Source organism: Motacilla alba, chromosome 1A (assembly GCF_015832195.1).
Source record: "Motacilla alba alba isolate MOTALB_02 chromosome 1A, Motacilla_alba_V1.0_pri, whole genome shotgun sequence".
Classification (NCBI taxonomy): domain Eukaryota; kingdom Metazoa; phylum Chordata; class Aves; order Passeriformes; family Motacillidae; genus Motacilla; species Motacilla alba.
Window position 1 is genome coordinate 18,368,390 of NC_052031.1, and position 72,089 is coordinate 18,440,478.

The 72,089-nt window shown below is 39.6% G+C and overlaps 1 long non-coding RNA gene across 2 annotated transcripts; it reads right to left on the bottom strand.

Moving 5' to 3' along the window:
• Positions 1-3,932: 3,932 nt before the first annotated feature.
• Positions 3,933-42,453, bottom strand: LOC119708482. 2 transcript variants are annotated; one of them, XR_005259081.1, is made up of 3 exons: positions 42,306-42,453; positions 5,524-5,846; positions 3,933-5,441 (listed from the first exon to the last, which is right to left on the bottom strand). It is a non-coding gene; the product is annotated as an uncharacterized LOC119708482 (long non-coding RNA). The 2 variants fall into 2 exon arrangements; XR_005259082.1 differs by having other exon boundaries at positions 3,934-5,423.
• Positions 42,454-72,089: the final 29,636 nt, after the last annotated feature.

The following is a 72,089-nucleotide window of genomic DNA, read 5'->3' on the forward strand; positions in this document are numbered from 1 at the left end:
GGTTTTATTTGTGCTTTTCTGATCATAGCTTAGAAATGAATACCAACAGGAGCCAAATATATAATGTCTAAAGTCTAAATATTAATAGATAATATCTAAATAAATAATGTCTAAAGTGACACATTCTAGAAGAAGAGACACAGAATCAGTTTGGGCTCACAGAATATTGATGTGCAAGGTTCCTGAGTTTCTTCTGCAAAGCCCAGTGATGATGCCCACCTTGCAGGAATTCCATCACCGGGGTTGTCTCCTGTAACCTGCCCAAGCTCCATCCTATAAGCAGCATCACTTTTACCTCCACAGAGGTGATCTTCTTGGACTTATTTTAATTATGATATTTAACCAAAGGAGAATTAAACACTTACTTAAAGGGGATACATTCCTTAGCTGGCCCTAAAATGGAAGAACTGGCATGGTTTCACACAAAATTTTAGTTATATCACATCCTAAATAAGGCATATGTTGAGAACTGGTGAATGAAGTCAAATAAACTACAGGAAAAAAAAATCTTCCTATAATTAGAGACAGACTGCAAAAAAATTGCATCACACCAATAAAACATAAATGCTAAGTGAAAAACTATCATCGAGTTTAATGATTCATAACCTATTATTTTATATATAGAATGTAACATCAAAACTACTGCACATATTTAAAAAGTAAATAAAAAAAAGCTTATAAAAATATTGGTGACTAAATAGCACAGTGTGACGGGTTGATGGTGCTTTTTTGGTGCCAGAGATCTCTTTGATAGTTTGTCTCTCTGGTATTCATGCCTGTCTGATTTTGTTTTCAAGCTATCCTTGTATTTCAGTTTTACCTTGCAAAAGTACAGACGTCTATGGAAACACCAACACACAGAAGGGTTGTTTTGCTTTTTTTGACACGATTCAGGTAATATACTTCAAGTATTTTTTTTCCAATTTTCAGCTTGATTTAGTATTTTCATTCTTCTCAACACTTAAATAAACCTTCACTTTATTTATCCCTGTTATCCAAACATTCCCTTGATGAAAATGAATTTTTGCTGTGTACAATCTGCTGGGGGAAAAATCATTGGTCTTATGAAATCAAGGGTTACCCCAAATTTAAATTAAAATATTTATTTCTGAAACTCTTAGGACACATTCTTGTCTTGCAATGAATTGTAATAATTTAAATTGTGGTAGTGAATGCCAGCCTCCACACTGCCTCAAGATCAGTGTAATGTTCTTCTAGTATTGATGTTTACAATTAGACATATAAATTCTATCCTTTCTTCCAGTGTGAAGTCAAAATAAAGCAGACCAGATCCATTTATCTTTTTGCTGCTGTTTTGAACTTTTGGCTTGCTGTGCTGAAGGAAAAAAGGTACCATTTTCTTTTAAACATGTAGTTTAATGTGATCTTTGATCTTTGCACTTCAAAAAGATTTTTTTTTTTTTTGCCTGGAACAGTCTTCCACAGATGAGTTACAAACCCCTGAAAACAGAAATTTATAGTGGAAAAGCTGTCACCACATTAATTATGGTAGCATAGATGCAGCACTGCTTCTATAGTTAGTCACTGCTTAAAAATAAAAACAAGGAAAAGGTGTTCTGACATAAAGTCTATCCTCACAGTATCCTATGTCAAATGGTCAATGTTTAGTTAACCATGTTTCTAAAAAATGATTGCTATAGTGCATTCCTTTGCCTTTTTTTTTCCTTTTGAGAACATTAATGTGTTTGCATATAAAAGATTACATTTCTACTGACAGATAGTAGCTGGAAAAGAGCAAAGATTACATATATCAAAAAGCTTCCTTGCATGATAAAAAAATATGTTGGATGTTTACTTAGAAAAGCCATTAACTGGCTTACTTCTTTCAATTTTTTTCTTTCTTTTCTTTTTTTTTCTTTTTTTTTTTTTGAGCTTGCATTCTTTGTCAGCAGTTTGGATTCAGAGACTATAAATTTAAAATTTTATATCGATCTCCTGTAGGTCTTGGCTTCCTTGATTGCTTCTGGACTTATGCCTGCTCTTTGGGTTTTAAATGAATTTGGAGGATTGAAGTCACTTAAACATGATTTAAATGATCTCATGTGGTAAACTTAGCAGACATTTAATAGATTGTGTGTTTCTGCTTGGTGATACTAAGAGCATATATTGTTATATATTAGTGTGTATCTATTTGGCACAGGGAAAAAGCATAAGTCATAGAACAGTACAAATTTCATGACGACAATCTTTCAGGAAATATCTAAAGAAAATTCTAAAGGAAAAATTTGTGGTGATACAGCATGCTGTGCTGTAAGATTTTCTGGACTTCAAAAGGCATACAAAAAAGCATAACAAATAAAAAATGCTTATGAAGTGGAAAGAGATAACTTTGTTGCTAGAAAGTAAAATCGTAAAGCTGACACTGCAATCCAAAGATTTTGGCCTTGGCTGCAATATTTGTGAAGCACTGAATTTCAGCTGTACACAGCATTATGTATTTTACCCTTTGGAAGGTTCAGAATGGGACAGAAGGATCTTTCAATGTGACTGAAGATACACCAATACAGAGAAGAAGCTGTAGCAGTCTCACTGAGTTATCTGCTAAGAAGCTGGGTGTAACACAGGAAAAATTGCTTCATTTTGTTTGTTTGTTTTGACTTCTGCCAGACTGCTCTCTATGAAGTCTTCTGTGCTATTCTCTTTCTGCATAATTGTGTCATAATAATCTTTCCTGTTTCCAGCTCTGTTTTAAAACACATTTCTTCCTAACAGACTGCTGAACATGAAACCTTGGTGGAAAGATGTGGTTGCAGTAATCTTCAGAGAGAGCAGCCCTTCTCATTACTGATCCTGGGTGATACTATGGGATCTGGCATTACTGCAAAACAGGTTCATCTTATTTCAAGCATTGTTAAGTGCATGTCAAAATTTAAGTGTTTTCATCATAATCATCTAATTTATGCTACATTTTGACTGGTCCTCATTTGCTCTTCCTTGTGTTATAAAACACAGACCAGCCAAAAATAACAGTGTGAAAAATGCTTTTACTAGTGGTCCTGGTCACAAACCAGCACAAGCAAAACATGATGCTTTCCTATCACTCCATGCAGAGCAGCAAAATCCCTACATCTGCTGCAGAATTCCTCTGCTCTCCCGTGGTACTGGAGATCTGAGTGAAATCTCTCATCCTGGGCTCTGCCTCCCCACTGCCTCTGTCAGTGTGCACTGTGCTGGCAGCACAACCAAAGGGTAAATACCTTAACATTCAGTGCTTTAGTGTTTCTGGTGTTTTTGAGGTTGGAACTAGGCCTTGCTCGGGTACTTGGGTATTTTCCTCACTAAAGGTAGATAATAGGTACCCATGCCTCAGAGCAATTGATGCACAGCAATACTCCATTGAAGACAGAGCCGTTTATGGGCTTCAAATAAGTTACACGTTGAGCTGGTGACTGTAGAGAAACCAAATAAAATCTGAGTTTCTTTGCCTTTGCTAGGATTTAACCTTTAGTTAACTAATTCAAAATGAGAACACACCTTTTGCTTTTTTTTCTTTTTCCTTTTTTTTTTTTTTTTTTTATCCTTAATGAAGGCAAGACCTTGCATCTGGCATACCAAAGCAAAAGAATATTTAATTCAGGATCCAGATTTTGCAATTTGGGTCCATCTGTGATAAGAACAGAGTGTGAACTCATGGAAATGCTTGTGTGAATTTTTAATAAATTGTCACTACCCATTTTGATACAAGGTAGAAAACAGCACATAAATGCATCAAGGAGCTGCCAGACAGAAAAGAGGTGCTTCCTTAGCAGAGTGCAGGCCAGCCCAGTGATCTCCAACAAAGTGCAGAATAACAGCTCCCCACAGCAGCATTTAACTCCCTGTCAGAGCTGCTGAAATGTTAATAATGGGGCATGGTCAGAAGCACTGAAGTCTCTTAAGGACAGGACACAGAACAGCAAAGACTGGGAGAAGCATTTGTATTTAATCTGGTAACCTGATTAAAAAGTAGTTACCTCATTTTCAGAAAAAAAAATCCCATACCAACAAATGCAAACATTTGTAGTAGGTTCAGTATGTGAAGAAAACATAAAGTTTAAAAAAGGGGTTTTATTGTTGTCCTCAAATAATTTTCACTGATTTGTCTGTTTTTCCCAAGGAATTAGGAAAAGTTCATTTTAGGTCAAAGTAGTTTTTATTTCATTATTTGATCACTTTTTGGCAACCAAACGATACAAACAGATATTCACATAGCTTTGGCTTGTAGTTCTGCTGATGGCTGTTTTCCAAGATGTATTTGGGAACCTAGACCATTTATTAGGAAGGGAAGTATATTTGAGATTTCACAATTCTTTCCTGCTTATTTACCCTTGTATGCAGTTTTCAGGATTGCAAGGAAGGAAAAAAAAATTAATCTCTTTTTGATTTGAACACACAAATTTGAACTTAACACGCCATGTGAAGAATGAAAATTCCTTTTCTGGGTAGAATTTGAGCACTCCTTTAGTAAATTGGCAGACACACGGTAATAATCTATATTATGCTCAGATACGCAAATAGTTTTCTATGGAAACCAGAAAAAGCTGGAAACTTTAAATCCCAGATGGAGTTCTTATTAAGGAAACATAGTACTTTTGAAAATCCTATTTCTCCATCTGCTTGTAATATCTTTGAAGTGTTTCTCTGTATAATTGCAATGATGATTTCTTTGGATCATATTCTTTATTGTTTATTGCATAACTCTACTCCTTCCTCAGAAGCACAATTTTTCACCTTATCAGTCAGCAAGGATCCCATTTCCCCTTGCTCTGATCTGGTTGGGGAAATGTGCTGCAGTTGTGGCATCCTGGCAAAAGCTCCACGAAGGGAGCTCCATGTATGGTTTGAAATTCCCTTCTTCCTCAAACCCTCTGCAGAGACTTCTGTGCCAGGGACCCTTCTCTCTCCTTGTGGTCTGACTCATTCTGACTCACTGAGCTCCAGAAAGCAGTCAGTGTTACTCCTTTCTGGGAAAGTGCAAAGAAAAAGCAATTCTGCTCCAAATAAATGCAAATAAGTCAGCTGCAAGTATCTGGGGAAAAGCAGTTAGAGAAGTGAGAAATTACTTCTTGTCATCTCATATTCAACTGCAGTGTAATTTTGATCATTATCCTATTTTTGTTTCCTGATGTAGGGAATCAAGTTCATAGGTTGTGAATCCAAGCTCAGTACAGGAATTGGGTAAATAATAGGTCGCATTTAGTTAAATTTGTTTTTCAAGCTGATGTTCAGAGGTGCTTATACAATCATTTCAGTTTAAGAGCATGAACAATTTCACTGACTTTGGTACATTGTTCAAGTGCATTGGCTGAAAACTCCGGTGATTTACTGGGAGAAGTGTTGCAGTTTCTCAAAGAACACTCTGGCTTCTTTCTTCATTTTCTTGTGTGCTCCTGGGAAGACACTACAAAAGCTAGAGGTTCACCCTGCAGATATAAAAAAAGCTAAATCAATTTCTTCACTAGAAACTGCTTACACTAGAGGACAGCTTTACTGGCAACATTGCAGAGCTGTGTGATAAAATACCTGCACCTGCCCTGAGAGCAGTGATGGAGGAGCAGCAGGAGGGTGTCTGCTGCTGAGAGGCCCTCTGCTTTTCCAGCTTCCATGGGGTGCACACAGGTGGTGCTGACTGCTCACTGGGGATTGCCACTTGGAACTGGATCTCAAAATACTGTCGTTTTCCAGGTATAGAAGGAGTATTTCACACAAACGTTGTAAGTCCTGCAAACTCTTGTAGTAGCCAGATGGTGTCAGTCTTGTATTGAAGCTTTATAATTAGTGTCTCCTGGTGCTCAATACATTCTAATAAATTCTGCTGCTCACATATTTTTTTCACCTGTACTTGCCTAATAATGAAAGAAAGAAAAGAAAGAAAGAAAGAAAGAAAGAAAGAAAGAAAGAAAGAAAGAAAGAAAGAAAGAAAGAAAGAAAGAAAGAAAGAAAGAAAGAAAGAAAGAAAAAGGAAGAAAGGAAGAAAGATGAGTGACTTGCTAAAATCTGCTATGAGCAGGTGACACAATCTCCTTGAACTGCAGTGAACTTTTGCAGATGAGTGCAAAATTTGCATTTCCCTTAAATTTAAGAGTTCCTCTCTGAAACATTACCTGATCTGTATGTCTTTTTTTTTTTTTTTGTCAGAATAAACAACTCTTATCAGCAAGAGACACAGAAGAGTGCCTGTAAGACTTTAAATGGACTAAACCCACTCAGAATTGGAAAAACCAACAGCAGGGAATAACAGATCATTTTAAGTCAGGCACCATTACCACCACCACCAAAATAAAAAAAATCATCATATGAAGAGCTGCAACTTGTCACTAAAACGGTAATTATTCTATAATCCATTAGTTAATGCAAACATTATGGGCTTTTGGATGAGCTCTAAAACCAAGTTCTTGGCCACTCTTAACTTCCAGAAGTGCTTTGGCTCTTTGGCCAGGAGCTAGGGTGTTAACACAAGGGCTCTGTTCAAATTCCATGTGGGTAACTATATTTTGTCTAGCTGACTTTTGCATGTAATTTAGTTAGATACATTATTATTCCTTTCTTGCCTCAGACTGTAGCACAGAGCTGCTGTATTAAGAGCTGCTGCTGCCTTGCCAGAGTTTTTAATAAGCCAGGGACAAGTGAAGGGATTCCTGTCAGTACCAGAGCAGGAATTTCTGTGGTGGTCAGTGTTTTGGAAGTTTGGAGTGAAAGCACTCTATAAACAAATGCTCATAACCAAAGCTCTGTTTCAAATATCACAGATACTGTTAAAGTCTTGGCATTTACTAGTGATGCTGAAATCCTGAAACTGCTGGCAATACAAAGGAAATTGGTTAGCATCCCTGCTGAGCCCTGAATGAATAAAGCAAGGAAATTGGTAAGAGGGCTCAAGAAATATATGGTATGTGTCTTTTTCTTAGTTGAATTTTCAAAGCTGTTTCACAATCTATAGAAGTCTGCATCAGATCTGAGCATGTTCTTTCTCCAGAAGCAGATTTTACAGGGTCCCTTGGCCATTCTCCCATGGGATTGGGCAGAGGCTTTTGTTGTGACAGCATTGTTGTTTTTTGGACAGGATGTTTTGGAGGGTGTCTTTAGGAAATTTGCTCCATCTTCTTTGGAAGGTTACTCCCTCACTGGATCCTCTGGAACAGGAATTTTTTGTTGTCTGTGTTCATCTTAAATATTTTGACTGGGACTGTTTCATGGAAAGTCAATCACATTGGTAGCCAAAGCTCCTCTGAGCACAGTAATTCTGTGGGCCAGTCTGGTCTGCACTGCAGTGATTGGACAGAGGAGAAGCTGCCCATGGCAGGTAGCAGAGGGTGACCACAGGTCAGTGCCATGGCTGCTGAGTCCTGCAGTCTCCCTTCTGAAGGGCCGTGAGTACACTGGTGAAAGGGTCACAGCTGCAGGGAGGGCTGGGGTCTCTCCTGTGACAGCCCAGCCTCTGGGTGTGCTTGACTGGCCCATCCAGGACTCTACCAACAAGTACCTGGCCTTGTTTCCAGGGACAGAGTGGTCCTGGAACTGTTCTCCCTCTGGGACATCATGAATGGGACTACTCTGCTGTGGAGGGGCAGAGAGCTAAGCTGAGTGGCCGTGATTTTTCCAGAGCTGATTATGGCTAAATTTTGGAAGCAGAAAGAGAACTGGCATTGAAACTAAGCTGTGAACATCAAATTCTTGTGGTTGTGTCCTGTGTCTCAGGATTGTACTTGTTTCTGTTCACAAGAAGTTATTTCAGTCCTTGGAAACCAAGACAAGTGGGGCAGAGGAAGACACAGCAAAATTTTTCCTGGCTCATGGATTTCATACCCTGTTCTGCCTGACATAGCTAGCCATATGAGAGACTACAGCATCTGGCTGTTTCTGCAGGAAAGCTGAGATCTGTCAGCTCTGTCTAATGGCCAGGGATTTTGGGGCCATTTTGTGACTGAGCAGGTCATTCTGCCAAGCTCTCACAGCTTGAATTCACAGAAACATATGATCCCTCTGAAACATTGCAGTTGCTTTCCTCTTCCTGCTGAAGAGAATCTCTCCACTAGTCTGGATTTAGCTTTCTCATTTTATGCCCCTGGAAAAATGGTGACATCTCTCTCTTCACATCCTGATATCAGTGGGGACTTCCAGTCACTGACAATTCACAGGCAGCATCAATGTGTGCAGCATGGGAGCCAAAGCTGCTGGTTTCCAGTTCTCCCTGCTCTATATTGCTTCTGTGAAGTAGGTTGTTCTTTTCCAGTAGCAATGACCTTTGTTCCCCCATCCTTCTATCCTAAAAACATGATATCAGCCCTAGCATTCTGTTCTTTGGTCTTCTGTCCCACTAGAAGTATGGTGAAACAAGCAGTGAAAGCTGGTACTGTGTTGTACATAGAAAAAAAAAAGATACTTTATGAATTTGGTGATGCAAAGTGTCACTTCCAGTGGGTAGCTCTCAGTTCATCATGCTTCTTGCCATGCAGAATACGGGGAAACACTGTCTCTCACACAAATGGGTTTACTGTGTTTTTTACCTGTTATAAAGCACAAGTTGTTTCCAAGTGGAAATAAATACAAACAAATACAAAGATTTCATTATACAGAATGAAAACTTTATTAATCTGTTTTTCTCTTTTGCTCTTATAGAGTTTATTTTATTTTATTTTATTTTATTTTATTTTGATTTGTTCTCCCATGAGTACAACTGTGAGATTAATAATCTAGTAGCTCCCTATTTGTGTTTCTGGTCACTGTGTGAGAGTCCTAAGAAATCTTTTTGTTTAGTTCATAAGCCTAAAAAAAGGGTCTTCCCAAGTTCTTTGTAGTCCTGAATCCATGATGGATTTAAGCAAAGGAGTACATTCTGTTTCTGCCTTATTGTGATGAAGCTCCACAGGACCTCCCTTCACTTTCACAGAGTTTATCTGTAAGTCAGACCAGAATTTGGCTACTAAGAATGAAGGTGATTTAAACACTGGCATAAGTGATTCCCCCTGCTTAGAGATTCAGCCAGCTCTCTTCCAAGTTAATCTCCTTTTCCATACTTTATTCTATATTCCCTGGTGGCAATATGGGTTGACAATGAAGTGGTTGCCTTACCTCACAACGCAGGACACAGAGGGACAGAAAACTTCGAAGCACCGGGACAGTGCTGCATAGTGCCAATGGTGAAAGTCCCACCCACACCCTGCAAGTGCCTGAATCAGTGAAGACATAAGACATTTTCCAATCAAAAAGGCCCTCTACGCCCTTGTTATTGACAATGTTGCAGAAAAAGGAAATTAGCAAATTGAAAACAAGGGCCCTTCCCTGATTATCTCCTCCTTATCACAGTACATGCCACACTTAGCCCTTGCTACATCCCAGCTCACTTTTGACTTTCACTAGTCAGAATGAGCTTATCTGTGATTTTTTTCATGTTTGCTCAATCTCTCAGCTTGATAGTGATGCACGACTAATACTTGGATGCTACCACATTCCAGAAGATTTGTGAAGTAAATGACGCAGAGAGAGAGAGAGAATAAGAGAGAGAATTTTATTTCTATGAAGTTAGTTCTGGGGTTTTTGTTTCCACAAGCATTGCTATAAAATCTGCAGGCAGCAACTTTAGCCACATTTGGAGCCCTCTGTGCTCTGCTGGCCATGCACAGCTGCCAGGAGCAGCTACTGGGGATTTTTTGTGGCTACGCTTTGCCATTTGGCTGCATCCTTTTGTGGACAGAGGAAGATTTGCCTGTGTGTTCTGGGGCAGTTTCTGTAAGGAACTGTGATGAGGTGCACTGGCCATTCAGCTTGGGTTAAGCAGCCCCGAGATGCATCCAGGTCACGATGGGCATGGAACCAGCACAGAGCAACACTAGTGGCCCACTAGGTGCAAATTCTTTAACACAATGTCTAAGGAAAGTAAGCTCTGGTGTGCACTCTGGGTACCTTGAGCCTGTCAGCTGGTGCATCCACTGATCCCACCTCCAGGGACCTGCACCAGGTAGGGTTTATCCCAGGCACAGTGGGTCACCCAGCCGCTGTCACATTTGCCCTCTCAGAGCACTGTTCCTATGCATTCCTCAGAGTTTTGTGTAGCCTGCACCTGAGTGATGTGGGTCTTCAAAAGCTCTATTGCAAGAGCACACAGCTATTTCATTTCAATATAGCACCTTCCTTACAAACATATCAGCATCCCTTACTGCTTGGGTGAAAGGGAAAAATGGACATGAAGGAAATTTCACCAATCCCTGTCTGCAAGTACTGAAGCCCAGAATTTAGAGTCTGTCACTCCAGTCTATGAGGTGATGGTTGTTGATATTTTGTTCTAAAGGGCCATGTTCTCTCTCCACTACACAGTGGTGATGCTTCATATCACATCCAAAGATCATCTGTAGGGGAGAACTGGTATGGAATGGTGCAAATTTCTGTGAGAAGACAAATACAAAGGACTTGCTTAAGACAAATTGCTGGGGTTCAGAGCTGTGGGATCCAGGCTAGATTACAGAAAGCAGTGTCAAACTAAAGACTGATGCACTGTCACTGCAGAGCTCCTGACAAACAACAACAAAAAAGTCTGAAACTAACAGCCCATTGTTTTGTCATCCATGTGTGGAGTCACACAGCTCCACCTTTCAGTTGCATAGCTGGAAGAGCAGAATACGTGCCTCCTGCAGAAGTACTGTAAAATTGGGTGGAATCATGCAAAGTGTGTGGAAGGGCAGGAGAGTATGTTCATTTGAAACAAGTGAATAGCAACTCTGCATTACTGAGGAAACAGGTTTGCTCTGGCAACTGGTCTGGCTTGCAGGAATGCTGAGTTCCCAATGATCCCTGTGAGCATCCCACCTCTGAGTTCCCAGTGATCCCTGTGAGCATCCTACCTCTCTATCTCCCTAAAGAACACCAAGAAATTCCTTAGGCCAGATAAGCAAGAGGAACTAAAGGAGCTCCCAAACAAGCACTTGGCCTCCTGAATAGATACTTTAACTCACAGTTAGGCATTTAACTGCTGTGAGAGAATTCCAAAACCACTGATACAGTAAGTGCACTGCTACTCACCACTAACCCACTGAGTGAGGATGGGATCATGTCTTTGTCTAGACCTTTATTCTGCTTTTCTAGAAATACAAACTAAATTGCTCTGGAGATGAATACTTTCTGCACATGGTTAGAAGAGGAAGCACAGTAACAATTTTTGTATGATTCCATTAATTATAGCATAAGATAAGGGAGTTGAAGATTTAGTTTTACAGTGATGGCTTGAACTTCTTCTCCGGTGAAAAGCCTTTCAGTAACTTGCTGCCTGCAGTATTGGGAAATGCTTTTCTATCAACCCAGTGCTGCATTTCCATGATTTGTTGGGTGTGAGAAAACTCAATGTTGGGATAGAGGTTTCTGACATCCCTTTCTCCTTGGGGAGTGGATATTAAATTCCATCTACATCCATCTTAGCAACACAGTATGTATTCAGGGTGTCCCCTGAGATTTAGAGTGCAGGAGATCTTCCCTGTCTCACAGACTCTGTGAAGACAGGGTCCTGCTGCCATCATGTGTGGACCATCATTCACCAGTTATTCACTCAGAAACCTGCACCGAAGGTTACAATCACAAGCCACATGGCAAGAAGAGTTTTACATCAGTGATAGGGATCCTACTACCCTCACTTCAGCAAACTTTAGCAGGGCTTGTGATTAGCTACTTTCATCAGAAGCATCTGTGTGGTTTATGTAACTGGTTACTGTGTCACGTTTCCCATAGTCACTGGTAAAGTTTAATAATAGTGTGCTGTAGCAGAAGGCACAGAAAATTTGATGACTGAAGTTCTTACTTGAGCAAATTTTAGCTTTCAATAAAGAATTGTCTTTTAGGGCTCTGACACATTTATAAATATTTCTTTCCCTTTCAAAGTGAGGGTGATATTATTACCTAGGAAAATTGCAGTGTGGGAGAAAATGCTATGCAACTAAAAAATGAGATTGAATACTCAACCTATTCCTGTGTTTCTGTGTTGCAATTAGCTGAAAACAGCCAGGTGTATTTTCAGCAGAGGGTTATATTTTCAAAATAGTCCCTGGGATTCTCACATTGGCAATCATGGTATCATTACAATTAAAAAGGTGGAGGAAGTCAGCGTGCTACTCTTCACATTGATGATGAAACTTCCGCTTTGAAACCAAATACTGTCTTAATATATGTCTATATGTCCTTGATATACCAGAAGGCAGCCACAATAACCAGAACAGTCAGGAAACTACTCTTAAAACCTCTGTGAACAAGGATAAGGAGCCTGAGTACAGGTAAGAGCAAAGAGATGAATAAAGGAGAAAAAAAAATGAAAGAGCACAGAAATAAGAATGTAGAATGATTTAAATGGTGTAAATTGGTGCAGGTTTGAATGGTGTAAATTTAGTGCAGGTTTCAGTGCAAAATATGGGGGCTGTACTGGAGTTTGACAAATATTCTAAATTATGAATCAGAGTATTTAAGACACCTTTTGTAATTCTTTCATTAGTACCAAGGTGATACTAAAGTGATGTTGCTCTGAAATAGAGGCTGGAGGGACTGGTAAGCTAAGATACTTTGAAAAAGAATATTATTTAACTAAAAGAATATTATATACTTCTTAGTTCCCTGTTGTCAATCTCAATTGAAACAGTTCACATTTCAAAATATACAAACCAAAACCTATTTTAAATTATTCAAACAATAATCAAACAATAATTTTGTCATTTGAGTTAGTGTAACAAAAAGGTGACTTAAAGTTTTTAGCAGAAGGCCAGAATGAATTGAGTTTCACAGACACATTTTCAAGAATTATCTGACATTCATAAATATTAGTGTAAATTTAACTGTTTTGTGGGAAATTATATTATGTGGTATTTTAAAATATGCCAAAGGCTGTTGTAGAGCATTTTAGGATTTTTTAGGAATTTTGTCAATCTCAATTAACACCCACTCCGAAAAGAATTTAAAAAATAAAAAAATTAAAAAAAACAAAATAAAATAAAGGATGGAACCATATTGGAGGCTATTTTCAATTGCAAAAGAAAAAAAATTGTTGACAGTTTGGTTCAGAAGGCCCTGTAGAAAAGCATGAGCAATGCTTTTCAATAGTTACTGAGTTTGCAGTTTCAGTAGATATTGAGGGTTCTGATTCAGATCCGAATTCTGTGATGCAGAATCAGCTTTGCCATGAATTCAAATACATCAAGGTTCAAAAAGATTATGTGCTAAATCCAAATATCAGAATAAGGAGCCATCCTTAAGTTTGAGCAACCTCCTATTGCCCATTTGACATCTCACAGTGCTGTCAATTAAAAGTGATTTCATAAAATGTACTAATATAAATGGTAAACTTTACAAACGAATGTAAAATCAGTGTAATGACAAAAAGAATTTGGTGCTTTTTTACATGAAGGTTTAAATAATGCATTTTCTTCTTCCATTTTTGACATCTCAGCCCAGATCAGGCAGAAGTGTGGGCCAAGAAGACAGCTACACTAGGTAGGCAGCCAATTAAAACAGACTGTCATAAAAGAGCAGGATGATTTTTCAGGACAGGCATCGTTACTTTGTGAGTACCAATATAAATTCCTAAATGTCTCACAGATGCAGTCTGAAAGAAATTGCATCCCCCTCCCAGTAAAAATATCTTAGCCACCTCAAAAGAAGAGACCATCTGGAGGCTTACTCACTTTGGGGGATGCTGAGTTAATTGAGTGAAAGTCCAAATAACTCTTTAGGAGAGACATGCTGAGGAGTGGCAGTAGACTCTAAAGTAATGTAATTCCAAAAGAATTTGTTTCACTATTGCCATTCCTTAATCAGCTGCATTATCACTATTCTTGGGAGGCCTAGGAGTAAATGAGGGCTCAGTTTGAAGGACTGCAAAAAGGAATTTGCTGAGCACAGACCAAATCCAGTAGTATTTTAATAATAAAATCAAACAGCAAAAGGAATGTGCTCACTTTTCTGTCCAAAGAAGTGACTCCATGTGCCCAGAGGAGTATTTAAGCTGTGATTGAAGGGTGCAGCATGTGCATCCACCTGAGACACTTGGGAGTGATCTAGGATGATCAGCACTCTGGTTCCAGGCTTTCCTGGCTGCCTTTTTTCTGGGTGTGCTTGTTGCTGTTGGGAGCTGCTCTGCCTCTTTAGACCTGTCTGCATGTTAATAGCTGTCATTTGACCAATCAGTTTTGAGAGGATTTTTAGTTCAAAGTGGTCATACTGGGCTGAAGAGGTGCTGAGGCCTTTCAGTTAAGAAGTCTCCAGTGTCATTTAGACAATCTACAGATCACTCCTCAGGCTGTTGTCTCCACTCTGGGAGTTCATCAACTCTGAGCATTGCAGACTGTGTTTTCAATCTCTGTGCCAAGAACTGACAGGGTGAAAGATAGAAGATTGTCTTGAGAAGAAATTCTTACTGACTGCTAGTGCGGGCTCTGTAGTTTGGCCTTTTCTTCTGTTTGTCTCCTTCCAATGCTACCTTGGCTTTTTTTTTTGTAGTATGAAAATTGCAAGCTTTGCCATGTCACATACCTAACTCTCTTTTCTAGCCTGAGACTCCTCTTTGATTCTTTCTTTGCACAGCAATTCTTCTTTCATTGGTTTTTCCCTGGATAAGTTGAATTGATTCTGTTCCAGTGACTAGAAATTTTCATGTCTCAGACCTTAGTCTTATCCTTTAAGCCCTTCCTTTTCCCATTGCTAGAAAGGAATTACTTATCTACATCTATTTACTCTTTAATGGATCTGGGATTGTAAAAAATTGGGCAGACTGGGTTCTTTCCAGTTCCTGTGAAATTTATACCAAAATAAATGGGATTTAGGAATCTAATATATTTGAGGATCTATGTCTATCTGTGCCTTATTGCTTTTGGGTGATATGCATAACTGTCTTAAGAAAATTATCTTAAAACTCCTCTGGGATGACAAATTGCTTTTTGGTTGTTTTTAAGAATCAGATTCTTCCTGCAGATTGCAATAACCTAGCAGTAAGCAAGAATGGACCTTGACAGAGAAGCTCAGTTCTCTGTTGCCTGAGAGCACTGAAACCAAGGACAGGCATCAGCTCCTAAGCTGGAAGTGAGACTCCGTTCTTTCTCACATAAGGCTGCAGCAAATAAAACCAAGAGTATTTTCCCTACTGATAGAAGACTGACTGTTAAGTGGGTAGAGCAGTTAGAGCTTCCAAATGTAGGAAGAGAGTGGGAAGTGGCCCTAGGAGCTGAAACCCCTCTATTACTGCATTGTTTTTTACAGCAGGAAAACGCAAAGCCAATGTTGCTCTAGACTTTTGGGTTTTCCAGCCTTCCAGTCTTTCCAGGATTTACAGAGCTGCTTCTTAACTTGTTTGGCCCATTCAAAAAGGAAAATTGCTCAATTTCAGACACACATAACCTATAGTATGTCTTGCTTCTCCCTTTCCTATTCTTCCGAGAACTGACTTTTTCAACACCTGAATACTTTCAAGCAAGAGCTGTGATGTCTCCTGTGTCCTGTATACTGCCTAGTACATGGACAGTATGGTGGGAAACAAGAAGAATTTATTGTACATCTCAGAGAAAATCAAAGCACAACTTACTTGAGGTCCACAGGTGCACCCTCCTATCTCCCAGCCTGGGGAAACTGGAAATCTTGCTGTGTCCATGTGTTCTGCTGAATGGATGCAGTCCCAGTCTGTTTCCAGGCTGAAGGGCAATATGGAGCACAATAAGCACTCCTTCCAAAGAAAACCTGAGTGCACAGGTGGGGCATTACACAACAAGGTCCTTCCTGATCTGAAGACCAGAAACAAGGAAGGACTATCCTTCCATCTAAACTCAAACTTTTATTTTGGCCTAGTGAAGTATTGGCCTAGTGACGCAGAAGAGCTGTGGCACCATTCAAGATGTCCTTTCAGGAGTTTTGGGTAGCTGAAATTTGGAGGACAGGTATTTTTGTTCTTTGGGCTCACACAGAATTGGTAAAACCTGTAACACTGGAGAATCACTTACAGAATGGGAAGAAAAGAAGAATAAATGAAGTAATCCAAAAACCCTAAGCAAATTCAAATGATAGATCAAGAGCAGACAGAAAGGGTAAGAGACATAGGAACTTAGAGGAGACAGGTTGAAATGAGGGAATGATAACAGTGAGAGTGAGAAGACATCAAAGTGGAAAACTGACACACAGAAGAGCATGTGGTAATGGAGGAAGAAGGAAAGGGGAAGGAGTATCTTACAGAGAAGGAGAAAGGAAAGACAGGATGAAGTAGGAATGTGACAAAGAGAGATAATAAGGGAGCTGGTACATCAGGGGAGAAGAGGGAAATGGAGGAGGAAGACCAAAGAGAAAGAAAGAAAGAAAGAAAGAAAGAAAGAAAGAAAGAAAGAAAGAAAGAAAGAAAGAAAGAAAGAAAGAAAGAAAGAAAGAAATGGTAGAGCCAGAACAGAGGAATGAAAGACTCTTAAAGTAAGAGAATTTATGGAGAAATGGAAGCAGTCACAGAAAAAGAACAGTGTAAAATGAGAAAATGAGCAATGGAAGCATGAAGAGAGGAAGAAGAATAAAGGGCCTCTACATGAAGTGATAGACTTTGAGATGTTAGAAGTAAGGTAGATGAACCCCATTGTAAGATGTGAAAAAAACATTTCTTTATAACTTCAAGGTTATAGCTGAAATGCAAATATTTTGTAGAAAATACAGATCGTTGTGATTTTTTGTAAATGTTGGGTTGTGCTATATATCACTTTGTAAAAAATGCCAAAGTAGAACAAATTACATCAAGATGTTGTGCAGAAATTAAAAAAAGAAAAAAGAAACCTAACCGGCAGGAAAAAGCTGTCTCTTGTATGCTATGACTTACAAATCTGTGGGAGCTGTTGTGGCTAGGGTCCAGCCCTCACTTTATACATTAGTGGGTGTAAAGAGTGATGTCACAGAAGGATTAGGTCTAATCCTGGGCAAGAAAGCCTTGTGATGACTCAACAAGGAGCAGAAAAGACAGAGCTAAATCAGCTTAAAGTCAAGCTTTATGGGTTTGGATGGAATCAGCATTTTCATGCGTGGTCATGCTTGGCACGTAACGACACACTCAGTTCATGATGATGCTCTGTCTGCAGCCTTCCTATTCCTGCCTCCTGTTTCATCACACTGCTGGCCCAGTGTCTGGCTGCCACTAACTCAAAATAGGAGACTCCAGGATCCATATGAGGAGAATTTTAATTACCAGCAGAGCTATTGGCACCACATAAGTTTCACAGTGACCATTGATCAGTGCAAATAACCAATAAATCAGAGCAGACCTTTGGCTGCCATGTAGAAAAACAGAGGGATGCTTGATAAACCAGCTTGAATTCTCCAGTTTTGAATCTTCTGTGTGGCAAAGCACAGGCTTGTTTGAAATGACCAAATTTACTCACCTGCTAAGTGGTTGCTGTGGATGACCCAGTTCCTCTGACCCCAGAGCTCTGCTGAATGAATGGCAGATGTGAGGACAGGTATTTCTGGATAGGACTGCAGTTTGTGTAGAAACTGTTGATGAGCCCTGGCACATCTTTGCACCAGGCCCAGTCAGACTATCACATGCATGGGAATCAGACAGGCAGTAAGGAGCTCACGTCATCATTTCCTGAATCAGAAGCAAAAGGTGAGTGATTTGAGTGCTGTCTGAAGTGGTCACTGCACAGAGGGCCTATTCTCATGACTAGTGCTACAGATATCTTTCTTGTACTGAAATGAAAGCAAACCATTTGCAGGCATTTATAGAGCATTTCATTTAACTTTTACTAGAAAAGCACCAGAATCTGTTTGGGGAGGTAACAAATGGAAAACTTCTTTGCAGCACATCATGGTTCTGGTAGATATTTCCTATTTATTTTTGAAAGTAATACAGAAGCGAGTGATAATTGTTGCTGAGAGTATTTTGTTTCTATTTCAGAGAGGTTCAATTTAATAGTTTTCTTTAGGCTTTAAGCAGATTAGAGAAATAGGGACTCCAGTGATACAGCCCAGTGTAATGTTTCTTTACTCACACTTGTTTTTAGTCTCAAAAAATATTATCTCTTCAAAAAGTTCCATTTAGGCAAAACAGATTTTTAAAAGACTTGCAGGTTTATTTCAGAAGTTTGCTAGACAGTACGGAGGCTGCTCTAAAAGCTCTATTGCAACTGAAAAACTGAGTTTAAAACTTTAAATGGGAGATCCAAATCTGCCCCAGAAGCAAGCCCCCTAATGTGGATGTGACAATTGGAATAAATTGTTCTATTGTTTTCAGTACTAGTTACTCAATTATTCAATACTACAGCAAGGCTTGGAGGTGTAAGAAAAGAGTATGGAAAGACATTCTAGCACATGGAATAAAAATGAGAAAAAATAACAATTTTTCTCACTAGGAAGTATGCAATTAGATGATATTTCGCAGTCAAAATATTGTGTAAACTGTAAAAAACATAACTACAGAAATCAATGACAATGGTTATCTGACAGTTGTCACCCTTTGCATGACAACTTTGACATGCTTCATTTGAGTCACTTCCCAAAGGACAGTTGTCAGTCCAGCTGTCAAAACCACATCCCATCTGCAATAATTCTGTAGAGAGAGGCTACAGGTCCCAGCCTGAGGACATGAGGGAATCCCAGCACCCTGGGCACGTGGAGAGGAAGTTGCACTGTCCCCATGGGCTACCCTAACAAAGGACAATAGATAGAGCCAGCCCATCTGCTGGTGATCCTGTCTGCACTGGGAAAATGTTCTGGCAGGGGAGCATCCTTTCTCCCTTCAGTTGGAGAGGCTTTTCTTGTCTTGTGAGCTTCTTGCTTTTGTGAGGAGCCAACACCAATGTTGATCAGGAGCTGGTAATTTGCTATGACAACATCTCATACCCCTCCCATAAAGCTTTCTGAGGTCATTTAACCATTGTCTTGTGTCCAAGTATGGAGGAAAAAAGAAGAAAACCACTTCAAACTCCTGTATTTCTGAGAATGATCTGGAAGAGATTTTGGAGCACTAAAAGGAAAAAAAAAGTCAAAACGAGGTCATATCTGCAAAAGGACTCAAGGCTGAGAAAGTTCTGGATAAACTTGGGTGTAGCTGAGTGTAATTATTATCCTGAAATCCCCTGCTCAGCTGCAGCTAATCCAATGTAGATACCTAAACTCACCAGGGGCCCCCCTGTTTGATGTTTAACATTACTATTGTGAGAATTCAGTTCTCTGCAGCCCATCTCAAATTGCCCTAGTATGAGAAGTTCAGCAGCTGGTTCAACACTTGATCAGGTTTCAGAAATAGGAGTTTTCCCCTAAGTCTCTCTTTAAGTTTGAATATATTCTCAGAACATTCATAGCAAACACACAGAACAGTGTGCTGCTTGAAAAACGCTGTTACGGATATTTTTTTAAAGGAAACAGGGTTTTTAAATTCCTTCATAATATGAGACAATAGCTTTTTCTAATACTTGGGAAAATTGTGAATTTTTGTCTCTAGGCCTTTCTTGGCTAGACTGAGAAAGTTCAATATCAAGTCTTTCATTTCTTGATTGAGCATCAGACCTCTTCAGATACAGGTTGTTCTGTATGTTTTGTTGCATCTTCTTGAGTTGAAGTTGGAATAGTCACAGGAAAAAGAAGAATAACAAGACGAAAAGGAGAGCACAAAGCAGGAGGAGAAATGAGTTCGAATTCCCACTGGTTGAGGAGGGAAATGAAACTTGATGTGTATACTCCACGAATAACTACTTTTGTCTTGGTTTTGCATGGCAAGTTTTTGGTAGCTGGGTGGCTATGGGGCTGGCTCCTGTGAGAAGCTGCTAGAAGTTTTCTTCATGTGTGATGGAACCAATGCAGCTGGCTCCAAGTGAGTGCCCAGCATCTCCAAAGAGTTTCTCTGAGGACAACAGAAGGAAGAGGAGAGGGTGAGAAGGCTGTACTGTCCCTTGGCAGTCAACAGGGGGTAATACACAAACTATCCACACAATTGTAAATGAATGGCATCACTCAGGAGGTGGGAACGAGGCTGGGAGGGCTAAGGGTGTGGAACACAGCACCTGCCAGGAGAGGAAATGGGAATTGGGAACAGAAGGGGAACTAAAGGTCTGAGGAAATGTTTGATAAAGGGTTTGGAGAAGAAAGATGACAGATGGGAAAGAAAAGTTGGGTTTCAAAATAGATTGGGAAAGCCTTATTTCTCTGTTTTAGAGGTTTGAGGATTGCAAGGACTGCCTCTGGAGGAACAGGGTTAGTGAAAGTTATGGGAAAATAATTGCCAGAGATGAAGTAAATCTAAGCAAGGAGAGATGGGGAGGAACATGTGTGGCTTTTGTATGGGAGAAAGGTGATTTGAAACAGCAGAGGCCTTGCAAAGGGACAATGTGGAAGGGGAGCCTCAACACAGAAGGCATTTGAAAGAGCTTTTAGGCAGGAAGGACTGGGAATTTTAAGGCTTGGGACAGAAAGAACTGAGGACCAGTATGGTGTGAGGGAGAAGTTAAGGTTATCAGTTTGGGGGAATATTATTTTCTGGGCTCTGATGTCAGAGAAGAGGCACACAGAAAGAACTGCCTCCTTGTCCAAAGAACAGCCCTTCCGTTTTCCTCTGCTTGTATACATTAAAACAGACCTATTTTGGACCGAATGATCCAGAGATTACATTTAAAGTCAGAATGACATGAATTCTGACTGATCTGTGGAATAATTGTGCCTTCTGAAAATTCTCAACATGACAGCCAGTTTGAGAGATTGAAACGTAGTTTCTAAATTTGTTTCACACAAGAAGTGTTCCCAATAAATCCCAGTTTTAAACCAGATGCTCTTCCACACAATGATATGCTTCAATTTGATCTTCGTTATTTCCTTAAATGTCTCTTCTCTGTAGGAAACTGATCCCAAATCCTTCAGTCAGATCCTTCAGTAGATGGTCAGATAATCCTACTCTCCATATGCTATGAGCACCAGTTCATGTAAGAACACTTTTGTTCTGTTTTTCTTTCTGGATAAGGCAGCACTGATCTCTCATAAAATCCTGTCTGTAATACATGGTTGTTTACAAACCACTTGATAACAGAAGTCACAGCACATATTTGTGTTGGCTGATAATCCTTTGTCAATGATGGATGAAGATCAGGTGTCATTTCTGATTCTTTTGGATGTGTCAGCTGCCTCCAGTACTGATGACCATGAACCGACCTGCACTCTGGCAGTCTGGAAGCAAGGACAAATGGGATGACTTGTGGAGCTCAGAATTATGTGCTGCTTTGAGCCCTGAAGCATATTGGCAGTGGGTTGAGGCAGGAATCATTATTAACATCTCTTCTGTGTTAAAAGAAATTCAGATGATTCTTCATTTCACAGCATTTTTATTAATATGTTTACCTACTAACATTTTGATAATGCAGCTTTGGCACTTATATAAGTCTCTGCTTGCTTGCCACATAAATTTTTTAAAAATCCTGTAAGCTCCTACAAAATATTTTCTACAAATATTTCCCCCACAGTCTTTTGCCTTTAGCTCATACTTCCCTCAACAGCCTCAAAAATAGATGAAAAAAAGTTTCCATACAGCAGGCTCTGAAATGCCACCCACCTCCCCCTCCACAAGCAATCAGACCAGTCTCTGTTGGACCTGGGGGTATAGTATAGGTTTTACTGCCTCCAAAGATGGAGGTAATTCTGCTAGATGTTCTTCTTGTTCTTTTTGGCTCCACTACCAGTATCTCCAGCTCTCAGTGAGATGTTGCAGCACACTAATTTCTTCCATTCAGTCAGAATTTGGGTTATACTCAACTCCAGGGGTCTCCTCCATGCCGTGTATCCAATTTAAATGATGGGGGAGCAGAGAAGGATTCCCTGTGCTTTTCTGCCTCCACTTCTCTATTCTCTGTGTGGCTGCTAAAGTTGCCTCTAAGTTGCAGACCAAAAATCAACAGTCTGAAGTCCACCTGGAAATAGCTGAAAACTGCTCAAATATGGGTTCAAGCATTGCCTGTGTGTACAGCTCCTCTTGGGAAATCTGCATGAGCCATTGGACAGAGGTACCAGGTGATCCCAGCATCAAGGGACACCTAGAGAATTTTGAATTCAAAGAAGGAAAAAGCATGTACAACATTGATAATCCAGAAGGGAACCAGCTTCTTGATGCAATTCCTGTGGCAAGGCATATTATGCCATGTTAGGTCAGCCATGGGAGGAGCCCATGTTTAAACTACTTGTCAGGTGCAAATATGAGATAAATAGACACAAACTTCTCTCCCTTGCAGTTACTGGCCTCCCAGATGCAATTAGTCAGAGAGGTAGGTAATTAGGTGGAGAGATAACTCAATGATTAATAGCAAAATCAGATCTGTGTACCCCAGGCATTCTGGGTAAACACTGTGAGGACAGGAAATTTTGCATTTTACAAAGGGGTGCAGTAGAGGGATTTTCCTTTTCTTTTAAAGATTCAGTCACATGTCACCATAACTCTATGGTTAGACATGGCCTGTGAAATCCTACTACAGTAAGAGACAGTTAAATCCATGCCCTCTACCAAGAGAAATAAGGCACTATCTCATGGCTTCCATACATTATGTTAATTTCTCTAGTTTTCTCCTGAAGAGGGAAAAATAACGTGGTAGATTACACAATCCTGACATTTGTCCACTTGCTGCTGCTTTTTTTGGCCCCTCTTTAGCTAGAAAGATGTGAGCATAGGGAAGAAAATGGATTTCCCTGAGGACCCTGAACTAGTGCCCTGCCACAGGCAACAGCTTCAGCCACTTGGAAAAAGTGCAATGTTGTGTCTTCCAAAAGCTGTTCCCAGGGCTTCATAATATTTGATGATTAGACCAGGGTTGTTTACTGTAGGGTGGCAGTTATGCTCAGTCCAGACTTGTTGCTTTATTATGCACTGGCTCAATCTGTTTGTACAACACTTTGCATGTAGAGATAAAGCCAGCAAAACATTGGCCATGGTGTAGTTCTATTTAGTAAAACATGAAAGTCTGTTTTGCTCTTTCCAGAATATTGAGCACAGATGAATTTCAACTGCCTTGAAGTTTTATAAGAAATAAAATTACTATGTGTTCATTGATCACTGTTAGATTTGTCTATTATCTGAACTCAAATCTGCCCAGTTATCTTACAATACTCCACCTCAGCCTTTGTTCATTACCATCCCCAGCTGTCTTCTCCCCCAGCTGTTAGTCACCACCTCTGTGTTTTTTCTGAAAGATATCTACCCAAGGTGCCAGAGGCAGGTGCAGGAGATAGACACAGCTACACAGGATTGTTTTAACATCAGTGCTGTGTTTTTCAGCTGTAAAGTATTTCCAAAGTTTGTTTTCCTTAGTGAAATGAAAACATCAAAAAGAGTTAATCTGTTGGCCTAACTTTTTTGTTTAACTTTTACTTAAAATTTTAGCTTTAAGTCTTCAGCTGACTAGGTTCCTTCAGTTTAGTTTTGTTTTTCATTATTCTATAATCCTCTGTGGCTTGAGACAGCAGGGCTTGAGTTTCATTTATGTAGACAAGTTATACAAGGAACATTACCACAGCAACTAAAATCCTGATTTATAAGACAAAACATAGCTCTCTCCTCTATTCAAACAGGATTTACAGGTATTTTGCTAATCATACATCCACAGTTCCTTTGATTTTCAAATGAAGTGCTGCCTATATTATTAATTGTACTGTCACCTTGATTGATGCAAATTCAACTGGCTGTTTTATGTCATTTGAAGGGTTGGCTTTTCAATTTCAGATTTTCTCATCTTCCTATGCCCTGAGCCAAAACAGTGCCCTAGAAATGATTACATTACATTTAATATTTCCTGAAAACCACTCAGTGTGGCAGGGGCAGTATGACTGTCCCTTTGATTTTCTTCCCTGAGTAACAGCCAGGTAGTACTCGTTCCCCAAGAAAGGATTTTGTCAATCAGAATATAATGATTTCATTATGGGATGTATTTTAATTGCCTTTTCCTGTTTTTTTTTATGTCTGAAGTTTGATATTCTATGTTACTATCCAACCATGCAAGAAAAAAGCCCCCTCCAAAACACAAGGCAAGCCTGGTATGAAAGTCTGGATCCTTGCTCAGATTCAGATTTTCTGTCATGCAGGTCATTCCACACGGTCTCTGTCTTAGGTCTTGAGCTGCAAAACAGGGAGTAACACCCCCCTCCTTGGCAGACCTTTGTCAGGCCATGAAATGTTCAAGTACCCTTCCCTAGTGTACCTGTGGCAAGGGTAGGAGTGATAGCAGTCCCTGTGCTGGGAGCTTGTGTAGGTTTCCCTATCACAGCAGAAAAATTAGCCCACACTGTCTTGATTAGGCTGTGTGCAAATCCAGGAGGTGTTGGATAGTTTGGGTGGTGTTTCTTGTTGAAGCAGCTGCCATATCCTCCAGGGACCAGCTGGTGAGCAGACTGCTGTAGCAGCAGCGGTAATATCTCCTGAAGATTGAAACCCCCTAGGGACATTAAAAAATGCTCTTGTCTCAAAAGTACCAAATAAGTTTTCAAAAAAAGATTGCATTTTTGCCTCACTTATGTGCAACCTCCCCTCCCTCCCATATCTGACCCTCAAAGACAAAGTCACAAAGACCCTGCCTTATTCACTGAAATGTGAAATTCTAAGACCTTACTGGGTGGAACCTTTACAAAATTTCCTTCTAGTCTGAGGCACTTCCCATTTAAAAAGTGGGAAGAAAGTTTACAAAAGAAAACAACTCTGTAAAGTTTGGGGAAAAGATACCTCAGTTGCAAATATATGCAGTTGAAGTACAAGCAGAACACAGCTCATGGCAAACACATGATATAATTCCAGTTAGTTTGTGAGGCTGCATCAGCTGAGAGCATGCAGGATGGCTAAGAGCAGGTAAAATGGGCTTGTGGCCTGTCCTTCAGCTCATAGAAAATTGCATTTTCTACATCTACGGGAGAACAAGAGACTGTGCCACCCATAATCTCCCTTACCACTATTAGAGCACCTGTTGCAGCTTGACTAATGGTTTAAATGTAAGCACGAACTTCATCAAGTCCAGGCTTATCTCAGGCAGGATGATGAGCATAAGCTCAGCAGCAGAAAAGGGAGAGCCAGGCACCCACAGAGCTGTGGTGCACATAGGTCAGGGTGCTGTGTCACCCCAGCCTTGGTCACATTGCCCACCTGCCTCTGAAAGCCTGATTCCTGCAACACGAGTCCTGGGCACGCTGCCACATGGAGAGAGGGCTTTTCTGCTCTTTGGGGAAAGTGTTTATCTGTAGTCTGATTGCTGATGGCCACTGTAGTCAAAGTTTCTTTCTGGTATCAGAATAGTAACACAGGTTGATAAAACTTGGGTGAACATTTTCTGTGAATCGGCTGCATTGCCTTTGGAAATAGAGGCTGGACCTGTCTTAAAAACTTGTGGAAATGGAGAACGCCTTGTTAAGAGTAAAGCTTTTTAAAAGGGACTCAGACTGGCTTTTCTTTTTTTTTCTTTTTTTCTTTTTTTCTGTCTGAGCATTTACAATCCCTTCTTTGTCTTCCAATGCATCAAAAATAGCTGAAACAAAATAAAAATAGCAATACAGAACCTAATAAATTCAATTGAAGGTATGCTTGGTTTCATCAGCTATGCAGCTATGGAAAATAACTGTAAAAAAAAAAAAGACTGAGGTGACTATCAAGGTTAAGAGTATCATAATATAATGCAAATAGGTTTTGTTTGCTTGTTCATTGGTTGTTAACTAACACATCTTTAATCTTCTGTGTGCTGATAATTTAGACAGTGATCACGTGAATTCACTAAAAACACTGAACTCAGTTAGAGAACCTTCTGATGTCCAACAAAGTGGTATTTCCAAGAACAGATGAGCGTCTCTGCTAATTTACTGTCAGTTTACCTGGAAGAGGCCAGCCTCTGATTAAACACACACTGAGGACTAATCAATAAAGAGCATTATCTTTGATCTATTTGGTGCTGTTTCTCACTACAAAAAGTAATGCTCTTAATTAAACATGGTTCTCTTGCTTTTTCAGTGTAAAATATTCTGCTTCAAATGGTTGCCTATTTAAACCCTTATGAAAAAGTAACAAGAAGTGGCTTTTGTTTACTTGTTTCAAACAGTGCAATAGCAGCTGGCTCATGTTGGTGTTAACTGGTCTAAGGTTCTGTTTAAAGGTTTTTACATGTGACCCAGAAGTCATGTTTTGATCTTTGTCAATAGCAAATGGGAGGATTTCCTAAAGATACAATTTACATCTATTTTGTAATGTTAAATAGGTCAAGTGTAGTGCCCCAATGTCACAAGATACAATTGCTGAATTCTCTAGGGATGAATCCTGGCTTAGCTGATGGAGGAGCTGGGACCAGCACTGAGCATCTGTGTGCTTTCAGTCTGCTTTGACCTTGCCTCACAGATGTGTATTTTATTTTCCTGCAGTGCAATCTAACATGTCTGCTCACTAGCACTGAACACCTGCTGCTCTTAACTGTCTAAATATTTTTTTTAAAATCACAAGGGACTACCCCCACTGCACCATCACTCCAAGTGCTGCCTCCCTGACAAGTATCTCACTTGCCTCTTCATAGTTCTTTGCAAATACCAGTTGAAATGAATGAGTCCTTCACTGGCTTTAAGCTATCTGCTGTAAAGGATGCTAAGGTGTCCCATTGTTTCCCAGACAATGTCTGCCACAGCAAGCTAAAATGACACTGAATTTAAGTATGGAAGTGGAAATTCACTCTTCCTTTCCAGGTATAGTTTTATTTTGTGTTGACAGACTTTATAGACTTGCTAATCCCTTCCTTCTGGTGTTCCTACCGTTTGGGATTGGCCAAACTGTTCTCCAATAAAAATAAAAACTCTAAGGCTGCTGTCAATGCCTTTCTATACTTCTCTCTGCTCTCCCCTCCTGCCCAGCACATGCTGTAGATGTGAAGAGTTTCTACAGATGGCTTATGGGAGTTATGGCTACACCAACCTTTCTTATACCCTCCAGATCTCTTCTGTAGCTCACCTAGATCACAGCCCTGGCTGGAGCATACCAGAACTCCTTGTTGGCTTGTGTGTCCACTAAGGAGAAGTCAACCATGTGTAGGGGCAGGAGGGAGAAAGGGACAGACAGAAGCCTGATTCCTGCTTGAACTCCTGCCAATATATTTTTCCTGGTGACTCTCACCTGATACTGGAGGAGTTCTCAGGAAACACAGAGAAGGTATTTTCCCCTCTGGTCTCTCCCAGAGGATAGGTAACCATGCTTTAGCAAGAAGGACATGGAGCGCTTTTGGTCTCTCAAGTGTACTTGCTGGCACTACAAGGCCACTCCTGAGGTGTCATCCTTAGTGAGTCGTGGAAGGTACACAAGCTGAATTGATGGGGCAGGGAGTGCTGCAGGGAGGGCAGGGAGGCAGAAGCAAGAGCTGCAGGGTGATCAATCAGCTGGGACAGAAGCTGACTTTTCAGCAGCTAATTAAAATGCTCATTTGACTTTTAAAACTCAGCTCAGGATATGATCTACATACTGCTATGAGGTTTTGATTGGTACCTCACTTTGCAAGCTGGGACTGAGTCTTGTGGTGCCCAGGTGGTTCTTCCAGTCTTTCTTAGAGTAGGCCAACATTCTAGAATTGCTCATCAATTCACAAAATATTGAACACTTGACATACATCTTTTAGTTCATGTGTTCTTTGTGCCTCTTTAAGAGCTGTTATATTTTCATCCCAGTCATCATCAGTTATTTTCTTATGAAGGAAAATTAAATAAATTAAAGGCGAGGGACAGAAGAGTGGGATAATGGCAGCAGTTAGCAGAGCGATTAATAAACACTAAATTATTTATGGCAAAACTACAAAATGGTAAGTGAGGTAGCAACAAGATTTTTGGTACACATAAACACGGTGACTGTGCTTTACAGTGTAACAAGGCATTACTGTGTTGTTACAGAACTTGGGCAACTGTTTGATCCCCAGACCAAAACACTCCTGGGCATCCAGAGGAGCAGCTTCTGGGCACAGATCCATGGGAACTTCATGTTCTGATTTGAATGTCATAACTGATTTTAGGTTTTTCTGGGGTCATCTGGTACTCGTGAGTAAGCCTTACAAAACTTAGTCACTGGAAATCTGTCAAAACAGAGTTGGGATCTCAGGCTTTCACCAGCAGGGACAAATCTTACACCAATCCCTTTCCAATTAGTAAATGAAAAATCTTCTTTGGTACCCTTTAAATTTTCCTCTTGTGTTTCTATTGGCAGGATTTAGTTCATTTCATAATCATCAATGCTGGCAAATCAGGTCTCCAAAACCACTAGGGACATTAAGATGCACTTATGTTAAAAAAAGAGAAAAAAAGGTGGGAAATTCTATTCTCCTGAATTAATCTGAGTAATAAGAAACCAAATGAGTATCCCACCATTAAAAAAAATTCAATATTTTTCACTGGATCTCTGGTGGTCAGGAAATAAAGATAAAACTGACATATTTATTTGTACAAAGCTGATAATAATCTTTCATATGCTTACAGAGTTAGATGTGATAAAAGGGGCCCAGTTGTTATGTATTTGTATTGAAAAAAGAGTTTGACATTGAAATCAGCAAGAAAATCTGCGAGACACAGAGAAGAGTTCAGTGAGGTGGCAAGTGTGTCCTTCAACTGGAACATTTCTAAGGAATGACAGCAAATATCTTGGGCCCTAGGTATCTGTAGTGCTGAAAAGATCAAATTGAGCATCAAATGTACTATAACACTATCTCTTTCCTGTGAATGTAATTGATTTTATTATTGAAGTATTGAAATTGAAATATTTTGCAATAATGAAAACTCCTGATAGCATTCTTATTTTGTAAATAATACATATTCACAGAAGGAATACTTTTCATTTTTGATTTGTGTCAGTCACAACTCTAAGAGTTATACTTATCTCCAAATTGATTCAGCACGTGCCCGAAGATTGAAGACATTTTAATTCTGACAAGTTTAAAGCATGTCTGTATTTAAATAATTTTCCTCACAAAGAGTTGCTGGGAAATGAACCTCCACCAAAAGCAGAACAATAATCTGCTTGCCCTTTATGATGTGAACCATACATTTAGCTCCTTGTATTTGAAAGAATGCCATCACAGTAAACACTGATTTACTTATTTATAAGTCGTTCTTGAAGTATATTATTGGATACAGAAGCAAAAAAGAAAGAAGGATATGAAAGGAAAGCTGTTAATACCTTTTATTCACTGTTTTCCTGTTTCACCATCTTGATGTAATACCTCTTTTCCTTTGGTTGTCGACCTTGTAAATATCTGATACAAATACTTATTCTTTATGGTAGATTCTGTTGATATCTTACAGACTGTCACATGCTTTTATAAGCCAGCACTTTAGACAAAATACAAAAATCTCTGAGCTTTTAAAAGTATTATTTGATAAGACTAGGCAGACCTTTCATTGCCACATTGAGATGTTTTCTTCCAGTCAGACAATACTCCTTGTTTTTAATATGTTCTACGATTTGCCTATTGAACAGTCATTCAACAATAAAAGGAAAGAGACCAAAAGGTCACCTCAAATTTGCCTTCATCTATGACTCAAGTGCTGAGGGAATCAGAATACAAGTGTGTGTGAGACCACTCTCCGGCTGAATGAGCTCTTATCCTGGGTACCAATTATTTCTCTTGGGTAGAAAATAAACCCTCGAAAAATTATATTGAAATAATGTTTTCTGTTAGGATCTGCAACAAAGTCAATGCACTCTCACTCAGAGATATATCAAAGCTGTCAAGGGGTCTAAGGTGTCGGTATTGATTCCTGCTTGAAGCTCTGGTTCTACTGAGATCAACAGCAAAAACCCCATTGGTCTCAATGAGGCCAAGATTTCATTGCTTATCTTCCCTTATTAATAACAGGAGCAAATTTCAGACAGTCTCATTAAAATAACCTGATATTATATTACACAGAAGGGTTCTTTTACCATTCAAAATAAATAATGGGAATAGAAGAGCAACAGAAAAGGCAGAAGTAATATGAATGTGAACAGGGATAGGAGCTGAGATTGCAAATATTAAGAGGTTATTAGTTCTTTTCTCCCTTAGAGATATTAATGATCCCTGGCTTTAGTCCTCAAAGAACCCATTTTCTATCCTTGCATTCTTTTCCAGAATTAAGTTCAAATTTCCATGGGAAATATAAAAGGGATCAAGACTTATCTATATAACAAGTTATAAGGCCTTCATTCACTAACAACAGTTTCCTCTTTTGCTCTCAGATATTCACACAACATCTGAATGCCTTGAAAATGTTAATGAATTTATGCTATGACCTCCTGGAGAATTAGAGGAGAAATATTATCTCTATTTTACAGCTGGAGAATGGAGACAGAGAGACTTTGTGATGTGCCTGACATCTCTCACTGGATTTTTCAAACTCTGTATTTAAACCACAACACTTTCTTAGCTTCTGATTATCTTTGCTTTGGGGATTCTAGCTTATTTAAATTCTGTTCTCTTGAACACTTTTCTCTAGGCCAAATCCATGCAAAACTGATTCTTAGCCTCAACAAATATCTGGAAAACCCCTTGTCCAGAAGAAAGCCAGAGTTTTTTCTGGCTGCTGTAACTTGTGAGGCAACAACAAGAGAGCCAAAACCAGACTCTGAAGGATCTCAAAACTTCGATGAAAACATAATAATAAATGCATACAGACTCAGACTTAATGGATTTCCTCATCTCAATTTTGCCTGTGATAGAGTTACTAGTAGTTCTTCAAACTGGAGTTATATTGTTTGCACCATTGAAGTTATTGGTATTTTGCCACTCTTTTTTTTTTTTTTTTTTTTGAAGATCTCTCCCTAATTAACTATGAGGGAGTTTTGGACTACTTTTATGTATAGCTTTCATTTATGAGGGCTGGATTGCATTGTCATGATGCCTTTTACTTTGTGATTAATCTACACACCTCATTAATCTGTCTCGATTTAAAAACTTAAGGATGCAGGTGGATGTTTTGTCTGCATTCTGTTTTGTACGGAGGACGGGAACAGCCAGGTTTGCTGTGCAGCTGCAAGGAGTAAGCTCCATTACGTGGTACCCCATGCTGCTGTGGTAGGACCACTTCCAGCTCCCAGCTCTGGTACTAAGGGTTATCTAAGTGTGCTATACATATGTATACTTACACATAACTATCATTTAGAAATGTTTTATTTCTTTTCTAATTAACTGTATCAAGCTACGTTATTTTGTTGTTTTTGTTTGTTTGGTTTTTTAACTAGATATTTAATCTTTCCCTAGGATCCACTTTGCACAAACCTAGAATTCAGTTATGACTTTGTGTAGGTGTTTATACAAAGGTAGTTTATTCTATATGACAGAACACTTATGAGTTTTAAGACCTCTATAACACAGAAAGCTGCATCCCAAAAGAACCAGTACACCTTCTCCCTGAACACATTGAAAGCCAGGATGTTCATGAAGTGTTCCCCAGGCCTGACAAGGTGACAGATGAAGTAAAATGCAGCAAGAGGAATGAAGTTATTGAAAAGTTTCTTCATTCAGGAAGGATCAATACACACTGTGCTGGACTCCTTTCCACCACTCTTGGCTTGGAGAGCTATAGAGTGGAAACTGGATTCTGCCTTAGGGAAGAAGACAGAGGAAAAAGCCATGGAGCAGAAGCCTTCTTCCCATAAAATTGCTGCTGTAAAAAAATCTGGCTTTGATTTTCTTTTTACTTATACCCATTTCACATTACGGAAGTACTACTGACTTATTGAATCTGCTACCAACTTCCTTAGGAATAAGGAAAGTTAGAGCTGGGTTGATTATATTTTAGCATGAAACAGTGTGTCAGTGATAAGACTGAAGGACAGAGTGAACTTATTTTGTGGTTTTCCTGGTTTATTCAATATAAAGAATCTTGGACATCTTGAGATTGGAAAATTCTGGACACCACCAGTGTTGACAGGTGCAATACAATGTCTGCTTTTCAGCAACCTCAACTGTCTTCACAATGGGCCCTGCTTTGAGAAGGTGTTTGGATCAAAAGGTTTCCAGGTGTTCCTTCTAAACTGAATTGTTTGTTGATTTTGTGCTCCTGCTCACTGTAAAGCTGTAACTATGCAGAGCCATGTCCATGACATTCCACATGCCCATGTTTCCCCGTGCTTCCAATTCCAGAGCTAAGTGCAGCATCAGTTTCCAGGTCAGGCTCTGCACCAGGCTTGCTCTCCACCTGAGAGACATGGTACACCCTGAACAACATGGTACCGACACTGTCACCTTCTTTTGCTTCCAGCAGCATCTCCCACTTTAACACCAAATCCTTGAAGTCTAATACAAAGCACAACCATGGAATCAGAGAATCCTGAAGGGACCCACAAGGATCAAAAGTCCAACTCCTGTTAATAAATTAATGAACCAAGCTCACCTGTAGTAAATAAAGTCTGGGGGTCATTGGTTCACTGCACCTTGTTTTCTTATGGACTCCTTGCTCTGGAAAGGGACATGAAGTCTGCCCATCCTTCATGAAGCCAAGTAAAGTTCCAGACAGATTATTAGTTCAGACAGGTTATGATTTGAAAACCATAACAATAGTACCAGACCCAAGACAGCTGAAGCAGCAGCACAGCTGTTTTCATGGTGCTGAATCAGCCAATGTCCACGGTACAGTTAATCTGCCCAAGGAGGTGCCTGGACATTACAAAGAAGTGGCGGTTTCTTGTGCATGCTGTTCACTGACATTTGCAAGATTTCCAACTCCACTCGCAGTCACTGAATGAAAATGAAGCAATTTGGTTTAATAAAGCAGATGTCAAAATATTAAACATTCAGGACAATTATAGTAGGAAACTGTCATCATCAATTTTATTTATTTTTCTTATTTTGGAATTGTTTGAATGGTATATTTCCCATTGTGGTGAAAGATGATAAACAGAGGAACTGAGCTGAAGCTAAATCACTCATAAATCCATCTTTCAGTAAGGTGACATGTCATTAATTTAGGCACTGGAACAAGTAAGATCATTAAATATTATGTCTTCATCCAATTCCTCCACAAAATAAGTTTCTTAATGTTGTTTTTGTAAAAGGAAATTAGTACCAGTCAATTAAACATGGACATGGACATTCTAATTATGTATTTTGCCAATATCATAAAACCAGCATGTTTGGTGCCTTAGCTAGTATGTATCCAAAGTGTGTCAGAAATATTTGGATTCACTTTTATAAGAATAACTCATTTTCCAACATAAGAATAACCCATGGCCTATTTCTGTCATATATGGCTCAGGAGGCTTATTGTCCTAAAAGAGATGGAGAAGCCTGCGTAATACGGGGTGAAAAGTGGGCAGGTAAGCCAGAGGAAGCAAATGACACCATTCCACCCAGGGCTGGACCTGGCTGCAACCACTTTAGATTCTCCTGCAAGGCAGTGAGATCATCATGGCAATATTGCTTGGGAATTGACACTGATCTGAAATGATTTTGATCTGATGCTAATGAAGATATGCAGAGCAATTCAAGCTATCATTGCTTTAATCACATGAAGAATCCTGTCAGGTTCTTGAACTTGGCGGAGGGTAGAATTAGGGAGCAAATAATTGAAAATGTAAGAGGAAAGAGATAATGCTACAGAATTCTTGACATAAAATGTAGTGTCCTTTTTCAGAAATGATGTTAGTGTCATATTTATATGATCAATGTTTAAGATGTTGGTAAGTTCTAATAATGTTATTACTAAACCTGAAGAGAAGACCTGTTTTTCTTTGACCTGTAGATAGCTCAGATATTTCTAATGAGTATTGTGCTTTGTTACATTATTATTACTTGAGAAGTGTGTGAACATATCAATTTATTCATTTATCTACTTGGTCAGCTTATTAACTGCTCTGCATAATTTCTCCCTTACTGTTTGAGAAATCATGGGAGCTGTCCTAAATCAAATAAATTTTTTAACTGAGCAATTTTTCACATGCTTTTGTGAGGATTTATTGGATCTATCTAGGTGAAAATGAACTTTTTCTGTAAGCATTGAAATAAGCCCCATGTTAGAGTTTTGGCATACTCACATTGCCTAGGAAAATACCCAGAAGCCTCTCATAGGATGGCAGGCCAAAGACCATTCCCTTCATGGGTGAGGCCATGCAGTTTAGGGTGGTAAGGGTTCCTGGCTGTACACCATGGCCTGGGATGCCTTATTTTCTCTCAGCTGGTAACCAGAAGCTCCCAGTGCTTGTCTGGGCAGTGCACTGACTCACAGCCACACCTCTGAGGCAGAAGGTCAGGTTGGAAGCCGCAAGGGTAAAACAGTAAGGTTCAACCACACTTGAAGGTGAATCAGGCAGGAGATATTTGCAATAAAAAAAGAGCAAATGGACTTGATTATAATCAATCTTAGATGTTTCTGAATCATTTGTCCACTCTCCTGCAACAGCTCAATACTGGATTGGAATACTTATGATAGCCATGGGATGGGGTTGCATGAACAAAGAATCCTTGTTCCAGGCACAATGGCACAACCTCTTTCTATGGACAACTCCCAGAAAATAGAAAGAGAGCTAGGAAAAGTCCTTAGCTCCTGAAAATGTTTTTAACTCTTGATCTGATCTTCTGATCCTGATCTCTGATATAAAATCACTGAGTGGTTTCAATTGGAAGGGACCTTAAAAATCATCTAGTTCCAACTCCCCTTACATGAGCAAAAACACTTTCCACTAGACTAGACTGGGTGCTCAGAGCCCTATCCAGCCTGGCCCTGAACACCTCCAGGGATGGGGAGTCCACACCCTCTCAGGACAAACCAGTCCAGTGTCTCACCACTCTTATAGTAAAGAATTTCTTCCTAATATCGAATCTAAACCTACCTTCCTTCATTTTAAGGCCATTTCTCCTTATCCTATCACTACATGACCCTCCTAGACCTCACAAGTCCCTCCCCAATTTCCTAGTAAGCCCCCTTTAGGTATGGAAGGAGGTACTTCTATGACAAATTAACCCTTGGAGAGGGTCTACCTGCACTTTATTAAAACCTTTGAAGCTGTCTGCCAAAGCATTCTCCTAGAGAAACTAACTGATCATGACTTGGGGAGGTGCACGGTTCCCTTGGTGAAATAGTGTGGCCAGCAGGACCAGGGCAATCATTGTCCCTTTGTACTCGGCACTGGCAAGGCCACGCCTCAAACCCTGTGCTCAATTCTGTCCCCTCCCCACAAGAAAGACATTGGGTTGCTGGAGAGTGTCCAGAAAAGGGCAACAGAGCTGGTGAAGGGTCTGGAGCACAAATCTTATGAGGAGCAGTGAGGGAGCTGAGGTGTTCAGCCTGGAGGGAAGGAGGCTTAGGGATTACCTTATTGCAGCACCTACCTCATCTCTACAACTACCTGAAAGGAGGCTGTAGCCAGGCAGAGGTTGAATTTTGCTCACATGTAATATGGGACAGGATGAGAGAAAATTACCTGAAGTTGCACCAGTGGAGGTTTAGATCAGATATTAGCAAGAATTTCTCCACTGAAATAGCGATCACATGTTGGAACAGGGAAGTGTTGGAATCACATCCTTGGGATATTCAAAAGACATGTAGAGGTTGCACTTATGGACAGTGGTTAGTGGTGGGCTTAGTGCTGGGTTAATGGCTGGGACTCATTGTTATTAGAGGTCCTTTCTGACCTAAACAAATCTCTGATTATTCTGCTCTGGGTGGAATTTCCAGTGCAGCAGCTCTCTGGCAGCTCCTTTTAGTTCCCAGGGGAAGAAGGCATCAACGGCTTCCCTGCCCAAGCCCAGAACTAAAAGCAATGTTGCATTTTCTCCCCATTCTGCCCAAAGCAGAGTTTTAAATTAAGGGCCCCTTTTTGTTACCACATGCAAGTCTAAAAAGAGTCCATAATAAATAATGTAAGTTTTTCATGTTAGTAGAGAGTCTGCACACAGTAAAAGAGAGAGAAGAAAAGAAGAAAGAAAAAAAAGCAAATAGGACCTGGATTCCACTCACTGAAAAACTTAACAAGAAAAATTGTCCTCACTTCACTCATATGAGAAAACAAAGTGCTCTGACACACACAATCACCCTCTTACAGCCTTTCTTTCTATTTTCCTGATGCTGTTAGAGACTTCTGTTTGAAGTCAGTCATCCTTGCTGTAAATTTCTTTAAATTGTAATTGGGCAGTCTTCCAGATTCTGAGGGACCCCTTTGCCAGAGGAACTCCTGGGGACATGGGCCTCACATAGCCCCTATTTTTTGAAATCGAGGGCTGATAAATTAATAGAGAACTGACTACCAATATGACACTTTGTTTGTAGCAGAAATCTTGTTTTACCAGCAACTATTTTAAGGAACCACATTATGAAATATGTATAGTTGTACCTTCATATTCCTGTATTTAATTTTCTGTCAAAAAAGACTCCACATTTAAGAGGGTCATGGTCTGTGTTTGTGTGTGGGACACTGGGAATTTGAACCTTAGCCTCTACCCACCTTCTTAAGGATCACAAACATAATTTGAACCAAGTTCCCCAAATCAGCTTAATTTTTCACTCTCTCTGTCTATGTGTCTCTCAGTCACATGCAAAAGCCCCAAGCATACCTGGCTGAAAGGATGGGTCAAGGCCTGTTTTATTGACAGGCAGAGCTGGCCTCAGTCACTCCTGTTCTGCTGGCAGCCAGCACTGCCTGCAGCACACCAGCCAGCCAGGCAGCCTTGGGACATCCTTTGGCTTGTGAGCAGGAGTGGAGAGGAGAAGTGGCAGGGCTGAGATTAAGGGATGGCACCTCCCTGTCTTGGACAGCAGTGGAGCTGCCTGGTAGTACTGCCAGGGTATGCTCTGGATAGCAGAAGAGTTTGTATCTGAAGTGTGTTTCTTTTTGTAGCCCACTCCCTAAGCTCAGCCCCCCTCCTCCCCATGTCAGGGACTTGATGTGAGTGTCAGGGGAAGCAGTGTTAGCTCAAAGTGGTCATAGCCAAATTCAGCTACCTGCTTCAGGGGGCTGACCAGGGTGGAACAGTGAGGTCTGCACCCATGGGGAGGGCTAGCCTTCACCCACTGTGCCTCAGGCCCTCAAATGGTTGGAAAACTGCTGGCTTTAATCTTTTCCTCTCCTCTTGGTGGGGTACCACGGTCACTGGGTAATGTCTAATCTCTGTGATATCATAACCTTCTCTCTTGGGCTACGTTTTGGCCTCTGGGCTGACAAATCATGTCTGGTTTTGAAGTCTTTTATTACAGCAAAGTTGCATCAGCTCGCCTCTGCTGGCTTCTTGCACTATGCTAGGGAAAAGTTCAGCAAGAGCTGGCACTATCTTTTCGGCCTAGGTTTGAACCTTATTTTAAATACAAATATCTCTCCTTTTCAGCATAGTCAGGAAAGATAGGGTCATCTTTATACCTGATATCTCAAGCAAAGCAGTGGGTAAATATCAAAGATGTTAAGGCAAGGCAAACATACCCCTTTTATGTTTGTGGGCAGCACTAATGACACAGGGTGAAATTTATCCTCTTATCAAAGGTCAACACAAACCTAGGCACTACTTCAAAGGTGCATTGATCCTATGACTGGCTCCTGGCACTGAGCTGGATTTCACCAAACTCTAAAATGTATGAGAACTGATAGATTTTATATATCTGTGTAAAAAATAATAGAGTGTGTTCAGATACAGACACACTTAGCAATCCACAGGGGCTATCTTGATTTTGTTAGGACAACGTATATTTCTTTTGTCTTGTTTCACATATTTGCAGTATATTTGCAAGCCAGCTGTCCCGTTCTCCCACTTAATCAGTTAAAACATCCATATTCTTTGCAAATACACAATATTTACTCCACCTTTTTGTTTGCCAAGAAGAAGCTGACAGTCCAGTGACTATTTAGTACTGCAGGTAATGTTTGATTTGAAGTGGAAAGCAAGAGTTAAAGACATTCTTTCAGGTCTCAGTGAATAGTCATAAGAGCTATCCAGTGTTTCCTACCATGTTCAGCCATTGCTCCAAGATATCAAAAAGATCTTGTAGATGGGGAAAATGGGAAAGTCAAGAGAGAGGGCAGTAAAGTCAATGTAAGAACAAGTAAAAAACAGGTGCCTTTTTGTTAGTGGTCATACACATAAATGTGTTGCTGCAGAGGAGGCATGGAATTTTTTTGTATGTTGCAATTATGGTGATGTTGGGTGTGAACATATTAATTGTAAATACTTTAAGAGAAGATACGGCATCTGCACTTGTAGGGTTTTTTTTCTTTCTTTTGTGTTTTCTTTCTGTGGTTTTATTTGAGCAGGGTGTGCCAATATTTGCACTCTGAGGAACAGCGTCAGGATGCCTGGTATTCACATCTATGTGCAAAAATAATGAGAACACTTCAGCTAATTCACAGTAGCTTCATGTGCATTAGTCACTGGTCCCTGTGTGCTCTAATTATAGACTGACTTAACATTGCAAATACAGGACATAAAGACTTTACAAAAGTTGTTTTGGTATCTCTTTTTTACTTGCTGGGCTAATGGACAAGATGTTTTATATACAGATCCAAGCGTGAAGTCGTCTTTTCTTGGAATGTGACTGTGGCACAGTATGTGACAACAGTATGTATCAGATGAGATGGATTAGGAAGTACTTTGCTCAGGATAGGTGAACCCACCTGGTAGTGTGCTCTTCCTTTAGTTCTGAGAAAATCAGACTTTTTTTATTTTGATTCACAGGAGTAAGACATAAAGAGTCTTTTCATAGCTGAGCTGTATTTTTTAACCTGAGTTGCTCTAAATATATAACCAAGGGCAGCTAAATCCCTTGTGCTGTGGCTCACTGTACAAGTTATAATTTATTAAACTGTTATATTCATGAGATTATGTCAGAATTCCCTTGTTCTGTCATGTACATGATTGCTTTGGGGGCTCCAGGAGGTCAAACTCTGACAGTGTCAAGCATAATTATTTTCTGAATATATTCACACCCCCTGCAAAAGCCAATGTTTGTTTGGTTTTGCCTTATTTAAGAGTGTACTCATTAGTTTACAGCCTTTGATGAAGCTTTCTAATCTTCAACTGAATGACAAAAATCTGTAAGAAACAGATTCTCTGAGGATGGTATTATGACATAAAACACATGGAATAAAAATTTTGTATTTCCATAAAAAATTCAAGACATAATGTTTATTTTTGCACATTGATGCAGCTATCTGTTTGTGTTGGGGGCCATGGTGGCAAACACACAGAAATGCACATTTTTCTAATGCACATAACTAGTTTTTCTGAATTAGTGATTTTATACATATAGAATAAACTATAATCCCCCACTTTATAATGAATTTGAAGCTTATAAAATGTGACAGCTACTGATGTTCTCCACCAGTACACTGGAATGGTTTGTCCCAATATAATGACTACTACTTGGATGGCAGGTTAACATCGTGAAAATATTAATAGCATATATTAATAGCAAAAATTAATAGCATCACTGAAGCATTAGTACTACAATGAGTGGGACAGGTGGAAACACGGTGTCTATAAGTGGAAGACCAGGGCTCACAGCCAAACATAGCTGAGATGTGGTAAAATAATATGTTGTCACCCATCCATTGAATCAACATAATTGACCTTGTGTTTGTTTCAGCTTTGGGGAAAATCATTTAATGTCAAGCTCTTTGACTGATATCTTGTTCACCAATTGTAGAAATACTATTTCACTCTGAAATTCTAATAGTTCTTTCTCTGTCGTCACAGAAAGCTCGTGCTCATAACTATGCAGAATCACAGAATTGTTAGGATTGGAAAGACCCTCTGCAGGTCACCCAGTCAACCCCCTGCCGAGGCAGGGTCACCTGGAGCAGGTCACACAGGCACACATCCAGGTGGGTTTGGAATGTCTCCAGTGAGGAAGACTTCATGGTCAGCCTTTTCCAGTGCTCTGCCACCCTCAATGTAAAGAAGTTCTTTGTGTTGAGACAAAACTTCTTGTGTTTTAGATTATGAGCATTGCTCCTTGTCCTGTGATGGGGCAGCACTGAAAAGGGTCTGGCACCAAAATGTTATTTGTGGAAAACCATAGCAAGCCCCCTTATTTACTTTGCCCAAACAGTTGCATAGGTTCCCCTCAGTGTTCCCGTCATTGTTAATTCTTTTACAAAAATGTTCTTTTAAAAATAAACTATAATAATCAAAATAAAAATTCTGACAGCTAATGATCAGACAAAAAATAAGTTCATATACATGTTGATAAAATAAAATTAAACAAATATGAAAAATGCATCACAATTTTCAGTAGAATAAAAATTTAACACTATATGAAACACTGAAATGGTACTGGTATATAAAGAAAAGTCAGTTATAAAAGTTATATAAACCACATACTCATTTCTGGCTTCCATCTAGCCACTGATATTCCCTTAGAAATCCAAAGGGAAACAGTGAGTGACCCTTTCCCTATCAGTAAAGAGCAGTGATACCTGGGAAACACAAGTAAATGCCTGTGGAAGATCAGCAGAATGGAGGAATGTGGGGCCTGGGCCCCTGAGCATGGGGAGAGTGAGAAGAGAAGGATAAGGTCCTTCTGGAGGTGGAAATGAGTAGCGTGGGCTGAGCAGGTAGGATGGAGAGCAGCACCCTGACTGGTGGGACATGATTTCTGGGAGGCCTGGTGGGAGCAGGGAGGGGATGGTTTTTGTGAACCATGCAAATCCTTCTCTAGTGAAACCCCATGTAAATATATGAGGTGTGTTTGGCACGTGGTCAGAAATCTGATAAAATAGCTAGATATTTGGAAACTAGAAATCCATTTGGCTTAATAAAAAAGTTTGGAATATATTTGCCTCCAGAACTGGGGTAAAAAGTATGATGAACAGACCTCCCTCCCTCCTCCACCTTCCAACATCATACACAATTTTTTTCATTTACTTCAACAGAAGGAGATTTTTTTAAATTAAAAAATTAAAAAAAAAAAAAAGTGTTTGCAGAGAGTTTTGGCTTGGTAGCTGTCTGCCTGCCCAGAAAGTACTGCTCACTTTCCTCTTCCTTTCCATAAGTGAAAATATTAGTCTTCAGCTGGGGTTACCAGCAGCTAAATGTGAAATGTTTTGCCCTTCTGCTCCTCTCAGCTGATGCCCATTCAGGGAGTTCTGTTAGCTTTGCAGCTTTCCCCAAAATGAAATGCAGGGGGCTATGGCATGGGTAGCTGTAGCTCTCATCAGTAACAGAAGAGAAAAATGAAGACAACCACTAGAAAATCTCAATTTCATGGAACAGATGTTTTCTGTTTTAATGAAAATAACCTTAATGAAAAATTGCTGGCTAGCTCACCACTCTAGTCTTCTCTAAATATGTCAGATATGCCATTTTAGTTATTTACCTCTAGTAGAATCACTGAATCATTTTGACTGGAAAACACTTAAGACCATCGAATCCAACCATAAAGCTAACACTGCCACAATTGGTTGGAAGCTAAGTCTCTGCAAAGTGTAGCTTTTACATTAAATTATGTGTTTTAATGTTAGAATGCCCCTTGACTCACTAGTATTATGATGCTGCAAGAGCAGCAAATTACCCTAACACATTAGTAAAGTTTTGTTACATTTGCCAGTCTATCTTTGGTTACATCAGGAAGGGAAATGATACTTGATTTCCTCTTCTGAGTAATTACTTTTTGCATTGCATCTCATGCTTCACTCATTAAACTCTGAGCTTACTGAGATGACAGATCAAGAGGCTTCTATGTTTGTTTGGAATTGAAATATTCTAGATATTCGGATGGTGTATAGACATCTACTCACCCATGTATGTATGGGTGCTTGTGTGGCTGGCTGTACTTCCATATAATAGAACAGTAAATCTTTCCATAGAGATTCCAGTTGATTAACTTCTTGTCAAATATTTGACTTGCTTCCATTTTTCAAAACATTATATCTATAATTGCTGGAGTTAGGGCTTTAGAATAATTTATTTATAAACCTTGCTTTCATATAATCACAATAATAGGTATTATTATAGCACTAATCAGAGATGTACCATATATTTTTATGAAAAAAAAGCAATAGAAAATAGAAAAAAGAAAATAGAAATGTAAAAAGGAGTTTATGGGTTAGGCTTCTGTATGAGATGGCCAGTTGATCATCAACATTGGCATTTAATATCAATATTGGAGATGACCATTACAGTATGTGAAATAACTCCTCACTCGTTTGACTTCGTATCATGCATAAATCTTCTCCAAAAGACATTTCTAAGGTAAGCATAGAAATTTTCCCCTGAAAATATTAAAGAACGTGTCTCATATTTGCTTTCTGTGTCCTCTCTCTTTTCTCCCTCTGTCTCTCTAATTTTTTACTGAGTTTACCAATTCAATTTTAATAGGGAACATTTTCAGTCAAAAGTCTAGTCAATTCTATCCACTGGAGGATATTTTTAGAAAAAATGTTCTTAAGGAAAAAAGTCAGTACTTACATTACTGAGGAGAGAAAATAGGCTGAAATGGAGGTGGGAAAAGCAGAAAACAATTATCAAGTAAGAAACGCCATTGCATGAAAGGATGGTAGAGGTTCACTCCCCTTTGGGAGAAAGGAGAGTCAGAAGAGAAAAACATGAACATGAACAGGCCCATAGGAACCCAAAAGTAATTTGTGGTTAAAAAGAGGCTATGGCTCACAGCTGAAGTATCCAAAGGCTAAAATTAGTACTAGAGCAGAGGCATGACTGTGAGCATAGTGCCAGAGATGCACTGCAGCAAAAAGAGCAACTGAGACTCAGAAGTGCTGGAGAAGTGTTTTGCTTGAATTCTGTTTTGTCCTGGAGTGAGAGATCTTTCCTTGCTTTGAGCAAGAGAAAAATAATAAAGAATCATCAGCAAATACCAAATCAACCCCATGAGAGAAATGGGAAATCAAGAGACAGACATCTTGATACTAGAATAAAAAAGAGTGTTATTCCTGCCCTAGACTTGCCCTGTGGAGTCCTCTTTATCCTCATGGCAGACTAACGTCCCTAGTTCTGTACTTCTGAGGAAGCAGCAGTGCTGCTTTAGATGCTAATTCAAGGTCATTTCATGTGTGCAGTACAAATTTGGGGAGTGACAGTTCAATATTGTCAGTGCCTTGTCTTCCCTGTTAGAAAATGACTTTGTTAGGAAGGTGATGAAGCAATTGAAGGAACATATTCATCAAATCACAGACACATATGATTTAGATAAGGAGAGAATAATATTTTCCTAAAAAAACAAGCACATCTGGTTACATACTGTGACTGGGCAAAGGCACGTATCATCCTATGTTTTTGAAGATAGCAAGGAAGATTTATGCTCTAATTCTGTAAATCTATGTCAGACTGCTATAAATTTAGAAGTAATTTGCTTTGATAACTAACTGGAAAATTAATGTCATTCCTAACAAGAAAGTGCATGCTTATAACATAAACGTGCTGTGATAAAATGCTCTAAGAACTAAATATCCTGGAAAGAATTTTAATTCTTATAAAGATAAGTGACTGAAGGAATGCTAATTCTCTCTTTACTAGGAATGATGAGGAATGACTTTGCACTACAGCAACGTACCAAATGTCTTGAAGAAACTTATTTTTACAGGAAAGTTTATGAACCTTTTTTTTCTTCAAATGTGTTAATATACTTTAGTAAGTAAAGACACATAAGAAAAATGAATATTACATTGTGAAACATGGCCCTACAATTTTATAAAGAACTGTTAGGAATAAAACACTGGAAATGCCTAGCAGTGCTGGAATCATTGCAGTCAGATGTTAGGCAGGCAAAAGAACTCAGAAGAAGAAAGGGATGTCAGTAATTTGGGGGTCAGTAAGTACTTCCAGAATTACAAATGGAAATAATTCAGTCTACAATAATGATTTTTAAAAAGCAATAAAAATGAAGTATTTCTGAGGAATATAAACCAGTTTCACACTAATGATGTAGAAAAAAACATTCTCTGCATTTCAGATAAGTCCCAGAGTTTGTAACAAGTAATTGGGCAAATGAAGGGTAGAACAAAAGAGCTGCTGAGAAGCTTTATCTATTTTTTGGTCTTGCAATAAAGAAGAGAGCAAAACATAGGGACAATTAGGCTGATAACCATGAAAAAACTTAAAATTATCACATTTGGAAAATAGGAAAAAACTGTAGGTTAGATGACATTGCCAGATATGCAACCCCTAGTTGACAATTTTATCAATTGTGATAAGGTGGTCATTTTCAGAGATGGAAATTTTCATGGCATTAAACATAATATTTTAGTTTTCAAATAGTACCACACCTTTGATAAAATATTTAGTTTATTGTGAAAAATAATAATTCTAGCACAGTTGTACAAAAGATGGAAAAATGATTTTGATAAATTTAGACTTTTTTTCCCTACGACTATCTTGTTTTGTTTGAATAAAATATTTATATGTTTCATAGACTGTTTTTCTTTTCAAAATCACTATTATTCCAGTAATGTACAATATTAAACACAATAGTGTGTAATTTATTAGGAGTTTTCTTTTTTGGGGGGAATTTCCTAAAACTATGACACTATTTTTTGCAAAAATATAGGGAAAACTTCCAGAATATACTAGGCATCTGATATAAGGTTATGGATATTTAAATATGATACAAATATTCCAAATAAATAATTTCACATCTTTATGAACTATGGCTTATCCCTAATTATGATTGGTTTCTTGGCCGTTAAGGAAACACAAAATCTTCATGAATGTGTTTTTGTCTATGTAATGAAATTTGTTTTGTGTGATCAGTTTCCTGAAAAACCAGGCATTTACTCATTCAGCACAAAATGATGGCAGTAGCCACATCCCTCAGCTGCAGCTCTTTGGTCTGACAGTCAGTTCTGAGGAGCTCCCAGGGTGTTCTGAGCTCACAGTTTATGGGCAGTGTGACCCTGCAGGTTGCAGCACATCCTACCTGCTGGCGTGGCCACAGTGGTGTAGGACAGAGCTGGGGCACTGAGGACGCCGTTGGTGACATTGGCCCTGCCCTTCTTGCTCTTGGGGCAGCAATCAGGAGCTGTGAATGGGAAACCAGTACCAGAATTAAGCCCAGTGTTTGCTTTGGTGTAAGCCTCTGTATGGTGGTGTAAGGGTGCAGCTGCCCGATGCTGTGAGATTACAGGGGAGAAAATGGATATACATAATTGATGAATTTCAAATACTACTGTCCAACAAGTCCATGACTTCCCATCCTCAGGAACCCAGCAACAAGTGGGAAGGAACTGGAGACTGCTCTTGATACCCAGCAAGACCAGGGGAGAAGTGGACAGTGCAACAGAGAAAAACCCTAATTTTGGCAAAATAACCCCAGTTCCAAGTCTAGCAGGTTCAGTCAAAAATGCTCTCCCTTTTTGCTGAGGGCAATCAGTACCTTCTGTGCTGAGGTCCTAGAATTTTCAAGAGCAGATGGTGCCTTTCTGTATGAAATGTTTAATGATGTGTGCTAATGAAGCAGGCTTTTACATTGGTTTAGGACATAGGGGCCCTTTTCAGGCTCCAGGTACACTTTGTTCTCTTATATCTGGTGGAACTCAGTGAATAAAAAGAAGTAAAAGAACTGTTACTTTGCTTGAAGGGAAATTCACTGCAGTCAGGGTGCCAAATATCTCTGTATACCTTAAACAACTCCAAATGTATCTGCAGGAAGAAAATTGTTTTAATGAACTGCAAAATTCAACCTACCCCCCCAACCCTCTTTAAGATTTTCTCCCTTCTGCAGCCATTTACTATGGGAATGTGTTATTTTATCCTGAAGTGCTCAACAATAACAACTGTTACTGAGCGTTTTTCCATCAAGACGTCCTTGTGAAGCCCTTGCCCGAGCAGCTTCCCCCATACCTGCTTGTAGATCTCCAGACACTGAGCTCTTCTGTATGGCAGTATCTGCCGGAGCCACAAAAGTGACATTTCCTCCTGGAGAATCCTTCCAGCCTTCTGGAAGAAATGTGCCAGGGAAGCATTTGGTAACCAGCTGTGGTCACCCCAATCTCAGACGTCCTTTGCAATGTCTCACCTGTGCAGCAAAAGGACCCATGAAGACTCCTGAATTCACCATGCCATGTCATGAAGGATTGTCTCAGCTATAGGTACAAGAGGACTAAAGTAATATGTCAGATGATCTTAATTTGTCCTTTTTTAGCTGACAGATTTTTGACTTTTCAAGAAGTGTCATAGTTTTATTTTAATGTTGTTAGATTCATCTCCTAGGTTTCTCACGTGGGCTGGCAGTAATTCTGTTGTTAGTATATGTGGCAATATTATTATCAAATGTTATCAGTATTATCAGCTCTGAGCATCCATAGTTAGCCTGAACTCTGAATAACTACTGCAGCTGTCCAAAGAAACCTTATCAAGGGAAGATATATTTGGGCCTTGTACTGGCTTTGTGAAATATTTGAAAAATCCTGCTTTGGGTCTCTGCTTATATGGAGAAGGTGGGAAAACTCTTTGTTCACATGGTTCCTTTAGAGCTGAGAGCGAGACCCTGAGGCCATGCAACACATCTGAGGGAGAGTCTGCAAGGAGGGGAAGGTGGTTTAGATTTCCCTCCCTGCACTTTACTCAGGGAGGTTTCCTGCATAGAGCTCCTGATGGAGCAGGTGTTTCTGGTTATTTTGTTGTGTGTCCAAGCATTCCTGTTCAGTTGTTATTTTGGCATGCTGCCATGGCTTTGCTGACAGATGGGAATGACACCACACATGGACCTGGGACATAGACAAATGGAATTTAATGAGAGACACTACAGGTATTCATCTTCAGGGCTTTCTTCTCACTGAATTTCAAAGGCCTGCTGTAAGCAATGAAAGCATGGGAATGTTGAACTGAGGGTCAAACTAGGATTCCTTTTTTCTGATAAGAAATACTAGGCAAAGCATACTTCTCCCACTAAAAATATGTCAATATGAATATATCTAGTTTTAATTATGGAAGTACTTTTTAGCTGTTTAATAAATTAAGTATTTCATAATATCATATTTATAATTTTTTCCCTGCCTCTTTTACAGTTTTCAGTGAAAACCACAGTGGAGAACAAGATCTTGTCCATGACACAGAGTATAATGCCACTGGAATGCTCTTCTCTTTGTGAATAAGGACAGTTGCCACTTGGTAGATTGGAAATATGAAACAGATGGATTAATTTCTGGTTTTGATTTAAAATTATTACCTCTTTACCAAAATTTTTTTTGGCTGCACATGGATATGAGCAGAGCTTCACATTCTGGAAAACACATGGGGAAATTTATGTTTGCACTGACTCCCAGTATGATTTTGCATATGCACAGATAATAAAATTATTCATATCTCTTGGACTGGGAGTAGAAATGTAACCTTCTATGGAGTGAAGGCAGGGAGTTTAGATTATATATCAAGCTTTACAGTATGTTTTCATTCATCATTGCAGTGCTCTGGGGAAGCCATGGATTCACCTCAGCACTTTCCCTGGAATCCTGAAGATGGAGTATTTCATTTAAACCAGAAAATTCCCATGATTTGTTGTCTTTGTGAACATTTCCTTTTAAAGCAGGAAGTGTACAGATATCCAAAGTATATCATTTGCAGAAGACATATTACTGTCATCTTTCAGGCGTTATGAGTTCAGAGGTGTTCTGTTCAATCATGAGAGATAAGAAGTGACCATAAAGTTAAGAGAAAAGAACTTCACACTGAAAAATGATCAGCATGCTTCTAAAAAGAGTTCTGTACCTGGTTAATGTGGAAGTGGGCTATCAAGTTTGTAATCTCCACAAGATGGGTAATACCTGCTCAAAAGGCAATGAAACATGTAAGTTGCTTCCCCTGGAGTCACTGTGTCTCTTTCCACTGACTCACTGCTGCAAAGAAATGTACCTATTCCATTCCCTCAGCTGGCTTTAAAAATATTTTGAACAGTGTGTCAGATTAAAATGGTGCAACTAGGCAATTTGCACTGAGGTAAACCCTTCTATTGGTCTATTTAAGAGGAATTTATGAAAAGTTTCTTCTGGTTCTGTTTTGGATAATTAGAACAGAAAAAGAAAGCTGGAAGAAAAAAACCCAACCCAAACCACCAAAAGATACTAATGCTCCTACCAGATTTCAAGACTATGTCTTAAAAATTCTACACTAAAATGTGTCAGAAAAAGAATACAAGCTATTTGTCTGATTTCTGTGCTCTTTTTCAACATAAATTTATGACTTATGATATTAGTATTACCTCCCCCCTCAAGACTTTTTCTCCCACAAAAGTTTGCATAGCAGTTTTTAACAGCTCTATATTGTGTGATTGAAGTCAAATTTTCTTTTTAACTGACATAGTGAGACACAGTATTAACAGGGGAAAAACTCCCAAAACCTATTTGCTAATTAAATCATAATGAATCCCATGAGGAATAATAATTTATAACGAAAAAAAGTTAACTAGCCACTGTGGTCTGTGGTCAGGCACACTTCCTGTGCATTTGTAACTAGATGATCTGTAGGTGTGAGGGTTTCAAGGGGTCCAGCTAAGGCTTGGAGAGCAGAGCTTGCCCTTTCTCATTTGACTGGGATCTCAGATCTCTCAAAGGCTTTATGTTGGCTTGAAATCTCTCAGCACTGCTGGTTAGAGCAAGTCCTGGGAGATGCTGTGTTACACAGGGGCTGAACAACTGCAGGAAAGGGAATAACAAATAAAATTAGGCATTTGCATCAGGGGTAGCAAACCCCTGTGTGCAGGACCAAGACACGGAAAGAAGCAAACAGCCACCTGCTTCTTACATGGGAAAGCAGGGCTGGATTGAATGAGGCAGCAGAAAGGAGAAGACCTAACAGAAAGAGAAGTGCAGAGACAGCCTCCCAACGGCTGGTGTGACCCACGAGCTGGTGTGACCCATGAGCTGGGCGGTGCTCTTGGGTGCACCAGCTCCCACAGGTTCATTTTGGGAGTGCAACACTGTGTTCCCCGTTGCCCCAGAAGGACTCGATGGAGCATTTCCTTTCACCTCTCTGCCACTGAGGCTGGCAAACCTGCAACACAGGCTTTGGAACCTGGGATCATACCCTTGCACCCTCCCACTCATTGTCCATGGCATTAGTCACACCTTTTCAATAACTAACAGCAGTTTGCATGTTCTGGGCTGGGAGCCACTCTGTGGATAAGTGGGGGGATTCAGCATGGGAGGATATTTTGTCCATCATTTTTCATTGAGAATCAAGCTTTATCAGCAAAGATTCCAATTCCTATTAACAAAAAAACCCAACCCAAGACAAAACAATAAGCCCACCCAAATCACATGAGGTGCAACTTCAACCCCAGAGTTTACTGGAGTGCTCAAGAGCCCTGGGTTCCCTCGCTGGTCCTTCCTTTCCTGTTTCTCTCAGGAGTAATGAAGTTTCCTCAGCACTGATCCAAATTGAAGGTATAACTTGTCTGTTGTGTTCTCCTTCACTTCATGATGGGGGTAATGATCCAGGGAATAAAGATCTAGATGTGACAAGTCACTTTAGTAAATTACAAGCTGATTGTGAAAAGTCCCTGGCTCTGGTTTCATGTCCACCATCAGCCCATCCAGCATCTGGCACAACAGGAGGCAGGACTAGCTGAGGGTCACAGGTGTGCTTATACAACAGCATGCAATTTAATCTCCTACCTATTGCAAATTTATTTTTGAAAAGGCTGCTTTCAGAAGCATCACTGATAGCAGAAAACCCTCACTGGCAGGAGGAAGGAGCAGATGTTTAGCTCTCTGCAAATTTCTAAAGGCTTTCTCTGTAAAGGGCAGGAATGAGTTAAGGAGACTGAAGGAGAGCAGAAACATGAGTAACATGGAGTTAAGGAAGGACAAAAATTAACTCTCTGGATAACCTCTGTGACAGCAAAATCTAGAAGTCTGTGGAGAATTTTCCCAAAGGAAATGGTGAAAGCCATTCTGATTTGCACATATAGACTAGATTAAACAGAATACTTAATGTGTAATTGTAGCTGTGGTATGCAGTACAGAAGATATAGAAAATTTGAAGATTTTTTTTCCCCACACTATTTACTTTTTACTTTTCCAGAGTATGCAAACACAATCTATAAGCCAAATATTTAATTTATGCTCTGCTGTCTGTGTATTACACCTTCTCAAGAACTCCTGAAAGAACCTTAAACTGTGTCCTGCCCATCTTATGCTGCATTCTGAATACAGAATTGTATACAGAATACTAATACAGTAGTGAGTAGTGTACCTTAATTAAGACTTGTGTTTTAACCTGGTGATGCAGTAAAGACCTTGATCAGTTTACAGACCAGATTTATATTCCGTTCCATCATAGGATATTTATCTGAGAACATTTTTTTACCTCAAATTTTAGGTTATTTCACATGAAAATACTGTGGACTAGTAGGTACTCCTTGCCAGCAAAATATTTTGAAATGTTATGCACTGGTTCAATATGTTTTTGTACAAGGTTACCTCCATAATGTGAAATTGTAGGTTTAATATTTTGCTTCTTTTTACGCAGATGACTAAGGTCTCAGATAGAATATTTTCAGGCGACAGTGTAGGAGAGAGGCTAATTAAAATGAACAATATTTTGTCAGTTGTAAAAGCCTACAATTATGTAGAGCCCTTTTTCTATTTTTAAGTTACTCTCAGACATAGTGATTTTTGTTTATAGTCTGAAGAACAAGATGATCTGACACTTCCTGCACTTGCAGACATTCTGGAGCTCATATGCTGGTGTCATTCTTCCATAAAAGTTGGAGAATCAGATTTAATTCTACAATGTTATTCCAGAAGTGAGTAACCACAGATCCCAAAAACTTAAGCATTCTGTCAGGATTGTTCACTGTAGCCCAAGCTGCACCTACACCTGGAGATTTCACCTCCAGTAAAGACAAAAAATATACTTGTCTTTTGACTGACCTTACATTATTAGAAGAGAAGGCAAAAAAAAAAAATCTCCTATTCTATGCACCATTTAAAATATTGTTCTACCCCTTTTTAAATTCCACTCTGATGCACAGATCTTTCAGCTATTCAGGCATATGCTTGGGGGAAATAGCAAGTCCAATTTCAATAATGGTAAGAGCTCTATAAAAACCACCAGAGCAATCGTATTAGGCTCAAGCTGATGCTTTCTCACAGTAATGATCTGGAAGTAAAATAAAACCAAACAAACCCAGACACAGACATTTCTTATGGTACAGTCTACTGTAGCTGTCTATTTCTACCCAGCAGATCAGCCACATATTTTATGAAGACACTTCTTGCAAGACCTTTTAAAAAAAAAAAATCAGTAGGAGAGAGTGCAAACAAGACACCATATTCTTAATAATATAATTATTTAACATGTAAATTTCTGCTTGCAACTGAAGGAGCTGTCTGATACTGAGGATTATTGAAAATCTACGTTGTGAAGCCTTTTTCATGCTGATACTTCCAGTGAAGTCATTAGCTCTAAACAGTCTGGCAATGTTCATCTACCATGTAAAACTTTTTGAGCATTTAAGAATTTTTGAGGGTTTTTTTCAAAGAGCAGGAAGTTTCCAGGTATGGAAGCAGATGTGCCTCTGTAATATATAATGAGTGACATACCTCAGAAGTCTAGAAGATGGTAATGTAGTGCACACATTTTTTAGACCAAAACTTTTGCAGATGAACTAGTTTTTCAGTTGAATCACAAGTTCAGTTTTTCTTGCACTAGACAGTGACTGTATAGTGGTAGGTGATTGCTCTAAAGAAAAGAGCTAATATTGATATTTTTTTGGTTTTAGTATGCATTGCCATACTTACATAATTTTCCTTACAAAATTTATTTTTTAAATTATATGTTATAGTCAGACACTGCTGCATTATCAGTTTTATTAGTATTCTAGGCATGATATAAATCAAAATATTTACAGGACATTTAAGAAGCTTCAAATCCTAGTGAGATTGAACTATAAATATAAAATTATGTTGTGTTTGTGTTTTTAAAATACTACTTGCTAAGAATCAAACAATTTTTCTTATATTAGGAAGTTCAACATCCACCAAAGGAAATGACAGAGGAAATTCAGCCTCTCTGATGAGGGCTGGGGTAAGGCAAGTTGTCTTAGAAAAACTGAAACTTGCAGACAGGAAAAAATTCATATTTATTTCAATAACATTATAAAGACCCTTTACTTCTTTGAGACAAAATTATGGGCTCGGAGCAGGAAAAGCCTCCTCACTTAGTCTTCAGGAACAGACAGTCCTATAATATAAAACTTGACCTTGTTTTTATTAGATATTTCTGAGATATGGCCACTGTGCCAGTCTGATCAGGTCTTCCACACACCTGAGGTTTGTTGGTGCACTGCTAGCTGTGGGGGATCTCTCTCAGAAAAGGGTTATGGATGGCAAGGGCCACAGTGAAAGGAGTGAAATCCTTTCACTCCTTTCATTGTGGGATCCCACTTATCCCACAATCCCCTTATGTTCACCTACAGTTTCACTTTTATTCACAGTTTTAACAACCTCTGCTTTCACATCCCTTAAGGAATCCATTGATTGATAGTTGTTTTACTTTCCAGTGATGAAAATCCTCATTGATTCCCTCTGGGGAAGAAGCCTGACCACCTACAGCCAGCTTCCCAGAACTGTGCCCAGCTGCTTTTTGCCCATGTGTAAGGTCAGAGACTTCAACCTCCCTGGGCAATCCGTGCCAGTGCTTGGTCACACGCACAGCACACAAGTGTTCTGTGCTCAAATGGCACCTTCTCTGTTTCAGTTTGTGCCCATTGCCTCTGTTCCAGTCACCAGGCACCACTGACAAATGCCTGCATCATTCTTCCTTGTACCCTTCAGATATTTTTTCACTGATGGGTGAAATTAAGAATTAATAAGCAATTGGTGAGGCAAGATATAAATTTTCAGGTCAGAAGTGTAATACAGAAAAACTGGGCAAAAGAACAGCTACTGGAAAAAAATCAGTGGCCAGCTGAGACAAAATTCAGAGATATACAGAAATCCCTGTATTCAGAAGGAAGGAGGAGCCACAGAAGCAGAAGTAATTCTTCACTGCGGCTGCTGGACATATGCATAGGAATAAGATGCAACAGAATGCAAACTTATTTGTCCTGTTCTGCTGCTGCTGCTGCTGCACTATGTTGTTCCATTGCTGATGGTGGTGTGAAACAAGCATGATGAAATGCCCAAAACGGGCAGATTAGGAAATTAAAGGAACATTGCAAATTTAAATAAAATAAAACCTAGATTGTGGGTTCTATAAGTCAATTGTATGGATATGAAATTTGTGAGAACATGTTTTTGAATTCTTTTAGGAAAAACATATTGCAATATCTTCTGGAGGGGCTGGTTTAATTGCAGCTGAATATCTGATGCTTCATTAGGTTAAGGTCAGTCCACTTGAACAAGAGTGACAAGCTGTCTGAATGAGATGAGGTGTCATAATGCTGAGATCACTAAAAGCTGCTCAACAGCCAGTACAGAAGTGGGATGAGACTGTACATTAAAAGGCTATATTCTGTTTGCTTAACTGCCTTCAACCAGATGAAGAAGGCATGAACATATGAATTATGCTTAGCTTTTTAAAATCAGTTGTTAAACTATGATACATAATATGATTCTCCAGTAAAAATATACTACGTATGGTTAATACATAAAAATTTGAAATAGATCACTATGCTTTAAATTTATTCCATAAAAACACTGGTTTCTGATTCTATCAGAGAAGAAGTTACATGCACCCACAGTACATGAAAACTCACTTTGTGTAACATGGTGCATAACAGATCTCAGGGAAAGCTGACCTCAATGCAGCCTTAGGCATTGTTACAAAGGATACTTAAATGAGCATTATTAGCAAAAATTACAAGCATCAGATTTAGGACAAAAATTGCCATGTGATAGCACCTAATTCTCCAAGTGTGAACTGGCCAATAACGTTTGTTCTGTAGTCATTTTCTTTGCACAAATAAGGTGAACTTCTAGCTTTATAGTCATCCCAGTTTTGATATTTAATACAGATTCAACACAACAATTTACACATAAACCTCAGAAGAGAAGTTAACTAGAACCAGATGTTGAGCAAGATGCCACATTTGGAGAAACCCACTTTAAACAACCACCTTACTGTAGTGACTTGAGTCAGCTCAGTTTATGGCAGGCAGAAAGGAGCTTTTCTTAGCTGCAATAAACTGGTGCACACACTTCAGCACGTGAAACCAACACCCCCTTAAAAGGCACAGTGATTGGCTGTAGGATTTAGAGCTTTATAATTTGTATCCCGGGTGACCAGCTCTGGATGATACAAAAGCAAAAGCCTGGACAATATTACGGCTTCACATGACAAGAATCGTGTTTTTGTTTTTCTTTAATCTGAATCTGAAAGATTATACCTTTGTTGTGTACATTCCAAATCAAAGTCTCTGATACTGCTAGGGAAAAAAAACAAAACTTGAGAGATGCTGCCAGCTTCAAAGCTACACTTCAGTCTGAATTTTTATCTGCTATTACTACATGCAAACAAATTAGCTGAAAGAGACTTCAGGAGGAAAATATTTTTCCAGTTGCTTTTACTTTTTTTTCTCTTGTTTCAACCAAGTACCTGGGTTTCTGAGAACAGTTGGATCCAATGCTATTTTTATCTAATTTTTGTCTGGATGTGCTTTACACAATTCACCAGCTATCACCTTTAGGGAGGAAAGCAGGAAAGACCAGAAGAAAGCCTGAAACCCAGAACAGCTATGGCAGGCTGCGGAATGGTTGTACAGAGCTGGAGGGCAGACAGAGCCATGGCTGCTGTTTGTCTGGTGCCCTCTGTGCACTCAGCTGGGGCTGACTCCATGAGAAGGACCGTGCTGTCCTTCAGGCTTGAGGTGTGCAGCCCTGGCACTGAGGGACTCGTGGAGGCTGCATCCCACACCATGTCAGAGGTGTCTGCTGGCCTCTCACATTGCCCACAGCGTTTCTGCTGCTCCCATGAAACCTTTCTGTTACAGCCTTGCAAACCTAAACTATGGGAATCAGCTCCTAACCTAAAATATGGTGATTAGTTTGTTCTGCAGAGTTCCATGAGTCTGCAAAACCTGACACCTGAGAGTGAGCTTTTTCTACTTGAATCACATCCTTTATGGCTCTTTCTTCCTCAGCTTTTCCTCTGTGGTCTGCAAGGCCAGCTGCTGCTCATCCATCAAGTGGCAAAACCACAGTACCTCTAACTATCTGAGGAAACACAACTTCTCCAGGATGTTTTAGGAGAGCTGTGTTGCAGGCATTTTCACACTACAGAGCTTCAGGAATTATGAGAACCTGAAAGGCAGTGCAGGTTTTGCTGTCTCCCCAAAAAGATGCACTCACAGTTTCCCATAATTCGATATTTCCAAGCCAAATTGTCATGACCATGCTGCATAAATGTTTGAATTCACAGTCCTTAAGGATTTTCTGAAGAAACCAAATGAAATTCATAAAAATGCTTAAAGTGACTACTTCAAGACATGGTGAGGTCACCACTTCCCATAATGAGCTGGTTACAGGTCAAATTAAAACACGTTTTGCTTGTTTGTGACTTTTTAGGCACATGATTGAGATTATTCTTTTAAGTGATTTGTCATCCCAATTATATATTACCCTTTCAAATATTGTGTCTTCTAGATAGGCCAGAAAAAGCAACTGATCCCTGTTTACATCACTGGTAAAAGAGTACAGGAGCAAAAAGAAATATCTGGAGGATTTTGCTAGAAAATCTCCTACTCATCAATGACTTCACACTGACAGTTCTAAAATTTCTCAGTTAGACAATGCATTTAGTCTCTCAAACACAGACCTTGCAGTGCCATGTACAGCAAATGTTTTTTTTAAGTCAAATGTCCAGGTACTAAGTCAATTAACTCAGAAAAATGCAGGGTTACAATAAGAACTCAGTTACATTTTCTAGCTAGATTTAAAATGTTTCCAGACAATACAACAAGACTTTTGGGTCAGGCAGACACAGAAATAAATGCACTAACTGTTCTTGCTTATATTTATAACCTTAAATTCTTTGCTGAATCTCCAATTAACCACTTAACAATTCCACATAGAATCAATCCACAGCTAATAAATCCCCCTTATTCTTTTCAGATTTTGGAAGAACATTATTGACTTCTGACTCTGTCAAAATTTGCCTGAATTTGTTTAAGTCAGTTTGTAGTGCTTCTCAGACATTTTGCTAAATATTTGGTGGAAATACAAACACAATGTTCCAAAGTTCCTTAAATGTTTGTTCACAGCCTATTATTTTTCAAAGACAAACTTTTTATTCCACTGAGACGGTGCATTTATTATATCTTGTTTCCAGAAATAGTAGAGATTTTTTTTCCCACTGGTAGTGTGAAGTTTGAAATATCCATGACATTGTGGCTATTCATAATAGCTTCTTCTTTTCCTACATCTTATGAGTAAGTATTTCTTGAAACATTCATATGACTCTTTCCTGAGATTTAAGCAATCTACCTGGCAGCACGGTGTATTATTGATCTGTTACCCCACAGGACCTGACACCTGAAGATACACTCTGCTGTTCTTGGGCTGTCTTCACACTTCTGCCACACCTTCCTCACAAGGAGTGCCACTTTCAAGGACAGATTTAGAGTGAAAGCCAGTATGGCAGATATTGGCTTAAAGGAAACTTGGGCCATAGTGAGCAACATGTACAAATAATCAAGAGAAAATTTGCATAGTGATTAAGAATGGAGATCAGGTCATGTAGCTTCTATCTTTATTATTTACCCTAGGACTCTCTCCTGTGTTGTTTGGAGAAGAAAGAGGAAGAGCTTGAAAAAAAAGACTTGCAGGACAATAAGGAGCATTTATTTCTGATCTCCTTCATTCTTAGCAGAGTATTATGATGTAATATCCACACACACACATCATGATCTATACCAAATTTTGAGATTTTTCATAATTAATGCAGTGTCTGAAGAAAATTCACAAATCTATAACCCTAAAATTGTGACATTTTGGACCAGAATAAACTGTTTACAGAATGCACTTCCCACTTCAGATTAATTTATTTTGTATTTTGCTTGAATAATACTTGACGCTCCCATTTTTGAGGATTACTGGCAGCAATGCCCTGAGAATGACGTGGGAAAGCTACCTCTCTTCTTGCAGATTTCAGTATCACATACTTACCCACATGTACAATTGTCATAGTCATTTTAATCTGTAATCTAGGTACTGCTGAGTGGTTGATGAAGAAATTGTGTTTAACCCATCAGTTTTAAAGGATATATCTAACAGGAAAAACTGCTTACATATCAAACAGTGACAAACAGAAAAAAATAGCTTGGGCTCAGTCAGATAAAACCCTCTCTTTTATATTATTTTCTCTGTTTTCCAAAATCAGCACTCATCACCTACCATCTGTTCTTGTTTTCTGCATGAATCTTCCTGATTTGATTGACATTCTTCCCAATGGCAGAACTTCCAGTGCATGTTAAGTTACACAAGAGAACCAATTTAAGCATCTCTTGTGTATAAATTAGCTAGAGAGTCTTAGAGATATACTCCTTATCTGATGGCATAATTGAGCCCAAAGCTCTATCATTGATCTTTCACAACTTGGCTGTCAAATATAAAAAAGTTAAAAGAAAGGTAAGGGAGGGAAATCTTTTCATCAGAATTATAACTTTCTCAGCATCTCACAGTATTGCATTTCTTTTTGCAGAGAAATTGAGAGAAATTTAAATGTAACAGTAAAGCTCATGGTATATTTCTGACAGAAAAAAATGGGCCCTTGAAGTAAATGCTTGGAAATTCTGTATGTGGAAAGGTTGGTATGTTACCCATAGTCATCAAATGTCATTAGTAGTTTCTTTTTCAATGTTTTGGTCTTGCAAACTTACATTTGTGACAAAACTGACAACTCCAAGCTGTTAGCTAAACAGTAGGAGGACACTTCTAAGTGTGTCCTTAGGCAAAACCCCATGAAATTTCCCAATTTTGAAACCAGATGTGAGATACAGCCATATTAACCCTTGAGTGTATTGCAAGAAGATCAGTCTGGCAAAATACCTGGAAAAAAAATTGGTGATCATATTCCTTTCTCCCCATCCTGTCACCTAATTCAATATTTTAAATGCTTCACTGTGTCCATTGTAAATAGTTTTCCCTCCAAATGTTTCCACAATTTAAAATTGATGCTCTTGTCAGGACTTCTGACAATACCGTGATGTTTATATTATTTCAAATGCACTGAATCAGGGGATAATCCAGTGACAGACCTGCTATAAAACCACTACGGCCTAAGTTTCTTCTGAATGTGCAGTACATTTGAAAATACTAATAAAAATTTGTGTGTGTATATTTATATATATATACACACACACATGCACATATATATATATATATATATATATGCCTGTATGTATGTATATATAATTTTTGGTGTCCACAGTGCAGAATCTTTACCCAAAGGATCAGCCAGAGAGCAAGCATATGACCCTTTTTTACTAAGTTAAAATAATAACTGATAAGACAATGGTGCTGCTGTTGCATAAATTGCCTCATCTTGCAATGTAGTAATTTTCTGTGGGGTTTGAACCTATCATGGAGCTCAGAACTGTGTGACCACTCCTATTTTCCTACAAACTGACCTCAAATTAACAATAAAATGTATACATACACAGGAAAACATGCACATATGAGGGCACTAAAATCTCATAAATAAAGGAAATTTGTCACTGCAAAATACAACAGAAAATGAGATGATAGAAAAATTCAGACCAAGGTGTAAGATACATCAGTACTACATTGCTAACACTTGACATTTACCAGCAAACTTTCAGCATTTTATTCTTCTTACCCCACACACCTATCCTCTAGGTCTGAATTTTCCCTACACTCTATGAGTAAATGGTTGGATTCCAGAAGTGGATGACTAAGGAGTTACACATAATATCCAAACATTGGATCCTCCATACCTTGAGGCATTAACCTTTACAGATTACTGCAGAATTTGTATTTAATGAATGATGGTTTCATTGGCCTTATGCATGTCATATTTAAAGTAAATCTAACATCCAGTTCTATCTTCATTCATTGCATCCTGTTTTATTGCATCGGAAAAAAAAATCTAGAGATCTATATATTCTAGCTGTGTCTGGGACAGATGGAGAAAGCGACCTCTGAACTCTGCTGGCTGGGTGCATCTATGGCCACTGGAATACAGGAATCAATGCAGGACAAGTCCTCTGTGTAGCAGATGAACTCTGCTGTATGGGATAGTGTACAGCAGAATAAAATGGAAGAGAACTGCTCTCAGCAGCTTTGGCCATTCCTCTCTCCCCATTCCTCCTCAATAATTCTGCCCAAATTGCCTTTCATTGGTGAATTTATGATTTAATGTATTTGTGCTTAGTTCCCCTTGTAAAAGGAATTATCTTTTTCAGTCTTTCTGCAAGACAAATCCGCATTTTGCAAGTGTTATTAACTGATGTTTGGTTTTTATTGTGGTGACTCCAGAACCTCTGCACTAATTTTGAACTAAATTAATTTTAATAGCAGCAGATTTTTTCAACCAGTGGTTGAATAATCTTAACACCAGAGAATAAATATTTCTTTATGTTCAAATTGATCACCTTAACAGCCAACCACTTCAAAGTGCTTGTTAAAATATATAATAATAAAATTCTTTGATATTTTTACCTGGTCTAGTGTAAGGTGCCCCTGTCCATAGCAGGAGAATTAGAACTGGGTGATCTGTATGGTCCCTTTCAACCCAAACCTTTCTAAGATCACTTTGTTTTTTGCATGCCCCATGTTCACCATACTTTTTATAGCAGTGCAGAATGACTTCTTTCTGCAGATCTAGACTGGATTTGCATCTAGGTCCCTTCTCACTTCTGTGGTCTGTAACAAGATAGATCTGATTTCATTTTAACAAATCAAACAGCTTAAGTTAAATGTTACTAAAAAAAGATATGTACGGAGACAGAGTACACAGCACCAAGGCTGAGACTAGGCTTGGTCAGAGGATGGAATTTTGGAAAGTGCTGCATTTCCAGAGGACAGCAAAACAACCTGAGTGCTGGCTACATGCTGTGCTGGCAGCCCAACCTCAAAATCCCCATTGACTCATACTGCTCTTAGAAGGTGCAGGTTTTTGTTAGCTATGGGCTAGCGATGGGAAATAAGGGTGTCTGTCCTCTTCAGAGGCAGTAAGCCCACATTCGTTGATGTCCTGACGGTTGTCCTTCTCTTTTCCTCCCCCAGCCTTGTCTTTTTCCTTTTTTGCCTTGTCTTTTCCTCCCCCAGCCAGAACTCATGGCTGTCAAAGTGTCAAAATACTAATTTCTCAAGATATTTAGCCTGGAACTGGCCCTGCCCCTATCCTGGAGAGAATTTATATATGATCTGTAAATCTGCTGACATTATTAGTTACAAGCAGGTAAGGTCCTATTTCACAGAATAATCTTTTGATGGAACTTTCCAGCTTCCCTTCAATCTCTTTGTCAGTCATTCCTTAAATGAGGTCTTGTTTCTGCATCTCTCTGGCTTTGCCTCCCTTTCTCAGTCTGAGTTCAACTGTTACTCCCCTTGAAAGCTAGCAGAAAAATCTTTAAGTTCCACTGGCATTCCTAATATTAAGCTCAGACAGCTTTACAGTGTGCCCTTGTACAATTTTGGAAGCAACAAGATTGTTCAGAAACCTTCATTTTCCATCATTCTTTAAAGAGAGCTGATAGCTGCATCCACTGAGGTCACTCTTGGACATATTTGGATGTGAGGAAAGATGAAGACAGTCTCTAGCAGATCCAACCAGATATGGAATGGGATGGAAGAATGTGCTGCACCCATTTGAAGTATGTTGTATGAGTTTCCAAGAGGCCTAGGCAGAGTTCATCACTGTCCCTCCTGGAAAAAAACTAGCTTTTGTACAGTCCTTTGCAGCAGAAAGCCTGGACAGGCACACAAACAGGCAGTCTCTGCTCAGACCCTTTGATATGCATGATGCTACTAGCCAATACATCTTTTTATCATAGCTGAGTCTCCAGGTAAATTGTGAGAAAGAAATTGAGTGTCTGGAAGGATCCTGTTAATGGAAAAACTCAGCTAAAGCACGTTTCCTCAGTGAATCTATATACATTTTATACCCTTCCTTAAAATATTTATGCAATCTTGTTCTGCTGAAGTTTCCTGTGTGACAATCTGCGGGAGTCAGAATCCAATCTGTGGAATTTGGATATTTGGGCACAGTTACTTCTCAATGACATCTGGGCGCAGTATGGGACATAAAGTTAGAGGCAGAGTCACCTTGGCTCCCTCAACAGCAAGTGGAGAGAGAGGCACTCAATAAAAACATTTGCTCCCTTGTATCACCTGGCTTTCACTGACTCATCCATTAAATCAGGTCAGGTGAATCCAGGAATAATTGGGCTGATTTTCAAAGCAGGTAGCTACCAACACATAGGTATACCATAAAGTATCTCTCTAGGTGGCTGATCATAAAAGATATAGGTCTCAGCACAGAATTGTGATCTACCATATATTTTGGGACAGGGACTTTTGTTCCCCATATTCATACACCACATTTTTATCAAGGACACAAACTTCTTTTGGTTTCAGCTTAACCTTTCTGTTTGAAAAAAATATCTTCTTATTATGAAACGTATTTAAGAAATAAGGAAAACTAGTGAAGTGAACTGGATGGAGAGGTAAATCTGAAACTTGTATGCTCTCCTGGGCTCACAGAACATGATTCTTCTTGATCTAGTTGAAAACCTAGTTCTGATCGTTTCTACAGAACGTTTTTCTACTTTCATATTTGTCTTGAAAAAATGAAAATATTTCGTTGTACATCATTAGCTAAGAAAAAAAAGCAAGTATTCTTGCTTCTTCCTACTATCTTTAACTGTTAATTATCAAATAATTTCCATACTGTAATGTGATAAATAGAGGGAGTGTGCCTCAAGTCTCTGGACAAGGGGGAGTCTGCTTTTGCCACTGATCCTGACAGATGTGTTTCCTTGGGAGGTAATTTTGCCTGGCTGTGCTCCACTGCTTCCATGTGTAACAAGGCTCAATTTCCTGAGATTATAACGAGGTGAATGAAGCAGAAGTCCTGTGTCACAACAGATTTGTATTTATCACTCTTTGGCAAAGAATTGTGCTTATTATGCAAATTCATTGTAAAAGGAGAGACATTTCCCTTGCAGGTTTGAAAAGTAATCTACATAACTCTTTCATTAAATGCTGCCTGCCCTCTTTTCTTGAAACAGAGGAAGACTAACGTTATGTATTTATCTGATGATAAACAACAAGCTGTTCCCAGCAACTACCAAGGATCTGCTCCTACAACAGCAGCATTATTGGAAATGACCTCACTCATTTACAATCCTGATCCTATTCTGACAACAAATCCCATCTGCATGTGTTTGTTTTCTAAAGAATGGTATTAACCCAGAGTGAGGTGTTTGGATTGAAGCAGCTCACCAATATTCACTGGTGTTATATTTACAGGACTGAAATTGTAGTACTTGATGACTCTATTGTTTGTTAGTTGAAGAGTGAGTTCATTACCATCAGGTTCTCAAATGTTTGCAACTAGTTGCTACTAGAAACTATTTTGATTCTGTGTTGGAAACCACAATCACACAGACAACTGTTAAGTCAGTGGCCCGGGGAGACCTGGACTTTCCGTTTCTCCCTTGTAATCCCTCTGTTCACTCTGCTGCAGCCTGGGGGCGGGGTGGGAGGTACCACTGTTTACTACTTTAGTCCTTATTTTTTGCCCTCACCTTGTAAGGGAGGTTAAGAAGTACTGATCAGTTTCAGTAACAGTTTCTGGAACTGATGGATTTTTTCTCATGTTAGCAGCTACTTTACAGGTGCCAAAGTCTGGTTTGCTCCTGTGTGGGAGCAAGACTGTCATCCATGTACTTTTTCTGCCTCTGGACAGCCTTTACCCCTGTCACTTACAGAGCACATAGGAATGCATGGAATCACTTGTTTATGTTACTTCTATAATTTATCTTGGAGGCACTAAAGCTGCTATAAATGTCCGTAAACCTGGTGGTCTGAAGCCATAAAGAGGATGAGCTTACTCTTAATACCCAACATTGAAGTAGGAGAAAGGAGCCCAGAATGCCTGGAGAGGTACAAAGCTTCCTGCCAAGCTGATGAATGCTCTGCCTGCATCTGGTTTTGAAAAAGAGGGAATTACTGGATGGGCCAGGCCTCTGCTGCATGTCAGTTATGTAACAGTTTATAAATTTTCTGTTTAAAAATAAGCTATGAAATGTTACTGTTGAAGTGAATATAAGGTTGGCATTCATGTTCAGAAGTGTACAGGCAAACATGCCCAGGGGATGGGAGGCCCTGGGTGTGCTGGAGATGGCTTATGAGGAAAAAAATGACATTTGACTAGGAAGCATTTCTCTTGTAGGCAGAGGGCTTTCTAAGGACCTTTAATTCTATTCTGAAAAACATCTGAAATCTTGGAAGGAGATGCATGGGAGATGTGTCCAGCAGTTCAGGGTCCGAAGGAGAACACCAGCAGGCCAGAGCAGCGCAGCTGTGATGCAGCTGCAGTATGGCTGCATCACTGAATTTGTGTCGCTTCAGCTGAAATCACCCATGGAGCCCTATAGAATGATCCACAGGGAATCCTGTCAACCTAGACACTGAATGAGGGGAAGACGGCAGTTAGCTACCTTGGCTGTGGCTGTGGGGAGCGGACTGAGAAACTGAGGTAGAAAATGGCAATCTTGCACACTGATATCTAGTTGCTTCCTGGAGCCACTATGTTATCGTGTTCTCCTTTCGTCCCCAGTAAACTCTGTTGTTTAAATCATTATTAAACATAGGGAAATGTCAATTGCTGAATTATTGGTGTAAGACAGTTTTTCAAGTTTCTAACAATGTTCACAAGATCCCTGTTGGAATGCTTGCACAAACCTTTAAAAATTGAACACACCATTGTGGCACAAAGTTTGTACCAGTTTTTTCCATTGAGAATGACTCAATCCCTTTCTTTTCATTTTATTCAGGAGAGCGTGACACTACAGACATGAAGCTCTCTCATGTTAAATGGTATGTTTCTCCCTGACTTTCCAGACAAGTTTTGGGATGACAAAAAATTTAAAACAAACAAACAAACAAAACAGAACAACAACAACAACAACAAAACAGAAAAAAGGTGAAAATAAAAAGGTAGAAATAGTGCCAGCTGTTAGCCATGTTTTGGACTGAAAACTGTTTTGCCAGTTAAAAGTGCCTTTTGATGTTTCTAGTTAACATCACCATCCCAACAACCAAAGGAATTGCTCTGCAACCACTTTACGGACTCTGCAAGCACCATGTGCACCCTCTCCTTGCTCATGCCAGTGAAATCTGCTGTCTTGGCTCTGATGTCTCATCTGAACAGCACTGTTCTTGCTCTGCAAGGAACTTGTTCTGCAAAATAATTACTCTACAGCCTTTTGGGGGAGGCAGCTGCTCCTTACCTTAATTTTTCTGCTTCCCCCATACTGAGAGAGGTAAAATATTTCCCATCACTAACAAAGATTGCATTATGGAGCACATGGATATAGCCAAAAAAAAAGTTGGTTTTCAGACAATATTTTGGGCAAAACCCCCATTTTTCTAGAACTTCTGCAACATAAACCAACTAGTAGGAAAATTATTGTCATCATTGCCTTTAAGTTTTTGTATAGTAGGCAATCCTAATATGAATGGGTGCATATTCATAGTTCTCTGCCCACACTGGGACCAGTATCAGTCATTTAATTTCCAAATTGAACTGTGTGCTGTATTTCAGCTTGCTATTGTTCCAGCTGGTGTCGAAACACAAGTCTTTAAGCTAGAGGTTTCCAAGAATAAAAATGTCCATTTGAAGCCCAAAACAGATGTTAGATATAGGTCACACAAATCCCTTTATGAAACTTGAACAGGTCAGAGGAATTACATTTTGACATTGTAAGTGAAATAAATATCATTTCTCTCACATGCTATCTTTGATCTTCAAAATATGTGTATCGATAGGAAAAACCTAGTGGGTATACTGTGAAAAATGTGAAGCTGATTTACTCTCTCTCATGGAAAAGTATGCTTGAAGAAAGAAACTTGTGCATCCAGATAGATTCCTGATATTTTCACACAGAGTGGAGTTGCCATGTTTTCATGGGAAATGAGTTTGCACATTTCCCACCCTGGAACAAACCTTGTGATAGAACCACCTGGAGCGAGCTGACTCCTGGCGCTCCTCACTGTGTTTCTTAGAACACTGGTTTAGCTGTAATCTGATTAATAGGGACACCAGAATTAGATAAAAATAGTGGAAGTTGAACTCAGTCTGTCTGTGTGAATGTTTGGTGTTTTTTTCTTGTTTCTGTTTTTTGACTACTTATTTGTTATTTTTTATGCTGATAATTGCTGATTTTCTGTTTCTGTCTGACAGTTTGTTGCTTTGTCCTATTTGCTTGGATTTGACATATTTTTCCTGTTTCTTTTTCAACTTTTATCTGTCTAATCTCCTTCAAGTCTCAGCTGAGTTCTCCTTTCCCATTGAGACACAGTATAAGCAAAGCATCTTGAACTTTAAAAGGCTCCATTGCCTAAATATTTGTTTACTTCTGAATCCTCCCTCTCCTTCCATGTGTGCCATTGGTTAACTCTGAGGATTGCTCATGCCAATGCCTCGCTGACTCATTCCAGCAGAGAACACAAGAAGTGAAGGTCTGCTCAGGTTACGTAAGGTCAGTGCCACCAGTCCTGCTCCTGAAGTCCACTGCCTATGCTGCAGCACATTCTCAGGCAGATGTGCCATTCAAAACTTGCCCCAGATTGGACATGGACTCAGTTGGGATGGTGTAAGCAATTGGTAATTGTGAGAAAAAACATAATGGAATCACAGAATCGCACAGAATCATCTAGGTTGGAAAAGTTCTACAAGGTGATTGAGTCCAAGCTGTGACCAATCACCACCCAGACAACTTGACCAGAGCACTAAGTGCCACATCCAGTTGTTTACTTGGGCATGCCCAGGGATGGCAACTCCACCACCTCCCTGGGCAGCCTGTTCCAATGTTTGACAACACTTTCAGTGAAGAAATTCTTCCTCATATCCAACATTAAACTACCCTGATGCAGCTTGAGGCCATTTTCCCTCACCCCTCACTTGTTTCTTGGGAGAAGAGACCAACCACCACCTGGCTACAACCTCCTTTCAGATACTTGTAGAGAGTGATAAAGTCTCATCTGAGCCTCCTTTTCTCCAGACTAATCAATCCCAAATTCCTCAGCCACTCCTCATCAGACTTGTTCTCCAGACCCTTCACCAGCTCTGTTGCCCTTCTCTGGACTTGCTCCAGCACCTCAATTTCCTTCCTGAATTGAGGGGCCTGAAACTGAACACAGCACTTGAAGTGCAGCCTCACCAGTGTTGAGTACAGGGAGCTAATAATTTCCCTTGTTCTGCTGGCCACACTATTTTTGAAAAAAGCCAGGATGCCATTGGCCTTGTTGGCCACCTGGGCAGATGCTGACTCATGGTCAGCTACTGACAACCAGCACCAGGTTCTTTTCCAGTGGGAAAATTCCCAGCCACTCTTCCCCCCTGTCTGTACCTCTGCATGAGGTTATTGTGATTGTCACTTGGTTTTGTTGAACCTCATACCTTGGATCACCAATCCACCCTGTTCAAATTCCTCTGCAGAGCCTCCAACCCTCCAGCACATCAAGCCCAATTTAGTGTCATCTGAACTTACCAAGAGTGTCCTTAGTGGAAGGAGGTCAGCACACCTACAGGACATGTCCCCATGTCACAGTGGGGGGCTGTGAACCCCTTCCACCGGTTAGAGGAGAAAGAGTTGCATGTGCTTCCCCTAAGGTGATACACAACACAGAAAAAGCATACATGTCTGTCCTTCCAGGTTTTTAAACTTTGTTTCAGTAAATGATTTCCAGTGAAATCATTTTGCTCTTATCGTTCCTGGATTGTAGCTCTTGTAGAGCAAGACCTTCTTGTACTTGTGTAGGCCATGATGTGGTGGGGTCCTGTAGCCCTGGCTAGAACAGCATATATTCTATAACAGTGCTCCTCCTCCTAACATCATCAAGAGATTGCCAGTGTTGGGGGCTATGTTGGAAGCTGTTGAAATTGGTGCTTCAAGGCATCTGGGAGACATTGATGTGGAAACAGAAGAATGTGTGCTGACTCGATAAGGTTCTCTAAGAAGGTTTTTCTGCCTCTTGATTCAGTGGCTGGAAGAATGCCCACTCCGGAAAGTAAGGACAAAACTGAAGCTTTTCCAAATGTTTTCTTAGTAGCTGGCACACACTTTAGAAAGAGTTTTAAACTTAATTAAATTAACCAGTTAACCCTCTTCCTTAATTATGTGCTTTGGAGAATTTAGAAGAAAAATTACCCAAAGCAGAATGTTAAAATGAACATCAGACAAATACCTCCCCAAACAGGAAACCATGTGAGCACCCTGGTGTACACCTACTCACTCCCATTTCAGAACAACACAGAGACTATGTGCTGTCTGCCGTGAAAACACCGAGGACATTTTGTTCAGCTGCCTGGGATTTGAGCACAATGATACTTTCTAAAGCAGACGTATTCACCTGGGACATCTTTGCACATAAGAGCAGGCATTCATTTAGGCCACTGTAGTTACAGTTGCAAAACAGTTTCCACTATTACTTTCTGCTTTCCCGTGCTCATAGATTTCCAAAGCAAGAGAAATTTGGACTGATTTTTGCTATGATGAGTGCTTTCTGGACCAGAGTTTTTCTTAGGAAAGACAACAAAATTAGACAACTTAGTTTCACAAAGGAAAAGAAAAAAATTCCATGATAGAACAAGGCAAATATAGTTCTCGCTTCTCTAGTCAATAGATCATTAAAACTATGCAGTAAAAATCATAGGATGTCAGAAAACAATAATTACAATAGTCATATTGGACATGCAACTTTTTCTATTCTAGTTATGAGCATCATTTTGCTATTGATCTCGAAACATTTTTCTTTTCTCTTTGTGTCTCCAGAATGCTGTATTTTATTATACTTAAATGATGTATTTGTTATACTCAGAAGTAATTTCTTTAATACTGAAGACTAATATCAGAAGAAGTTATTTGAATGTATGTGTCACTAGCACCCTAGTCCTGATTAGATCAGTGTCTTTTATTGCTTACTACTCTTGTACTACATTGCTGTCCTCTGTAATCGCAGGGGGTTGACCTTGAATGGTGGTCAGGCACCCACTCATCCACTCTCATTTCCATCTGCAACAGGACAAGAGGAGAGAATAGGATGAAATGCATGTGGGTCGAGGCAAGGACAGGAAGACCAGTTATCATCACAGACAAAATGAAATCAACCTGGGGAAAATTAATTTAATTTTGTCCAAATTAAAATAGGTTTGGATAGTCAGAAACAAAAGCAAAGTGAAACAATTTCCTCCCATCTCTCCATGTTTTCTCAAGCTTTGCTTCTTCACTGTTACTTCTCTTAGTGGAGAAGAAGGTAAATCACTTCTTGTCTCCTCTCTTTTGTGTCTTGTCAACTGTAGACACTGCAAGAGAGAGAAGGATCTTAATTCATGACTATCTATTCAGCATAATGCTCTCTAGCCTCACTAGGTTTTCCTTCAGCCATGTTTACCATAACAGAGATGTCCTTTGCAGTCTTTTCTGCTGGATAATAAGCTCTTCCTCATACATCTGCATTAATTTCAAACTGAAAAATGGAAAACAATTTAATCTTTCAGCTACACATGACAGAAAATCAGATGCTAAGTTTTAGCTACAAAGAAGGCTGATACTGAAGCTAAATATTTTGGAAATGATATGTGAATAATATTTCATATTCTAATGCTTATGATAGTCACTAAGACCTTTCTTACCAGTATTTTCTAATTCTGCATTATTTTCAAATAAATTAATTTTTATTTTTCTTTAAAATTATTCATTAAAATGTTGCATATTATTATCTTACAATATTCAATTATTTATTTGAATTTTTCTCATTCATTGATATTTCTTAATTAGAAGGGTTATTTTATTCCCTTAATAGGTGTTTCAAGATATAAAATTTATTTCCCATTTCAGCCAAAATGTTTCTTATTAACTATAGAATTTATTCTAATTTTGGTGTCTCAGCATCTGTTTTTTTCTGACAATATGCTTAAAAAGCTTTGCAGTATCCAAAAATTTTTAGAAATAAATATAAAGTTGGATGAGTAAATAAATGGAACTGTGATTGAGGATTTTCTCAGCTGTAGTTAAATACTGTGGCAATAAACATCGTGTAAGAAATCTAGTCATTACTCCCTTGAATAAACAGAAACACCTGTTCTTATAAACAAAGAAAATCAAGCTATTTTTAGTAGTTTCATTTATTTATCCTTTGTTACTGGATGGTGCCACTTCCTAGAATTTCAGTCTCACAATCATATTCTATATTTTTTAAAGGGTTTCCATTTATTTTCAAGTTTCATATAAACTCTGTCCAGGAATGCTTTTTTGATGCTTAAGGTCTTCTTTCCAAAGGTATAAAAAAGCCACAGAAAAGGAATTATTAAAGAAAAAATCCCAAACAAAACAAACAAAAAAAATTCCACAACCCCCAAACTTCAACAGTTATTTGGGAGAATATTTATTTCTGAGTTGTATCCACTATGGGTACTATGCCAAAATTCACCTCAAAATTAGGGCAACATCCAAGTGAAAGCTGTAATATGCAACATATTTTGGGGGCTTTAGATTCATATTATGATAATGAATAGATTATTAAAAATGTCTCTTTAAAAAGAGGTTTTTCTGTTGCCTTTTTCTGTGGCCACTAAAAAAGCTGCATAATTTCTCTTTTCTAGACAGGAAAATGTACATGTAAAACTTCACATTTTGGTGAAACAACCTGGCAGAAAAAGTAGCAAAGAGCCCTCTTTCTTATGACCAACATTCCATATTTGCAGTAAATATTTTTAAAATCTTTTATCCTCCTGTTTTTTCCTGGTGCTGAAACAGGGACCTGCCTCACAGCACCACTCTTGTCTGAGATAGAGAGGGACGTAAGCTATGAAGTAAACCCAAGATGCACAAGGTGGAACAACGTGGTCCACATGCCCAGGAAAGTACACCCTAGCCACAGAAAAATGTAAGTTGGCAAGGACCTCTGGAAGTTGTCTGGTCTAACTTTGAAAGGCAGAAGGGCTAACATCAAAACTAGACCAGATTGTGTGGGGCATTGCCCAAACAGTTCCTTCAGCTTCTCATTGTACACCATGTTCTGTGCCTCTAACTGTCTTGGTAAACCTCTGCTGTGCTCTTTTCAGTTTATCCATGCCTCTCTTCTACTAATACAATGATTTAAGAAGGGATCAAGTAAGATGCCATACACATCATACATAATCCTCCCTATTTCAAAAACATATGCATAGCTTTTTGCTTTTCAGTTATCCTTCATGCAGTGCTCTCTCAGATGTAAGCAATTCTGGCTGAAAGTAATCATTATGTAAAATTACCTTTCACATTTCATACGAGCAGATGTAGATGTTTACTTTGTGCCCTGCATTTTGTGCCCTTTACGCGTTATATAATTTGACATTCGCACAGATACGAATGGTATGTTTTCACAGACAAGCTCTTGGTGGGAAGGTAGGTCAGGATGACAAAATATATCCCCCAATACATGGTAAACAGTTTCAACAGCAGCAGTGAATGCTATTCTTGTAGGTGGATTAGTGTTCAGAGTGTCTGTGTACAATGCACTTGGGCAGTTTGGTTTTAAGATTTTGTTGTTCCCACTTCTGTGACTCCTCAATAAATGCTTACTCTGTTGTGCTGGTTTTGGCTGGGATAGAGCTAATGTTCTTCATGGTAGCTAGAATGGGGCTGTATTTTGGATTTGTGCTGAAAACAGGAGTGACAACACAGAGATATTTTTGCTGTTGCTGAACAGAGCTTACACAGAGTCAAGGCCTTTTCTGCTTCTTATATTGCCCCATCCAGCCTGGGGATGTGCAAGAATTTGAGAGGGGACACAGCCAGGACAGCTGACCCAACTGACTCAAGGGATATTCCAGACCATATGGCATCACGTTCAGCATATAAAACTGAGGAAAGAAGGGAGGAGGGAGTTCAGAGTGATGGTGTTTGTCTTCCCAAGTAACTGTTCCACGTGATAGTACCCTGCTTTCCTGGGGATGGCTGAACATCTGCCAGCCCATGGGAAATGGTGAATGAAGTCCTTGTTTTTCTTTATCTACTAAACTATCTTTATCTCAACCCACAAGTTCTCTCATATTTTACTCTTTTGATTCTCTCCCACATTCTGCACAAGGATAGTGAGCAAATGGCTGCTTGACACTTCATTGCTGGCTGGAGTCAAAGCATGACATCCATACAGCCAAGGCCTTAGTTTCATTTATCAGACACAGGGTAACACCATTTCCCATCTCTGATTCCTCTGGGACATTCACCGAGTCTGATATAGGTTTTTCCGCTGAGCTGAATTATCTTTCTGCTACACATCTCCAAATCAGCCTTTAAACAAATCTTTCTCACACAGCACTAGATGACAAATATCCGGGAAGACTTACTGAAGAAGCTAAAAAATTCGAGTCAAAGCGTGGCAGTGACAATGCATTTCCGCTGTGCTGTGTTCAGGCTCAGGCCTCAGCAGTTGAAGGGCAGAGGTTCAATCCAGCGGGCTGTCAGAGGGTGGCAATGTAAGAACACAAAATAAGCCCAGGGCCAGTTGTCGGCAGCTGCTGCAGGCCGGGAGCAGCCGGCTTTCCCGGCACTGCCACAGTCACCATCCCTTTGTTCGCCCCCGTCACACGCGGCTCTCTGCGAGCGCCGCGCAAACCCAGGCAGGGTGGTCCCAGGAAACCCCGGGATTCATGCGGGGCTGCCTCGGGTGCAGGAGCGCTTCCAGACAGACGAACACGCTCCTCTTAGCTACAGCTCAGCCGTGCCTCGGCCCAGTGTGGGTTCCTTCCCGGCACGCTGAGGCAGTGGAGCAGGCCGTGCCGTGAGGCGCCCCCGGGCCGCCATCCCTCCCTCGGAGCCTGCCACCTCTGCCGGGAGCTCCTGGGTGGCTCCACGGACAGCTGCAGGACTTGCAGGTCTGTTATAACACAACAAGGCAGAAACTGTCCAAGAGTGCTGGTGACTCCTTTTAATGTCACTCTCTTCGTCCGCCCATAACTAAAAACTGTCTCCTCTAACTGCCTGTGCAGTCATGTGCGGTCCCGGTGCTCCCAGCCTCCAGGCGCTCCCAGCAAGCGGCTTCCTCCTCACCCTCACAGTTACTG